This window comes from Pogona vitticeps, chromosome 5 (assembly GCF_051106095.1).
Source record: "Pogona vitticeps strain Pit_001003342236 chromosome 5, PviZW2.1, whole genome shotgun sequence".
Classification (NCBI taxonomy): domain Eukaryota; kingdom Metazoa; phylum Chordata; class Lepidosauria; order Squamata; family Agamidae; genus Pogona; species Pogona vitticeps.
In genome coordinates this window covers 134,752,325-134,813,272 of record NC_135787.1, presented here as the reverse complement: position 1 = coordinate 134,813,272, position 60,948 = coordinate 134,752,325, and the positions used below count along the sequence as shown (strand labels likewise).

Here is a 60,948-nt window from a genome sequence, read left to right as displayed (position 1 = left end):
ATATATGGTTGATTTCATGTTAGATATTCTGAGAAATCTTCCTATCACCACTGTAGATGGCTAATTTATATCATCTCTTCCTGTGCTGGTGTAAAACCACCACCACCACTTCAGAATACACATCTTACATGTAAAAGTTTGCACACGTCTATTTAATCATATATATGGGTATTGAAAAATGCCATTGTATCTCCCAGGATGTATGAGCATAATAAAATGAACATGCACATGATCCCTAAATATGATTATGTGCATGGGTAAATCCAAGATTTTCTTAACATCTATATAGAAAAAAATGTAAAAAGAAGACCTGCATGTTTAGTAACCATAATATTAATACTATTGATATGGGACTAAATCAGAATAATATTCAAGTATTACAGTTTAACTATAGTTATGTGCCTCAAGCAGTAGGACAGGTCTCTGGAACTTCATTCATTTTAAGCCCATGGGGGATGATGACCTGGAATGTTTTTACATTCACAAAGATTGATTATTGCAGTGCTTCAACACAGGATGCTAAATTTAGCCTTTGAACCCATCAACATTAGCATGAAGTACAAATGAGGTCATGTTAAAGAAGCTTGCAATGAGCACTGGTGGAATCAAGATTTTTCTTTCTAATCTTTCAGCAAATTATTAGGCTATATATACAGTAATAACACTGTTTTTGTTGTTAATAGGAAGAATTATATATATAGTTTTATACACTTAAAGCAGTTCACCTGGTAGCTGCTTTCTATGAATTTTTACATGAGAGACTGGAAGTTCTTGAGCTGTAGTAATATACAGAGCACACCATTATTAACTGGGAGCAAGTCCTTCCTCTTAGAGGTTAAACCTTTCCTTGTAAGAATTGTGCTGCTGCTCTTCTATTATATGCTGTGTTTAAAAATTGTCATATGATGTGTATCTGAAATATTGCGTAGTACCTCTACGTAGGACTGACATGTTCAAACAGATATCAGGGTAATTATGATAAACTACACAACAGTGCTATTGTCGAGAATATTATTTATCAATCCTGTGGTCCCCATCATTCATGCATTTACAGTTTGGGAATACAGTGACTTCAAAGAATAATAATCCATAATGGCTACATTCTCAATAATTCATGCTTGCTAAACAAAATAATAGTAATAATAAAAAAAGTTTGTTGTATAACTGGAAAAATGTAAAATTTTATTCCAAGAAAATTAACAGGCTACACAGGTAAATTTTGGCAAATGCAACTTTATATTGAAATCCACACATCTGTTTCTTAAAGGAAAGACTCACAGACTCTAATGTATTTCTAAAATACTAGAAATCATATTATATGCTTTCACAAGTTAAAATTGAAATAATTTGAAACAACCAATACACCAAAATGTGCAGAAAGTATAAACAAGACTGTGCCTTCAGTAGAATAAATGCTTCACACGTTGTGCAAGACATCTTACTAAGGCTGCGGTCTTCCTATGACATTTGTCTTAAAATATAAACATACACTGACGGCCTGTGTTTCTCAGAACAAACTAGAATGGGCAACACACCTAGAGGGAAGAAAATCATATCATCCTAGTGATGAGCATACTGATTGAGGGAATCATGGGAATAATAATTTAAAAAAAAGGAATGAGGGGATTAAGTGATCTTTCATGCACTCCCAAAGGACAAGACTGGAGTTAACCGACTCACTTTTCTTTGCTTGTTTGCAAAAACGCTAAACAAAATGGAAGATACTAGATAACCCTTTAAGGCAACATATGGTTTATTCTGGGTAATGATTACTCCTTTGTTATGATTGGATAATCTCACTGATGTTGCCTAACAGACCAATATCTAGCTTTCAAAAATATAAAACAAATTGAATAAATTTTATATAGCAAATCAAGCTTTAAAAAAAAACACAGGAAAATTAAATGAACAAAGCACAGAACACAATTTTATGCCAGTAATATTTCACCCTGAAAGAAGAACAGTATGAAGATATTTTTATTATTATTATTGTAAAAGAAAGAAAAAATGTATTCAGATAAAAATAAATTCTAATTTAAACAAAATCAAATCCAGAACACAAAACAGCTTTGGAATGCTCCCCCGAACTCACAAGGCAAACAGAGTGGGGTGATAATGCAGTACTACATGGCACATTTCTCATCAATTACAGGACTTAACACCGTCCCCAAATGTTAGTCTTTGTAAAACAAAACAAACAAAAAAACTGTATGAAATGATTTAAAGGTCATCCAGTGTCTAAAATTAGTTTCATCAACACATTAACCTCATGTCAAACTCAACTGATTCAGATGTCCAATGCTAATCTTTTTGTGGTGGTCTTGCTTTAAAGAGTGATATATACAGCATTTAGTGCTGATATATTTAGCACCTGCTACTCTCTGAATCATTCTCTAGATTTCAGCCACATCAAAACATTTTAGGGCAGTGGTTCAGTCCTTTATTTCTTAATTACAAACCTCCACGAGTGGTCAGCAGGAACATGTTTAGCTTTTAAAACAGGATTAGAGATGAGCTATTGCAAAAATTGCAGAATGTTGTTGTTGCCCAAATCCTTACAACTGCTGACATTCCCCTTTTTGATAGATATATATAGATTTTTCCCCTTTTCTTCTCGAGACATGGCAACAGGCCACAATTGCTTAGCAGAGAAGGGTAGTGTTTTCACAAGGCTAAAGATTTTACAGATGCTCCCTCATATAACACAGTAAGGTTCCCTTGGTAACCTGGATTTTCTGCAGTAAAGAAGGGTTGTGCTGAAACAGCGCCTCAGCTCCCTGTTGGAGAAAATGCAGACAAAAGGATTGATTCCAGCTTGGGCAAAACTCATCCAAACGGCAGCCGTTAGAAATCCCCCTGGAACCACAGGCCCTCTTGCAAAAACTCTCCAGTAACAGGCAACTAAATAGGGACCCCACAAGGTTAGAAAGAGGAATGTCATGATATAGAACATTCTGCTGATCCGCTTTTCCATTTTGAACTCATCCAAGACAAGAAGCCTTCTCCGGCCTGTGGTGTTGGCATTTTGCCTGATCCCCAACAGGGTTGGTGGTGTGGGGCCTCTTCCAAATCCAGCCAGCCAATTTGCAGCGGCCTGACCACTGGCTCCTGGACCATGAAACGTCCAGTTCTGGCTCACCGCTGCAACAAACTGAACTGGCTTCATTTTCCTGCGATCGTGAACAAAAAAGATCAGCTTGAGGTAGACAAGCTGCGTGGCTAGAAGGATAAGAGCAAGAAGCAGCATAAATCCCAGAGAATCATTGGCTCTGAAGGAACGATGCTGAAAGGTGCATTGGTCTTCCTCCCTAATAAAGGAATAGGTGCCCACATCCAACACTGGAGGAAAAGCCATAGCTACAGATAGGGTCCAGACCATACAGATCACAGCCAAACAAGTCCAAAAGGTCAGCCGTTTTGTATAAAAGCGGTGGTGGGCAATCGCTAAGTATCTGGTGACACTTATGCAGAACAGCATGAAAGCTGTATGAAAACAGGACAGAACCCCCAAGAACGCAATCACTTTGCAAGTGAGAGTCCCATAAGTCCAAGACGAACCATTTTTCACAGAAGTAAAAACAAAGGGGAAACAAATGGCCGATCTGAGGATGTCTGAGCAGCAAAGATCCAACAGGAAGTAATACGGAGCTCTGTGCAAGGTCTTATCTTTGACTAGCAAAATGGAGATCAGAAGGTTACCCACCACACTGACTCCTATTATGAAGCCCAGAGAAGTCAATTTCAAAAATGCAGTTAAAGGGGAAAGATTTTGCAAAATGTTGTCAGCTGCATGGCTGTAGTTCGCCATAGATGGATGGATGATATGAATATTACCTCAGTCAAGTCTCATGATCTATATATATGAACAAGGAAAAAATAGACCCATACATCTTACTGAGAATGTATTCCAAAAGCAGAACTGATCTGGTGTCTAGTCACATAGTACATCTTCTTTTCTTCCTCCTGATCTGTCATGCCATCAAAATATCTGGGGAAGGAAAAAAAAATCAAGCTGAGTCCTTAGGTTGATATACAAATGATGTCAGGAAGTCATGTTAATTTATGGAGAGCCAACATGTTAATTTATGGAGAGCCAAAGGAAGTTGCAAGGTAGAGTACTATTATTTGTTTGAGGGAATCTGAGAACTGAACATTTACTATGCAATGCCATAGGTTTATTCAGGACACCCCAGATTGCTCTTGTTTACACTCAAATTTCTTGGCAGAATATAGCATTGTATACCTCCTGCCTCTGGGTAACCTGATTTGTAGATCATCATCCCAGCACTGCTAGCTTTTTAAATTAAGCCACATGGAAACACATCCCTGTAATGAATACCTCCAGAATGCACACCTTTTCTGTTTATATTACATGTTTCAGAGCCAGATGCCGTGTTGATATGGAATATGTCCAAAAGAAACCCTGCAGAATGTATGTTTTCTCTCCCATTTCACCGAAGCAAATTAATCACACCCTGCTAGTTTATCCACAGTGAAAATATACCACAGAATTCTGCTTTTCCTGTGCACCAGTATTCCCCACCCCCAACTCTTTTAAATAAATGCCAATGCTAAGCTAAGTGTTATGCGTGAGGGGCTTTGTTCGTTTGCTTTGGGGAGGGCACCAATAATGGATGTGTCTGTCTCTCTATGTGTATATGTATGAAACACACCCCAGGAATAACACACATTCACTCAGCCATTATTGAGGCTGTATTTAGACAAACATAATCGAATGCAAACATCTGCATCTGGCTGATGCTAATTTACCCTGACGCTGCCTACGTTTTTTTTTTTTTAATGTAGAGAACAAAGAAAATAAAATACGTTCTGGTCCTTTCAGAGACTTAGTGATGGGGGAGACACTGTAATGGCACCACCAAGGGTGCTTGCCACAAGAGTGATTCTCCTAGGCTTTCTCTCCACAGGACTACACACACACACAAACACACAGTATCTTGACAATGGATTCAAGCAAAAACCTTTCCACCATTCTGCTTTTAGGAATCGCCTGGCTGCTTCTGCCGCCTCCACCACTGCTGCTGTGTAAACAAGAGCCTGATCAGATCATGACAGCATTGTTTCAAACACACACCCCAAAAATATAAGCGAGCTGGTAAGCCAACACACACACACACACATACACACATGGAGAGATCAGCTTCTTTACCCCCACCACTCCGCCCCAATGACATGCACATCCATACACAGGAGGAGAGGTGAGGCACAGAAGAATGCCTTCCCAGTCCCAATGTGAGGACTTCCCATAGGCTTCTGGTCTCTGCAACCAGCCCCCACCCCCCACAAAAAAATCCGGCTCGTCTGCCTCCACTTCCATTCTGCAGCTTGCTAGGAAATTCGGAGAAAAACGTCAACCCACAACCAGCCCGGAGGACGGAAAAGCTCCCTTCACCTTCAGTCCAGCAACGACAGCCCTACCCCGAAGAGTCTTTTCATACATACCTAACACACATACACACACAAGCTTTGCTTCCCCCCCCCCCCGCATACCTGTTGATGCTTTGGGGTGGTGAGGGGAGAAAGACCAAGAGCCTCCCCCCTCACCAGACCTTCTTCTTTCTATTTGCTGGTATTTTCATCCCTCCATTTATTTCTTTATTTCCTGGGTACCTTGGCTGCCGGAGCGCTGTAGTCAGTGGGCTTCGCCGGCGCATGCTCAGTGCGCCTCCTTGAGCGCCTAGCCTCGTCTTCCCCTGTCGCAGCGGCACAATCTCTCCCACTAACGCGGCGGCGGCGGCGGCGGCGGCTGTTCTTGCCGCCGCCGCCGGCTCAATGACGGCAAATCAGCCCCAATAGCAGTAGTAGCAAGGCTTACAACAGCGGTGTGTTGCTGCTGCTGCTGCAACAACGCTGAACTCAAAGAGTCCTCCTGGTCCTTTGAGTCCGGAGAGCCGGGCTGGCATGAAGCGGTACACTGCCCGCCTCAGAGCTCGTCTGCTTTCCATATAGGAGAGCCTCCCCACCCCCAACCCTTTCCCGCCACGTCTTTCTCTCTCTCTCTCTCTCTCTCCCGATGATGACTGCATTGTTATTGCACTTGGCAGAATATGGGTGGGAGGAGGGACAAGAATGGGATGCTCCCTCCTGCTTCTGAACTGTATTCATCTGATTCCCCCTTTGGCGACGGGGTGGGGGTGGGGGAAATCTTCCGTACTATTATTTGCTTTAATTGCAACCAAATTGTACTTTAAAAAAAAAAGAGAGAGAAGCGTTTGGGGGGAAAAATTGCACAAGACTGCAGGAATTAATGGAGGCAAATTAAGGCAGCAGAAGGACTGTGGCGTGCTGCCAGTTATATCTAATGAATGGGTCCAGGACCTAATGTTTTTCTCATTTTGTGTAGAGGGTTCTTGTTCTTGTGTGATGAGTTTTTGCCTGGAACTGAAAAAAAGATTTGCAAGTGTGATGTATTTAAGTGGAAACATTCCTACTTCCATTTGGGAACGGGGGGGGGGGGATGGGAGGCACACATAAACAGAAGGGTGCCAGCTCAGTGCTTGAGGAAAGGGGTTAGGTTTCTGAAACACAAATAATGGTACAATTAAGTTAGTGCTGTATTCTGAATATACTTCCATCATCAGAGGCAAGTCCATGAAAGCTTATGTCAAAAGAAATGTGTTGGCCCTCAAGAAGTCACAGGACCTTTTGTTGCTGTCATTGCAGAAATCAGTTGTCAATTCTACACAGGAATAAATTGTGGCAGCAAATAGTCTCGTTTTGATATAGCATTAATTAATTTCCTGATTTTTTTACCCTCTTAGCTCAGAATATTTGCTTGCAAGTCCTACCAAAGTCTTTTAAGTCAGAGTGTCTGGATTTACTAAAATGTATTCTCAATTAAGTATATGGATTGGCTTGCTTATACTGATGTTCCGTATTCCAAGGTAATTCAGCAAATAACTTGAATAAATCAACATGTACATTCTCACAAAATCTAGTAAATAATTGTCTTGTTCATCGAAGAAGACTCAGCCCATTACCAGCTCAAACCTAGAATGATTAACTGTCTGCAGTTACTTAAAAGCACATGGCAAATGGTATCAAATTTACAGTGCATATTACAATGCAGCCTTCTGCTATTAGGTATATTTTACTGGATGATTGCTACAAGACGGGGCCCTACTAGAGGAGAAAAGGAAAAGAAAATGTGCATTCACATGAGAAACATATTCAGGCTGGACCTGTGTCATATGATGCCTGAAAGTGCCTCTTTAGGAACAGGCAGAAACATGCTGCACGTCTTTGAAATCTATTTTCAAAGTTAGTCAGAATAATTTTTTGAAGTGGCCCATGGGAAGAGGAAAGTCTGGGAAAGCGTACAGTCAGGTACAATTTTGCCTCAGAATTTGTGCAGAATATCATGCTGAGGAGGGAATATGAACACCTCCACATACGCTGAAAAGGTAATGGAAAAACACTGGCCTGTGGTTGTTCAGTTCTTTGAGAAATGGATTCTGCAGTGTTCCTACCTGGATTCACAAATATTAGGCAGGCTTAAGATGAAGGTTTGTTCTCTCATAGAGATCCCATGTGTGTCTGTTCTGTACCATGTAGAGACCCTAACAGGGCTTTCCAGGTAAGTGAGATAGTTCAGTAGTGGTTTTACCAGTTCCACTCCTCCAGTGGATTTCTATGGTTGAGTGGGAATTTGAACCCTGTTATCCAGAGTCATCATCTGTCACTATCCACGACACTACACTAGCAATCATACTGAGAGCCAGGGTAGTATAATGTTTTGAGTGCTTGGTTGCGACTTTGCAATCCAAACTGAAGCCCCTGCTTTGTCATGAAACTCACTTGGTAGCCTTGTGCCAGTCAGCTTGTGTTTCCACCCCTACAAGGAAGAACTAGCTATAAGGCACCCACCATCTATTTGTCATAGATAACAACCATACATTTTTATAGCCTTTATATGCACTGTCCGTGTTAGAATTCAGACCTTTGTACAAATGGAGAAGGAAAGAGGCTTCAAAATCCTTATGAAACATACCAGCATATGTTAACATCTGTCCTTAGACTATTAAAACCCAAGAAAGATATTCCAGAAGCACCAGAGAGATTTTTCAGAAAGTTTTTGCATCTAACCAACCATAAGCTAACTAAACGTACCAGGAACAACTTACCAAAGCATTTTCCAGGAAGAGGCCAGAGGTCAGTCTTACCTCCTCACTATCCACCCAAGGACAAAGAAAGCCTCTTTCAAAGCAAATAAGTGAAGAAGCGGCTGAGCAGTTCCCAGAGAGGGAAATTCAAATAGACCAATCAATAGCCTTGCATGCCTTGGCTATCAGTGAGGAATATGCATAGATATCTAAACAGGCGTCTGCGGAGTTGCTAAGAAGTTCAGGTATAGTTCTAAAAAGGAGAGTATGTTACAGTCTGCAGGTTTGGAGTCTTCATCCAGTCAGAAAGGGCTAGTGAAGAGACCTGTGTCTCTCTTGCTTGGCTTTTGAGAAGCCCTCCTGGAGGTGCTATGTTTTCCTGAGGTATGGTCTGCAGGAAATGGCTTTTAGAGCAGCAATAATTTTCTTAGTGATATTCAATATCTTCCACTCTTTTTTTGTTTTGATGCTAGCTGAAACATTTGCCTACTTTTGCAAGTCTTTCACACAGAAAGGCTACATCTCCTCTTTTAGTAAAGATAGTCCTCTGTATGAAGGACTGCCAGAGAACAATCCTCTTGAAGTTGCCATCCATTTGTCCACTGAAAGTGTGATTTGAGAAGGGGGGGGGATGACAAGGAAGGAGATTAGGAACTCTGAAATTGCCTATCCGTGCCCAGTGCCTGGGTGGCAAACTCCATAGACACACAAATCAACTGATCATTTTTTTTCCTTCTGAATGACAGATATTGCAATTCTGTTTAAATTATAAAAAATATTTCTAATTATACCTGTGTACATATAATTTGGAGAGCCAGTGTGGTGTAGATAATGGGGTATTGGATTAGGACTCAGAAGATCTAGATTCAAATTCCTACATTGCCATGGAAAATCATATGATTTGGCACAGGTAAATCATTCTGTGAACATCTCCCATACCTTGAAAATCTGTGAAGGGCATTGTGAACCAGAACACAGGAGATACAGTTTCATGCAAATTCAGTGTCATCTTTTCTCCTCTTTTTGGTGATGTAGAAGTGGCTATTATCCAACTTATCATCTATATCTCAGGTAGTGTTAATGTTTGGTCAAATTCATGTTGGTAGGTTAAATTATACTGTCCATCCATCTCATCCTCTGTCATCCCCTCTTGCCTTCACACTTTCCTAACATCAGGGTCTTTCCCAGGGAGTCTTCTCTTCTCGTCAGATGGCCAAAGTATTGGAGCCTCAGCTTCAGGATCTGCCAGTGAGCACTCAGGTTTGATTTCCTTCACAATGGATAGGTTTAATCTCCTTGCAGTCCAAGGGACTCTCAAGAGTATCCTCCAGCACCACAATTTGATAGCATCAATTCTTCGGTGGTCAGCCTTCTTTATGGTCCAGCTCTCACTTCCATACATCGCTACTGGAAAAACCATAGCTTTGACTATGTGGACCTTTGTCGGCAAGGTGATGTCTCTGCTTTTCAAGATATTGTTTAGGTTTGTCATTGCTTTTCTCCCAAGAAGCAGGCGTCTTTTAATTCCGTGGCTGCTGTCTCCATCTGCAGTGATCATGGAGCCCAAGAAAGTAAAATGTGTCACTGCCTACATATCTTCCCCTTCTATTTCCCAGGAGGTGATGGGACCAGTGGCCATGATCTTTTTTTTTATGTTGAACTTCAGACCAGTTTTTGTGCTCTGCTCTTTCACCCTCATTCAGAGGTTCTGTAATTCCTCCTCACTTTCTGCCAGCAGAGTGGCATCATCTGCATATATGAGGTTATTGATATTTTTTCTGGCAATCTTAATTCCGGTTTGGGATTCGTCCAGTCCAGCCTTTTGCATGATGTATTCTGCATATAAGTTAAATAAGCAGGGAGACAATATACATCCTTGTCGTACTTCCTTTCCCAACTTTGAACCAATCAGTTGTTCCATATCCAGTTCTAACTGTTGCTTCCTGTCCCACATATAGATTTCTCAGGAGGTAGATAAGGTGGTCAGGCACTCCCATTTCTTTAAGGACTTGCCATAGTTTGCTGCGGTCCACACAATCAAAGGCTTTTGTGTAGTCAATGAAGGGATTCAAACCCTTGTCTCCAGAGTCCTAGTCTGTCACTCTGTCCACTACACCACACTGGGTCTTTTTTCAGACCTACACGATTTGTTTTTGTACAAATATATTAAACACACAGGCATATGATGGCTAACATCCTATTCAGAGCATAAGATATACTGTATTGCACAAGGGTTCCTCTGATGTGCAGCCTTCCCTCGCCCTACCACTTTTGTGCAAGTTATCATGCAACTTGTTACTCAAGCAATCATGTCACAGTGTGAGGCAGGGCATGCAAAGGGGAGCTTTCTGGAACAGGGAGCACACTTACATAATCATCCTTCCACAACTGTGTGAAACAGCAGGATATTGGCAAATGCTTGCAAATACCATCCAATTCCGTCTCATCCAAGGAAGCAAGACACTGGATTAACCCAAAGTATTCATTCCCACTCCTCTGATCTTAAGACCAGAATGAAAATTATGCTTCTCCCAGGTCCAGCACCACTGGATACAATAAAAGGTCCTTCTTTTGTGTGTTTCTTGATGGTGGGTTAATTTATCCCACTGCTAGACACAGCACCTACCAAGGGTCAACCTTGACAAAACACCTTGTTTTGCAATTTGCTTTCTTTGGCATGTTGGAAATGATGTTGCAGTAAAATATATGGGATCTCATAAAAAGTCTGGTAAAATATATTGCCTGACCCTCCTCATCTCCTTCTAGTAAACAAGGATCAACTCATACAGAACTACATGGCAGACAGTGTTGAAAGATATTGAACTGTCTTGTTTACAGTGGATATGCCTGCAGCCAGAATAGAAAGAACTGAGGAAGATTCATTAGCAATAAATAAAATGGCAAATGCAACGTCAATAAGAGAAAGAAAGGATCCCCACCATTTTATTTGCAATCCTATCAGGTCCTTAGCCCCATGAATATGGCACCAGTGGTAATAGTGGCCATGGGACCGTACCCTTAGTCCTCCCATCTCCAAAGTTGTGCTGCTCCCCTCAGCTGTTGCCATGTTCCCAGAACTTTCAAAAGCATCTGTGTGTCTGTTCATGCTCTTGTCTACAATCAGTGTATGTTTTGCCAGCAGCCTCCGCAAGCACAGGTTCTCCTAGCTGCAGAAGCTTTAGGGGTGTCAGTGATAGTAGGGGACCAGTGCAAATATAGGAACAGGCTTAATGCCCATCTCTGTGGTCCTTTTCATCAGATGTTCCTATGAGGTGTTCATCTTAGGTAGCTGCTGCCATAAAAAGAAGGGATTCTGAATACAGCTTGGTGTGGTGTGGCATGACAGGGTAAGGTGAGGCAAGGCAGAGGAAGAAAAAGAAAAGCAAAAACATTTTCGCATTTGGATTACACTGACAATAGGCACGTACCCTGAAACATCAGTGATACCATTCATAAGAAAGCTTGCTATAGACCGTTAAGGAGAAAAGAAATAATGTACCCACAGACCTTCCTACTCAAGACGCACTTATTCACAGACCACTGCAGATGAAAGTGTCTAAATTTTGTCACTTGAAATCTGGATCAAGCCTTATGCAGACACTCCAAAATTTTGAAATGTGGAAGAGATATGGAGACATGTGCACTGGCTATGCCCCTTCCACCCTGACCTCTCCATTTTGACTAGGATAGTCAGAAGAGTTAGTGATAATGATGATGTGCCATCAAGTTAATTCTGACTTATAGCAACCCTTTTCAGGATTTCTGTGCATAGAATACTCAGAGCTAGACCCTGTTTATCCAAACACAATAATTCTGCATGCCTCAATAGCCCTGCATTAAAAAGAACATCTTCAGATAGTACAAGAGCAGACACAACTTTCTGACCCATCCAGTGTTTCAGTTTTCTGATACAGTACCTGTATAACAGCTATTAATATCCCTGTGTAATGGCTAAACCAATTGCTTTATGACCACCCAGTGAAACAGAGGAGATAATCTTTTTTCCCATCAAAGTATAATCCTCAAGGACGCTGGTTTTAAGAGTAATGTTTCTGATCAAGGATTATGTGAATCTAGTACAATCTCTACAAAGTGGACAGGAACTTCTCCTTTGATTCATTTATTCCTTATGGTAGGAATTTGGTTATTTTAATGGTCATCATGGTGCCCATACACAGTAGTGTTCAACATTCCTCATGATCCAGGACATTCTTGCCAGGCTTGCATTAGACTAAGGACACAATGACACCCCACTTCAATTTCATGTAGAGAAGCACACCACAATAGCACTAAATAATACGGTGGCCTGAAGATAGAACAATGCATTTTTGCCCCAATGGACCAGTTTATACTGCCATAAATAATAAATATAATAACAGAACAATTAGAAAATATAAATGTCCTCAGAAGAAGAGGGCTTTTCTTTTTCAGTCATGGTGGGACTCTGGTTTCTTTGACAGAACAATTGGTGGAATGTAAGAAACAGAAGTCTGTGAATGACTGATTTACTGTGTAAAGCCAAAGCAAAGCAGAACTAAATCTTCCCACACCTTAAAGAGCAACAAATCTATTTCAGTGTAAGATTTTATAGATTACAGTCCACTTCGTGAAGCACATGGAGAGGAGTAACATGTGGGAACTAGCTTAGAGGACTCACAGTAGGCTATGTGTCCTACAGAACTTTGCCTTCCAGCACTTTGCTATCACTTCCCATCCCTCAGCATCTTGCATCCTGAGGCAGTTGCTTCACTCTGCCTTATGACAGAGTAAACCCCACAGCCTGACATGTTTGAGGACCCTAACTCTTGTAAATAGTGTATTGCTCCAAGCACAACCACCACACCAATGTATATAGGGCACCTAAAGGACTAAAGAGAGCGCAAGGGTAATTTCTTAGTTATTATGACTCCCTACCCCCAATTTAAAAGAGAATGCTTTCTCCAGTGTCTCCGCTTGAGCCACAATGCTGCAATCAATGGAGATTTACTCTCCGTAACTGTGGTGTGCAAGAAAAAAGTCATTGACTAGTTATGCGGCTCTGGCAAAAGGTCTACACATTTCCTTTGCCTTCCCCAGCTTCATTTCCTATGAATAAAGGATAGCTATTTTATTTGTGGCCCTAGAAAGTCATTTTGTAATGAAGCGCCTACTAAAATATGCATGATTAATTGGATTCATTAAACTTCAGAATAGAACAAATGAAACAAATGAGTCATCCTTTGATGTCCGCGTGCATGTTTCATAATGCCTGGTGCGTGTATGTGCAGGCATAATATTACAAACAGTCCATAGGGTTAAAACAAGTGAACTAAGCGGAATTAGAGATGGACTTCCTCTTCTATGCTTTTCTCTGCCTTAACTGCCAACATCTCAGAAGACACTCTACGTAAAAGTGTTTGATTCACCCATCGATCAAGCCAAAACACTGCTGCCTTCAGTTTAATCCAAAGGTGATATAAAGGTGAGGAATGAGCTCATATTCCTTTTCAGAAGCCCGGGAGGAATACCTTTTCAAAAAGCATTACTTAATTACACTAGAAACTCTTAGCTATATATCTATTATTGTCAAGATGTCTCTATGTCCCATTCTAGTACCAGTGGCATGCTGGAACCCTGGTCAGTGACTTATTTTCAAGGAACTCATTTTTAAAAGTAAGGGAGAAGTACTAGAGAATGTATATGTATATGAAAAACATAGTCTCAGGGCCTCAGGGCCTCAAACTATCCACACTTGCATCAATGTGTCACCAAAATTATTACCAAAAAGTGCTCTGCTAGGAGCAATTGTTACCATTTTCCAGGGATGGGGATTTGAGTTGTGCAACTTGCTGTCAACATGGACTTACGTCCCACAAGCGACTTGACTCGTACTCAACTTGGTTTTGTCTTGTTTTTTAATGACTCAGACTTGATTTGCAACTCAGACCCATTCCAAGTGGCATTTTTGAGTCCCTATTCTTTTAATGAAGGACGCCATAAACGTGGAAGAAACTTTGTGTTGCTCACCAGAAGATGCAGGAAAAGCAGGAAAATGGTGGCAAATGGTGGATGAAGAGGTAGAGACAGGGAGGGTGAGTCTGTGAGAGGGTGGAGTGAAGGGGCTCAGCAATTTTTTATTTTTATTTTTTGTACTGGCCACAACTCCAAGCACAACGGTGGCCTGGGCAAGAGGAGGAGGCAGGGAGGAGGAATCCACCCTTCTTTTTCTTTTTCTGGGGGAAAACGGTTGTTTTTAATAGGGACTTGAACTTGGTACTTGGTACTGAAGACTTAGACTAGGATTTGGATTTGTGACTTGAACCCAAAACTTGCCAACATCCCTGCCATTTCCTCCACAATAATGGTAAACATTGCTCCTCATAACACTTACCATGGCCACACCTTCCGGAGCACTCAGTAAAATTCAGGCAGCTGTGCTAGTGATCAGTATCCACAAATCAGTTCCAGCAGCTGTCATCTATATGAAGAATATGACTTCTATAAAATCTCAACTGCTTATCTACATGGACATTAAAATATGGTGCACTAACATAGGGATGGCTCACAGTAATGTTTTGCTTCTGGGGAAAAAGACCTATCTATCTCTGACCAGCAACAGCTTTGAAGACTGAAACTAAACTAAACTGAATAGAGCTTTACCTAATCTTGCCTAAACTCAATGGGATTTATAAGTAGGAGTATATTGGAAAGTACTGTTAGGCAAAAATGTAATGCAGGCTGTTGGAGTTTTATTTGCAACCTCACATGCTGTCTGCAATTTGTTTGACTGGGAGGGACTTTTCTGGCTAGTATGATTACCTGTTTATCCAGCAGTAACCAATTGTCCCTTCCAGCCTTTGAATTAGAGAGCCCTCATCTCTGCTCAGTGTTCTTTTCCATCTCTTTCATTGGTTGGAAGCAGTTTGGTGTTCCGTTGCTGTTGATCTGTTCAGTTGGTTGCTAAGTATGTGTGCAGTAAAGGAAGTAGCATCCACAAGTCTGTAATTTCAAGCAACTGTAAATAAAGAAATGCATTTTATTCTTTCTCCTACAAATGTCTCAGAGTGAGTTACTGAGACTTTAGGTGCCAGTCAATGAGAAAGGGAAAACTTGAGAATTTCATGAGAAATTCAAAAATCAGCAACTCAGGCTATAGTACAAGAACTGTGTGGCATACAAAAAAGGTATGTGGTGTAAGACAACGTAACTCTAGCTGCATGACTGCGTTGAACTGAGGACCATATCTTCCTTCATGTCTTAGGCTGTACTCTTAATCTGGCTGCAGCTAAGCATGTACTGCCTATTACATAAACGAAATTTTATCTCAAACCCATCTGACAAGAAGTTTGCTGTGTTTCTGTTTACCTCTGTTTGCAGCCAAAAAGAAGTCACATTTCTCACAGTATATCTACACAGAGGATGTGATCTTCCAGTCTGTTGTTCTTGGACCACAGTTCTCATCAGCCCTAGTTGACATAGGTGTGTGTGTGTGTTTTTTCTTTTCTTTTTCCTTTTCCTCCCTTTCTTTAGCTCTCTGGAAGTGACCATCTTAGTTAAAATCCCTTTCTTGTGAAATCAGCAGCAATTATATGTTTCTGTTGGTATTTCTCTTTTTGTAAAAAAAAAAAAAAAGTACCGGTCATCCCTTCTCAGAAAGTAAAGGCTTCTTTCTCCCCCAAAGGACCTGTTTCTCAGACATACAAGTATGAGCTAACTTTAATACCCTACTCCAAAGGTCAAGAAAGAAACTATTTAACAAGGGCTACAACACATATAAGACAACCTGCAACACCCCCCCCAAAAAAACCCCACTTTGTGAAGGTAATGACCATTAGGTTGGGAAATGCGTGTACAAGGACCACGAGACATTTTATTGGCAATCAGAAATACTGTGACTAGTGCCTACTTTGGCTTCCCTAGTGTGTAGACTAAATGTTATCCTAACTTTTTTGACAGGACATTTGCCACATGACCCTATGAACCAAGACCAAAAGGTCCTATCATTAACAGTCCTGTTCAGTTCTTGCAAACTCAAGGCTGTGGCTTCCTTTATACAGTCAATTTATGTCATATTTTGGACTCCTTCTTTTCCTGCTCCATCCAACTTTGCCCAGCATTATTGTCTTTTCCAATGGTCCAAAGCATGACAGTTTCAGTTTAGGCACTTTTGTTCTAGTGAGAGTTCAGGCTTGATTTGATCTAAAACTTATTTGTCTTTCTGGAAGCCTATGGTATCTATGAAGTTCTCTTTCAACACCACATTTCAATTAATTTTTTTTCATAGAAATTGGGAGTACCATAATGTGTTTCCTCTGCTTTCTCTCTGTACCCTTTTTAACTTCATACCAAGCAGGCTGCTGCAGAAGGGAGATAGCTCTCTTCTGAAGGCTGTTAAAATTAGGCCAAAGGTTGCATGCAAGCTGAGGGCTACAGGTTGCCCAGCTTTTCTATCAAGTAAATCATTATTATTATCCGCCACAGTATAGATGCAGAGACTCAGGCTTGGGAGAGAATACATTACCTAGGGCCACATATTCAATTAATAGCAGAGATGAGATTCAGACTAAAAACTTCTAGTTCACAGTTCTCCCTGCACTACTTCACCACACCAGATCAAGTATCTATTTTTGTTCCCTTTTAAGAGATTACTCAGTACTTTCCTCTGCCTCTGCAATATTTATTGGATTCCTTTGTACCCCATACATAAACGGGTGCTAATTAAGACTGCAGTTCAGCAACAGCTCATTCCATGGTATTTCAGGGTCAAAACCTAAGCCTGGGAGTGGATCCTTCTGATGATACAGATAACATGTCCATGTGATGTCCAAAGGGGACCTGAGGCCAGGGTAGAAAATTGAGTCAGTATTGCTTCTGGGAAGGGTGTATTTGGCCCAAGATTCATCTCATGGGAGGCCTTTCCTCAGCCAAGAGTATATGGTTCTCTAATTTAACTTTTTATATATTCCTGTACCTGCCATTTTTTTACATTAAAATATATATATTTACTCCAATTTTGAATGGCCTGGGCCTCATCAGAGCTCTCAGAATGCCTACTTTTGGGTCAAGATTTCCAGGTCAGCAGCTTCTTATTGCCTAAGGTTTCAGAGTCATAGTCTGAAACCTAAGGACAAGCCTTTCAGCAATGATTGCAAAATGGTGTCTGAGGGAGACAAAGAGTATAGAGACTCCATGATGAATTTCAAGGCCAACATGCAAACTGTAGCAGTCATGGGAACGGCAACTTTATAGCATGCAAGGTAGTAAAGAAGACAAACATGATCCTGAGCATCTTGAAATTGGATGACCTGAAGCCATGAGAACAACCTTTACAATCTACGATTGCCAAGCTGGACTCATTCTGTAAACTGGGATTTCTAGACTAAAATCAAAGATCTGGAAAATGAACTCCAAAACGTGAGCTGAAGTCTGAAACCTGGAAATTCTAGTACTGCTGAAGGAATGCTTGTGATAAGTATGTGCTGCTGTTTCCTACTTACCTTGCCACGCTTGTGTAGTATGGTAAAATAATAGCCACTGTAGTCAAGCCCGACCTTCAGGCTTTTACTACTCTTTGTATAGGATAGTGTGGATCAGACGGAATTGGCTCAGTAGTGTCTATTTGTATCATTGCCTATTTTAGGTAGGGTTTTGGATGAATGCCCTTGCATTAAAAAAAAAAAAGAAAAAAGAAAAGAAGAGGGCCGATCTGTCCAACTCACAGGACAAAGAACATCTGACAAAGTCTTCAGGTTTGTTATTACATCCTGCTGCCTTCATTAATAGTGGCATATTATTTTATTTGTTATATATTCTCCTCATTTTATTTTAACAACAACCTTGTGCAGTGAGTCATGCTGAAAGAATAGAACTGGCCCACTCACCTAATGAGAACCTTGAACCCCCATCCTCAGGTCCTAGTCCATTACCCAAGCCAATACCTATCACACACTCTTCTTACTGAAAGGATAAGCCAATATTTGTTATGCATCTCATTGAACATGATAGTGCTTACATTTACAAATGTTTCTTCCATGTAGGTCACACGCCTTAGAATAAGCTGGTTAGGATCTCCCTCCACAATGTTTTTTATGCAGAACTATCCAATCAGGAGAGCACTGTTTTGCCCTCTGTGGTTGCTGGGCTGTGTAACTCTCTTGGTAGACAAATTTTCATCTCAACCACATTTAATGTGACTCTGTCTTCAGTTTTATCAATTACACAACTTAAACAGCAAATAAATTCAGATGATCAAATATTTAACTATAGCAGGAGGATGAATGGAGGGTTGAAGCAGATTGGCGTGAAAAAAAACATAGTACAGGTGAAGTGCAAAGACAATATAAAGCTGGCGCTGCCACCCTCTGCAGCTCAAGAGGGTGGCAGAGAAGCAAAGTACAAAGTGGGTTTCTCTTTTGCTGAGGAAAAATTAACCTACGCAGGTCTCTAAATTCTTGCTCAATATAGTCAGTATAGTCAGAGTAAAACCTGACCATTTCCTCATGGGCCAGTAATTAAACTTCCAAATTCAGGCAGCAGTGAGAAATATCACAATTCCCAGTTGGAGTAAAGCAGTCCCAGCCACCTTTGCTGTCTTAACTCCAAAACACATACCGTCATTATTCCAGTACTACCGAGACATGAAAATACTTTCCCCTTAAATTTGGGAGGTGTGTTGGCTGTCACAATGAGCTGCAGCTTCCTTTGTGAAAAAATCTGACCAAAATAAAGCTCTAAGGATGGTTGTGTGGAATAAACTATATACACATGGCATTTCATTTGCTTTTTGGTTTTTGCAGGTGCAGTCACATTTGATCATGTTGAAACAGGAGCAGGGAACATTTGGCCCTCCAGCTGTTTTCACACACAACCTCCAGAATCATTTATCATTGCCTGTGTTGGTTAAGGCTGTTAGGCCTTATAGTCCCAAATAAATTCCAAAGGCTCCCTAGTAAAGGTAAAGGTTCCCCTTGACATTTAGTCCGGTTGTGTCCAACTCTAGGGCGCGGTGCTCATCCCCATCTCCAAGCCGTAGAGCCAGCATTTGTCCATAGACAGTTTCCGTGGTCATGTGGCCAGCGTGACTAGACACAGAATGCCATTACCTTCTCACTGTGGTGGTACCTATTCATCTATTCGCATCTACATGCTTTCAAACTGCTGCTATAATATCTGTTCCTGGAACCCTTTGGTCTCTCTATATATTTCAAATGCTTGTTATGAGTGATTCACTGTAATTACTGGTTAGAGCACAATGTGAACAGTTGAGTTTTTTGTCTCCATGTCCCATCAAGTTAAATTCTATTTCCATAAAATGCCAAATGGATCCACTTGTGAAATACCAAAATTAGAAAGAGAGTTACAAGATAATATTTTGGCCTCAGGGCTGACACAAGATAATGAGTGCCGAGATCTTCCTGTGACAAAGATGTCAGGTGTGCATTTAGAATATGAGGCAGGCAATACAAACAGTGCCTGCTGTGCTTGAGTGAGGCTTGCCTTTACCATTCACTTCCAGAGATGTTTCGGTTTTCAGGAACCCCCCTCTGCATGCCATGCTCCTGAATACTGGCTTGAGCAGCGTGATTCTTCAGCTAGAAGCTGATACACAAAATAAAATGTGCTGATGCAACATCCTATGTAAAAAGAGACACCAGTGCTCCACCATTAAGCTACTGAATCAAATAAGACTAACCAAGTGCTCATACTTTTGCTTGCTTCAACTTGTGCTCTTCAACAGCCGTGACATCAGGCTTCTGGTTAATGGTTTTCCTACATTGCTTAAGTGGTAGTTTTCAACATGCCTCAGGCCAGGTTTGCTTGTTTTTGTTTGTTAGTAGGTGGGCTCCTGTAAACATGTGTTCAGAACATATTATCTGCCCACACATTTAATGTATTTCTGGATTAGTGTTTAAATCAGAGCTCAGCACAGCAATCATGCATTTTAAACAGCTTCCTTTGTGAAAAAAGGCATCATGATGGGGTTTATATAAGGCAATTACTTAAAACCCTATGAAATTAAAAAAATAACTATATACACTCAGAAAACTTCCAAATAAATAGTTTGTGCAGTTTAATGAAGTAATGCTGTCCTTACAGTCATGTTTACTCAGCCTGTCTAAAATACCTAAATGGGTAAGATCTTGATCTTGTACACTTTAGTTTAATAGGATTGCTATTGACATCTAAAGGAGAGTAAAAAAAATTCCAAAAGGGCCGGGAATTATTGGTGCTCCATATTTCATGATGTACAATTCCCTTCACCCCCCTCTCTAGCATGGCCATCTATATGGGATTATCAGTGTTTTACATCAAAACATCAGGTGTTCCCAACCCAGCCAAAACAAAGTGGCTGTTTATTTGGTGTTGGTTACCAAGCTATACAAAGCATCTGAGAGTCCTAATTCTAGGATACATGTGAGATAGAAATCAAATAAATATTTCCTGCCCACATAGCCTTATATTTGTCATTGCTGTTCCCTCTGGAAGAAACTGGCAAGCTGTGATCCACTCACTTGATTTTTTTCAAAGCTTATGGGCAATTGAGAGGAACCCTTAACTGGATCATGGCTTTGGTGTAGGCAAGGAGGGCCTACACCAAAGACCTTAACCTCCAAGGAAATTTGACTAAATAAAATTGTCCCAGTTTCAACTCCTTCTAGACTTGCTGCCAGGGCAGTGCTTGGCGTGGAGACATGGCGGATGAGAAGGGACAGGTACAATATAGGTATCTGCAGGCAGAAAGAGTTAACCATGCCTCTGCCTGCATCAATGAATTCATCTCCCTTCTTATTGAAAAAAAAATCTAAAGAAAGTTGCCAAAAAACATCCAAAAATCTCATTTCATTTAGCCTACAACCTGCTGCATATAATAGTAATGAACAGATTAGCAACTATGCAGTGATATAAGGATACAAGCTACAGTCTTAGATATGCAATTAAAACAGCTTTTAAAGGTAACACAACTTCATTCTTTCATTGGTTTTTGAGTGTTACATGAAGCACATCCTTTGATGCATTTTTTAATAAGAAAGGGATGGCCTCATGATATAAGTGAGTAAGCGGGAATGTGCATTTTTTTAATAAGAAAGGGAGGGCCTCATGATATCAGTGAGTAACAGGAACGTGAAACTTAATATCAGAACAGTGATGCATAATAAATGTACACCCATCCATTTCATTCAGTGCCTAATTTTTAAAAACATGCAAGAAAATGGAATGTTTCTTCCACATCAGTGGGTCTTCCATCTTGCCTCCTTCGGGTAGCCTAATGTGCTCCATGACACAGAGCACATCTTCAGATTGAGTTGGTGGTTCTGACCTGAGGAGGCTTTAAAAGGCCAGGAATGTTAGGGGAAAGTCAAAGGCTTTGGTGGGTTCCATTTTGGATCATGGGTGGTGGAATGAGGGACAGGTAAGGCATGCTAAGAAGCATCAGTGATCAAGGCTAAGTTAATATTGAACGGACAGAAAAAAATTAATATTACAGTGGAAGGAAGAAAACTAAATCTAATCTATACGTCACTCCAAGAAAAGCATTCACAAGTAACTCTTACCACATGCAGTTCCACATATTATGAAGCACTACCAATGTTGCCAAAAATTACTAAGAAATGCCGGAGCATAAAGAAGTATTGTTTATCTCAAGGGGAGTAAAACCTATCTAAAGTCAGGTCCTACATATTAAGAGACATCATTAAAAAGGAGAGTATTTCACTGTCTGCAAACAGTGATAGTTTCAATAGTTTCATCTGGCAATTAATTACCCTATTTCTGTCAAAAATGAGTTATTCAAGAGAATGAAAAGATTTTTTTATTAAAAATTGTTGGGAGAAGTAAATGAGTAAATCTCTTCTGTACTTACTACAGTTATGTTCCACAGCTCTTACAAGCTGCTACTACATACTAACTTGTTGGCAGGGTTGATAAAAATCAACTATTAAAAAAACCCAGCTTAAATCATGATTTAAATTTAAAAAATTGTTTTTTGATTTAAATCATCAAAAAATCCAGTTTTTAAACCACAATTTAAATTTTAAATCAGTTTGATTTGATTTAGATCAAGCCCACCCTGCTTGTTAATCACCTCCACCCCAGATAATCAAACCTGGAAAGTGTCTTGTTTAGCTCAAATGCCAGGGCCACATGTACCCGGTTTGTATAAGGTAAATTCACCAAACAAGGTCTACAAAAATGTAGACAATGTATACAGAATCTATGAACATTTTTGGCTTCAGACTGTACCCCAGGCTTTGAAGAAACACAGATGCCTTCCAGACAGCTTTAGTTATTATACACTAATTGTAAATGAAAGTAAGATATAATACAAGTACAAATTCTTCATTCTGAAGTCAAAATTACAAGAAAGGACATATCTTCAAATAACCTTCATGTACATGAACATGCTTGCAGGTACAACCGACAAGGGCAATTTCATACGAGACATTTTGGGTACTCAGATATGTTATATATTACTTTTTACAAAGGTGAAGTGCACACATTTAGTTTTTTGTGCTTAGCTATTATACAGGGCCACACATCACAAACAGAAAATCCTACAGTGCACCAAATTCTTGGCATACACACTTCATATCTGAGGCAGTCAAAATGTATTCCGTAATTGGGTAATGTAGCCAAATGAAATAATTCTAACATTAAAAGAACATGTTAAGAAACAACTATGAAACCTGCATGATGACCTACTTATGACATATATAACAGATGTCAAGGGCTATAGAAAAATATCCCACTCCTGCGTCCCCCGCTTCAGCTCTTCTCATTTGTAGGAGTATTGATAATGTAATATTGCAGCAATTCTTAAAATTTTCTTTACCATGGAACCCCCTTTAAATATCTTTGTTGCTGTGGACCACCCAGACTAAACTCAAGATTTAAAACCCTGAAGTGTATCATCTATTTAAAGTTTCTCATGAAAGATCTTCAGATTGGAGATAAGGGAGAAATAAGTTAAATCTGTTCACACACACCTTCAACTGCAGTGTGCACCAATGAGAAGATCAACAGTATATCTTTGAAAACATTTCTCTTGTGCAGCATAGTAAGATCACTTTGTTATGTCTATACTTTTTCCAATTGCATTGCAAAATAGGGGGGACACACGGATTCTTTCTAATAATTGTTCCTTGACATTGGTTGACAAACCATCAATTCACTTCTAAACTGTCTTATTTGACAGAGGTATTAAGGAAAGTTCTTTGGCAGCTTTCTCGTTGATCAATGCAGAAACCATGATTTTTGCAGCAGGTAATATAGGCTCTTCAGCCATTGTACAGGATTTTCCAGTTGTGTTATTAGTTAAGAAACTTAAATGAGGCCCTCAATGCATTTTCAGTGTTACAACCAGTTGCAGTCTTTTTTACCATTTTACTTTCCCAAAGCTCACGCTCCTTACTTTTGAAAAAAAAGATGCTCTTTGCAGCATATACTTTACGCTTAGTATTGAGATGTCTTCAATTCTGATGGTTTCATGGCCTCGTCGGACAATAACTTGTAACACAACGCACACTGTGGTAGTTGCTTGTCTTTGGGACCTGTACACATGAAGTCAATCGACAGATATTCCTTGTTATAATGGCAGCACTTTTAACGTTGACTGGAAGAAGCTTCATTTTGCTAATCATCATCATCAGTTCTTTTACGTTTCAAACTCAGCCATTGATACATTCCAAGGCTCAGCCAAAATGTATTGTTATGAAATTCACTGCAATACTGAAAAGTCACTTTACCCGACACTGACCAAACAGTTTTATTAGCAGAAATCGAAGAAACACAGTCAACAAGTCCATCTGAACACTCACACTGACATAGACAGACTCTGGCTCTCTCTTTCCATGGCTCTTATCTGCACAGTAGCAAGAAATGTCACATGCTGTCTCTCAGCTAGGCAGTATAATTGACTAGCATTTTCTCATTGTGCAGAAATATCAGTTGTTTGCCATCAAACAGTTATTTTCATAACTGATTTTTACTTTTTTCATTTGTAATGGAGGCAGTAGGTTAAAAAAAGCCAAATTTTATACAAAGCAAGGCAAATTAAGATTTGTTTCTACATTTTCTTTCTTTCATGCATTCATTCTATTTTAATTAAAAATGATCAAAATATTTCTTCACGCCTTCATGGAACTCCTGTGAGGACATTGGGGTCTGCGGACCACAGTTAAATACTGTTATATTGACTCACAGCCAGGAGAGACTTCTAGCAAACAGAACTTCTTAAGAAGGTTGAGATTTTATGGGCTGGATTTTACCAGTAGCAACTCAAATTAAAGGAAGACTCCTCCCATCCTGTCTCTTGATGATGGTGGTTTTGCAAAAAATCTCTGGCATGTACCAATTTACTTGACAAAAAGACTCAGAACTGGCTATTCCAGCTAGGGCTGATGAGTTATCAGCAAAAAAAACCCAAAAACAAAACAGACCAGTCGCCCACTGCTGTGCTAGACAAACTCACTGAGAGAAAATTCATGGTGTAGGTACTGCAGCTCTATGTGTTCTTAGTTTATTCTTCTTCCTTATGTTGGTGGTCACTGTTGTGCTTCTCAGGATACAGCTGACCTTTTGCAAAAGAACAAGGTTTCATCCAATTTTCAAGAAAATACATTTGCTCTTAGGACCGAGGACTGAATGTGAAGTGGTATTTTCTCTATAACACATTACTTAGAATCACAGAATAATGGAGTTGGATAATGGAGTCCAATCCCCTGTCAATGCAGGAATCAAAATCAAAGTTAATCTGACAGATGGTTGTCCAATTTTCTCTTGAATACTTCTAGCACCGGAGCGCTCACCACCTCCTGAGGTAACTGATTCCATTATCATACTGCTCTAACGGTTAAGAAATTTTTCCTGATATTCAGCTGAAATTTGGCTTCCTGTATTAAGCCCATTATTATGTTTTGTCCTCTGGAATGATCGAAGACAGATCCTGCCCCTCTTCTGTATAACTATCCTTCAGGTATTGAAAGTGCTATCATATCTCCTCTCAGCCATCTTTTTTCAAAGCTAAACATGCCCAGTTCTTTCAGTCTTTCATCATAGTGCTTGGTTTCCAGTCCCTTGATCATCCTTGTTGTTACTTGTTTCTGACTTACATATATTGTGCCATATTTGGATTCACTGTCAAGCAGATGAAAGCAATAACTGAACTCTATTCCTGCATGTTCCACTATTTCTCTACTTCTTTTTTCTTCCTATCATGGGTCTCAACTGGACTCATAAATGAATTCAGGGAGGTTTTCTCTGAACTGCTTGGTGCTCAGTCACTGGAGAATTAAGCACAAAAGTCAAGAACAAAAGACCTTGGATGCTACCATTTAAACCACACAACTTGTGGAGTTTATTGATTTGGTTAGGCTGGCAGAACAAGAATAAAGCATTTGAATGGGTTCACCTCATTGAATACCTTTGAAATACCTTTTAATACTTTTGCATGTCCCACAGTTTATTAAAAGCCCTGCAAAGAATGCAGTGAAGAGACCCATCTAGAAAATATTGCAATTCAATGTGACTTAAACATGTAGAAACTCTTTTAAAAATTTAGAGGTTTTATGTCTTTATGAAAGGCATTTTCACTCAAGCTCTACTGAAATAAACAGGAAGAATACTAGGCAAAAAGCCATCCTTTTGTGTGCTTCCTGTTCATTTCAACAAAGCTGATGAAGGACACAATCTTAGTGAATGGCACTCTTTAGATCATTTGCCAAATAATTGTGGAGGTAATGGCCCAACTGTTCAAATGCAGTTACAGCAAAGAAGATCCAAAACGAACACATGATTAGGACACTTCAACTTATCCCCCAAATACATTGGCTTTATCTAGGGAAAGGTGAGAATAGACATATGTTTCATCACAGGAAGCTAAGCAATGTAGGCAGGTTTAAGGGTAAAAATACAGCATTTTTGCACGCTAACCTCAACCCAGGCCACCTCTTCTCCCTCAAGGTATTCCTCACTGCACCTCAGTTAACAATTTTCTATGCACATTTATCCTGTTAAGTTTTACTCTTCGATCAAAACAAGTAGTTTCTCTATCAATGTAACAGCTTACTAACACAAAATAATTATCTTCCTATAAAACTCATTTTCCAAAATCTTCTGATCAAGTACAGTCCACTTTCCAGTACTGGGAACATCCAGAAACTCACATTTAAACTGCAATACCATCCAACAAGACAGATATACTTGACGGTGCCATATTTTCTTCAATGTCATAACTCTTCATTTCGTTTTCTTGCATATAAGCCCAGGCACACACAGAATCCAATGCAGCTGAGAACCATACCCAGCAAGAGGGCTAACGCATCTCCCATATCCAAAGCTTCCACAACAGGAAGCCCAATCAGTAGAGAGAAAAGCACCAAAAACAGCTGTGAAGCTTTTCCAGGAGTAGCCATGTTCCCGATCATGGCTAGCCTTGAATGAAGGACTTGATAGAGAGAAGAACTGGTACTTCAGATGTTATCTAAAACATAAAAAGAGAGGTTAAGTCAAGATAGAAACTTTGTCAAACCTCTCAGTATACTTGACTACCATGTACCAAATGGTCCAACTTACACTGGATGCACCTGTATCAGCCTAGTCCTTTTGAGATGCTGATAAGAAGCTGTCTGTGATTTGACAGGAACATTCCAAGTTAGAGGTGGAGCATACTGTTGTATATGCTGTCCCTCGCAGACATAGAGTGCCCCTGCAGGCAGTACCTCATGGCCAATGAACATGAACAATTCTCTTTTGGTTAGACATGGAGATTATTCTCCTACAGAGAATACCTTATTTCAGGCCTTTTTTTTTTTTGGTGTGTGTGGGTATGTGTTTCTGCAAACTACAGAATCCCACTGAGCATACTGATGCTTCTCACTGCTGATGTATCAGCACTTATACAGTACCTGAATATTAGAAACTGAAAGAATGATGCAATTAGAAAAGGAAACTAGAATACAGAATGAAAGATTGTTCAGTTGTGCATTTCTAGTTATTTTTTATATAATACACTAATTATAGCTTAATAAAACACTTCCTGCATTGTTCAATACTTATTGACAAGTTCCTTCGTAAGCACGCACTTTACCTTTTTGCAGTCCAATTCAGACATAATTTCAGACTGATACAAGGAAATCATTAATACATTTTTGAGATCAAGGCATCCCTCACCTTACACTGCTGCTTTAGCTTTGATATTTTTTTTAAAGCCACCACTATGCAACCAAACCATGGGGAACCTCTTTAATCTCTGGTTATTGTTGAGTTTATGAACTTGGATTGGCATTAAACAAAAACTTTCCAGTTTGGACGTAGAGGAACCTCTCGTTTAAACAAGCCACAGTTATCAGCACTAAAGCTTGCAAATCAAGACAGGCAAGACAAGAATACACTGGTGTTCAGATTAAGACAATATATCTGAACCATGTCCATGAATCTGTGGGTATTCTCTACTTTAGCACCATGTCAGATGAAGACATGGAATCAGGACATTTCTTGCCACTGAAATAGGGACAGCAACACAAAGCAGTTTGAGGTGAAAGTCGTAAGAATTCATCTACGCACAAATACTATTCAACAAATCCGTAAACTGCCTGTTTGCATGTTTGGAAGGAAAGCCTGGCCAGGTATCTCTCACTCATATCTGAGGAAATCTCACACCAACACCTCTTCCAATTCCAAGGGTTGATTCACATATTGTAGATGAAACACCACAATCACAAGAAAACAGCTGTTACAATGACTCTTCATGTGCATGGAGCCACCTTGTGGAGTAGGAGACACACTTCTAGTGGCTTCCAACATCATAGACATAATGCAGGTATTGGCCCATGCTTCTACCATTTCTCTACCAGCAGGAAGAAAGTAGATTGAGATCTATGGGTAAGTCTTCAGCTTGTCTACAGAAGGCTGCAAGGGGGCTCTGTAGTTGTTTTTTTAAAGGCTACATTCATTATTTTGTCAAGTTTTCAAAGCGGTACAGGAATCTGCTGTTTCCCAAGAGAAGACCAACACGTTTATTCCTCTATCAGCGAAAAATTACATCCTCACATCAGAAATCCCGCAGGTGTCCCTATTCTAACGCCACCAACATCTTACCTGGAAGGACCGGTTTTGGGGACGTTTTGTGGGATCGTCAGCGCTGGGCTCTCGGAAACTGTGCAAACGTAGAGAACAATACCTACTAAAGAAGGGGGGGGGGGGGGAAGAGAAAAAAATTACAGAAAAGAAAGCTCACTTGACCGTACCAGTCCAAATCCTTGTTGGATCAAATTAGTGCCTGGATTGATTCCAGGAGTAAGTATGCTTTTTTAAAAAAAAAGTCAGATCGCAGGCTGAAAAGTCACGCCCCAAAAGCAGAAGTAAACCACAACATGCCAAGACGAAGTCTTAAGTCTCCTGGAAAGAATCTAATTCAAATATATCTGGTTTTCAAAGGCGACAGAGCAATCTGAATCTTACAGAGCTTATATACGACTTTCCGGAGACAAATCCTTTAGGTATCAGCCTTCAACGGCCATGTAGCAAACTTGTATTACCTGCCTAGAAGCGGCCATTACAAGGAGGAGAAAGAGCTTGTAATTGGTTTGCGCAACCCGGAATCAGTGATGCCTACAACTTCCATCATGCACTGCAGCGCTTCGCCTTTAACCCTTGTAGCGCCTAGGCAGTACAGTACTACAGGCTGTTTTAGAAATTTAGTGGAAATTCTGTTCCTCTGAAACTCGGTACTTTGCCGGGAATGTTTTTTCACGTCGAAAGCTTTCGATTTCCAATAGGGTAAAAAGAAGGGATTGAATAACTGACAGGGTTTTCGCTGTGCTTTCGTTGTTGCGCCCTTCTCCTAACATATAGATTCATTATCTTTTCCACATTGATCTGTGCCGTTGGGATTGATTCTGAACCTTGCAGCTGAAATGACATAAGTTTTAAGTCACATTGATAGGACTCTTATACTGTAGTTGCAAACTTTTTAAAAAGATGTCTCCTATGCTGCATGACTAATATCCATTTAGCTGGTTCAGTTTTTCTAGCATGCAAGTTCGGACAACACAAGTTTCAGATACTTAATTTTATTCTGTCACAGTTTGATTTTTTCAGACTTGCTTGAAAGGAATTTGGTAAATCTTAAGACTGCTTAAGAGCACATTTTGGGAATGTAATAATATAACTCTGAAGCATTCTTAAAAAGGTAAAGGTAAAGGTTCCCCTTGACAATTTGTCCAGTTGTGTCCGACTCTAGGCGGCGGTGCTCATCTCCGTTTCCAACCCATAGAGGGATGTGGTGGCACTGCGGGTTAAACCGCTGAAGCCTCTGTGCTGCAAGGTCAGAAGACCTGCAGTCGTAAGATTGAATCCACGCAACGGAGTGAACCCCCGTCGCTTGTCCCAGCTCCCACCAACCTAGCGGTTCGAAAGCATGCAAAATGCAAAAATTTGAGTAAATAAATAGGTACCACCTCGGTGGGAAGGTAAACGGCGTTCCATGTCTAGACATGTTGGCCACATGACCAAGGAGGGTTGTCTTCAGACAAGCACTAGCTCTATAACCTATAACTCATGCAGGCGGCGCATCATGGCTCCTCCCAATTTGAAAAGACACTTGTTCAGCAGGCCGAAGCAAAAAGGCAGTCCCGAAACCAGCAAAATCAGGGAGCTGGACAGGGTACAGATTGTATTTGTCTTCAGTGTGAAAGGGATTGTCACTCTCAAATTGGCCTTCTCAGCCACACTAGACGTTGTTCCAAGACCTCTATTCAGAGCACGTTACTATCATCTCTCGAGACTGAAGGATGCCTGCATAGGGCTGTGGCAAACCATGTATAAGTGAATCCACAAATATTGATCCCATAGAGACAAAGGTCCTACTGTAGGGAGCAAAGTGACAATGTTCATTAGTGAAGGAACAAGATGATCAGACTGAGTAATTGTAATTATCAATTACAGTGGGGTCTCTACTTAAGAACGTCCCTACTTAAGAACAATCCAACTTAAGAACAGCTCCATTTGCTAAATTTTGCTTCTACTTGAGAACAGAAATCCAAGATAAGAACAGGAAAAAAAACCTTTCCTGCTCTTTTTTTAACCTTAGGTCATCTTAGGTTAAAAAAAAATTCTCCCCCTAGTGGTAGAATACGTATTAACCAGCTTTTCATTAGTTCCTATGGGAACTAATGCTTCAATGTACGAACGCACCTCTACATAACAACAACAAAAAAAAACAGCCAGAATGGATTAATTGGTTTTCAGTCCATTCCTATGGGAAATTTTGCTTCAACTTAAGAACGTTTCAACTTAAGAACACCATTCCAAAACCGATTAAGTTCTTAAGTAGAGGTTCCACTGTAGTTTCTATGGATGGAAAAGAGCAGATACGGATTAAATGGTTTTCAATGCATTCCTATGGGAAATGCAGATTCAACATAAGAACTTTTCAACTTGAGAACCACCTTCCAATACAGATTAAGTTCTTAAGTAGAGACCCCACTGTATTGTTTGTAAATCTACAAAGTAATTTCCTGATTTGTGAGGAAACCTTGTCTGGTGATTAATCTTTTTGAGTGGGTTTCCAGCAACTGTATGTACCTTATATTAGCTGTTTTTCCTTCAAGTGTAGTTCTCCAGTGGTTTTTCCTCTGAAACAGTAACTTTTAGGTAATTCAAAGAGTATCCTGGCATTTCTAATGTCTTAAGAATCTGTGAAACCCTACACTGTGAAATCCTACATCAGTTCCTACTATACGCCACTTATGTCAACAAGGATGTTCTCTCTCTGTCTCTCTCCTTCACTCTATCTTTCTCTGGTATTTCTCTCTCTTTGATACAAGTTTGTAACTCTTTCTGCATAAGGTTGTTAATGCCAGCTGGCTCTCAAAATGACAATACTTTTTTCTGCATTTGTATGCATTGTTGTTCCTCTGTAGTCACTGCCTATGGATTTCCCCTTGCTTATCTTTCAACTATCTTTATATAATGGGTTGGAGCAGGTGTTATTTTTGTCAGAATTAATTTCCATGCATATTCTCCACCCCTTTTTCTCCTGTCAAATACCTAACCATTACCCACAATCGTCATGCCCTTCTGATTAATAGGAGCACAGGAAGCTGAATTGCTCCATGTAGTTGCTCCATGTAGCCCAGTGTTGTCAACTGTGACTGCCAGCAGCCATCCAGAGTTTCAGGGAGGATTCCTTTCAGGCCCTACCTGGAGGTTCCTGATATTACTTGATAGTACATCCAAATACTGTGCATGCCTGACCCTGCTTAGCTTCTGAAATTCAGTGTGATTCATTGTGTTCATGGTGACAGATGCACCTTTGTACTGAGTTAGCCCCTGAGTTCTTCTAGTGTTGTCAACTCTGACTAGCAATAGTTTCAGGTAGGATTCCTTTATAGGGATGGCTGGTATTCTCTGGTGGTTTCCAACCAAGCACAACCCCTTTTAGCTTCCAAAATCAAATAGGAATAGGTACATGGCAGTGGTTCTCAACAGTTGCTATGTATGCCACTGGTGAGTCGGAGAAGTGTGGTCTATGTGGGATACTCGGTTTTCAGAACTATTCGTAAGCATTCACTTTCTCTCCATCCCCACGTCCTTTGTTATGGTGCAATGTCTCAACTTCTACTGTATTTACCTCCCATGTATTGTCCCTGTGATGGACAGCCTCACTCAGTGAGCAAGGAGAAGCCAATTGGCTGCGGCACAGCCAATCACGACTCACACCAGGTGTGCTGAAGTTAAGTAAAATGGAGTCTGTTGGGGAGTTAACAGTCAGACGGCTGGAGAGAGGTTGATACATAGTTTGCCAGCAAAATAGTTTGCGTTTCCAAAAGAGAATTATCTATCATAGTTACATTGTTAAGAAATAACTTGTTATAGTTATAAAGTTCGTTCTTAAAACACAAGAAACTGCAGGACTAAGAATTGTACCATGTAACTGTTACGCTTCTTAAAATAAAATACCTTTTAAAAAAAAGAATTGAATCACTTTGGCTCTTATGTTTTGGACTTAATGATAGCCCAGGAAAGAGACTAGAGAGGTGGAAAAGTGATTAGCCAGATGGGCTGGTCACAGTCCAAATTTTGGACCTGGTACTAGTAATTTTGGATTCCTTTTTTCCCCATCCCCAGTAGTTTTTTTAATCTTAGAATTCATCATAAATGGTAAAGATAATATAATAATGTCTGTAAACATAAATGTGCTTCTCAGGAGGAAAAGTAGGTTCCTTTTTTATTTCTTTTATTTATTTATTTATTTATTTATTTATTTATTTTATTTATTTATTTATTTATTTATTTATTTATTTATTTATTTATTTATTTATTTATTGGACTTATATACCGCCCCATAGCGCTACAAGCACTCTCCGGGCTGTTTACAATTTTTAATTATACAGGCTACACATTGCACCCCCAGCAAGCTGGGTACTCATTTTACCGACCTCGGAAGGATGGAAGGCTGAGTCAACCTTGAGCCGGCTACCTGGGATTTGAACCCCAGGTCTTGAGCACAGTTTTAGCTTGCAGTACAGCGTTTTAACCACTGCGCCACGAGGCTCTTTTATTTCTTTTTTGCTATCATCTTTAATCTCAGACTCATTAATAGAAGAATTGGTGAGATGCACAATTCAGAAGATTGGAACTCCTCATTTATAGGACTGTGTTGCAGGGGAATGGATTAAGTGCACCTTTCCTGCTTAACATTCCATGTCAGAGGGAAAGTAACTGCAGGAAAGAACGTTGTGCCTTTTGGAACCCCATGTATTTCTTTTGAAAAAAAATCAGATAGGCAGTAGAATACTGTACAGAAAAACATTTGCACATCTCTTTCAGGGCCAAGAAGTGATGCGAAACCAACATCCCTGTAAGCTCATATCTTTATGCAACAGTTCTCATTACAATTATACTTTGAAGAACGGTACAATACAGCCAATATAGTCATGTATTTTCACAGCGCATGTAAGATTGAACAGGATTTTCAAAATAAGCTATTGGCAGAGACCATTCTGCTAGAAAGTCACTCTTCATATTTGTTGGCCTAGTCAATCTCATTGAAAACGTCAGCTTTTGAGTAAAAAAATAATCCTCTCAATCTCATCAAACCTCATTTTTGTGAGTGTTGGCTGCCTTGGATTCTTCTATGAACTTGCTCAGAGAGATTCTTTTTATAATTACAAATGGAGCAGCATAAAATTGTCAATAAGTAAAGGAGGAGACTAGCTCAAACTCATGTGTTCACAATCTGCAGCATGAATTGCAGGAATAAATTTGTGAACACAGTATTGCGAGACTGTAGAAAGAAAACTGCTTGTATTGCATAGACGTCCTGACAAGTATTTTAGCTTACAATGTTCATATATTATTTTTGTGCATTATTAAATGACACTACACTTATTAAGAATAGCAATTAAAATACAGTGGTGCCTCGATTTACAACCATAATCCATTCCAGAAGATGGAACATAAGTCAAAATGGTCGTAAGTTGAAGCATACATTCACATAGGAATTCATGGGAACGTGATGAATCCGTTCTGGCAAAAAAACCCAAAAAACCCTCCAAAAATAAAATAAAAATAAACAGAGCAAGCCCCCACCACACAAAAAATCACCAAAAAACAAACAGGAATACATGACAGAAACATAACCCTCCCCCAGCCCTGCAAAACCCATGAAGAACAGTTTTTGAAAACCAAAAACCAGCTCTGACACCGGCACCGGCGGTTGCTTGCCAGGGCGGCCACGTCGGTCTTTGGCGCTCCTCGCCATCCTCTGCAGGCTGATGCCACTGCTGCTGCTGGGTCCCTGGCGAGCAGCCACCGGTGCAGGTTCGGGAGTGGGAGGCAGTGTCGGGCACCAGCAGCAGCGGCGGCATTGGCCCACAGAGGGCGGTGAGGAGCACCGAGGGCCGACCTGACTGCCCCAGTGAGCAACCTTTTTGCCACCAATGGTTTAAATTTGCCTCCTTTCTCCCCTGCCTTTTCTTGCCACCCTCCATAGGGCCGCCGCTGCTGCAGGGCCCCAGGCCTCGGTGCGGGGGCGGAGGGCCCCCGGATCCCAGCTCCCGGAGGAAGGGTCTGGCTGCAGAGGTTGCTTTATCCCATGAAGTCGACAATGTTTTGAAGCAAGGACGCACAACTTGTAGCTGTTGTTGGATGGCAATGGTAATGATGATCTTTGATGGCTTTGATGATCTGATGGGCCAGTAGTTGTCTGCCCCTGTTCAAAAGCTCAGGACTTTGCTCTGGGACCACATTCTTTATGACGTCTTTATGACGTTGAGGGGTGTAACTATCATCATTTGGTCTCTTATGTCTTGAGGAGACCAGAATTTCTTCTTGGCCATCTGATTATGGAAATAACCACAAAAGGGATCCAAGTAAATGCCCGCCCCCCAAATCTGGCTAAGCAGGTAATATGGCAACCCAGCATCACAGGGGGAAACACTATTTTGGGAGGTTGACCAGACAGATACAAGAATGTGCTTAACAGCCGCAGAGGTTGCTGCCATTCAGACTAGGCATGCTATGCATGTGGCCTTACTTTCAATGGAATGACATTGGGAGAGATTTGTCCAGACTCTCCTCTGCTTCTGCCAGGGCTTGACATCCATAGGTTCCCAAAGTGGTCTATATGGACCCCCAGGGGTCGATTTCAACCTGCATGGGGTCCACGTCAGAGAGGAAAAAAAATGGGGGTGCAAGTTTAGACTTGTATCAAAGCTTTGCAGGGGGCAGGGGGTCTACGGAAAACAAATAAGCTGGCAAGTGGTCTATGGGGCAAAAAAGTCTGGGAACCTACAGCAGGTGTAAGTGCATGCATTCACCAGCTCTCTCTCTAGTTGCCTTCCATCTGTCCTGGCCCTTTGGGTGTGCTAACAGTAGTTGCTGTAAGTCAGTTCCAACATAACATAATATGCCAGGAGAAAAGCAATGTACAAATGAAATAAAATGAAATAGGATAGGATATAGGATAGGATAAGGATGTCCTGTTTCATTGGCAGATAGGTTTATCAAATATTCTGTGATACAGTCTTTGGATATTCTTAACAAAATGTTCCTTTTTGAATAGTTTCTGAGCTTACTTTGCCCAGGAAATAGTAGGTTCAATCTACTAACATCTGTATAATAAGTAGAACATATTCATAATACTATATTTGTATACAGAAGGAGTTGCTGAGTTTCATTAATTTCCAAAGGGTTTTTGCTTATTTGTGGTTGCAAAGCATCTAGCATAAACCTTTTAAAGCTAGACCCAATGCGTTTATTCCTGTCTTCTGGAAATCTAATTGTCACACACCCCTAGTGACCCCTATGTGTTTTGCCCCTCACCCAGGTTCACCTTTGGACACAACTTGTTCTCTTTCCCTTCGACAGAGGTAGCGGAATTTTATCAGGTTTTTCCCGGGTGGTGATAACCGGCAGAGTTCCCAGTGAAGTGCAGACACAGGCAGCAAACACTCTTGTAGCAGAAATACTTGGTTTATATGCAGAATATTTACAGATATTTACAGCTTCAGTCCTTGTTCTATACACGGCAGTTTCACAGTCACAGAGCCTTAAATCAGTGTCACAGTCCAGTAAATAGTCATATACCATATATCAGTCCGTTCTGCCAGAGTTCCACTCTCCAAGCACGTAGCTTCCTCTGAACTTTCAGGCTTGGCTCCACAGTTACAGGACTTCACGACGACAGCAGCAACCCACACTGTTGTATTCTAGGTCTCCCAGTTATATACCAGAGTTAGCCAATCATATTCATCCTTCTGGTACATTCTAACACAGCTGTTTATGCTTGTGCTTAGCTTCACTCTCTAGCTCTGTTTCTTACAAGTACTTACATCTTTGTACTTAAACTGCATTTAACAATTTCAGGTTTATCCAAACCCTGTCACCCTTTTTTGCTGCCACCAGAGGATATTGTCCTCACTATATGAATTATGATTCTCACACTCTTGCTGCCAAATATCACCAGATTTATTTAAGTAGTAAGTAAATCACAGAAGGAAAATCATGGATGTTCTATTATCATTCATTCATTAATGATTTGATTACTTGTAAGCTTGCTTGTACTCATTTACTTTAATCAAGATTTCAGTATTTTCTGACTGTCAATGTACTTCTAATTCCTTTTAACTCTTTAATATTCTCTAACTAACCAACAGCGTTCCGTGTCTAAGTCGCACTGGCCATGTGACCACGGAAGATTGTCTTCAGACAAACGCTGGCTCTATGGCTTGGAAACGGGGATGAGCACCGCCCCCTAGAGTCGAACACGACTGGACAACAATTGTCAAGGGGAACCTTTACCTTTACCTAACCAACTGTCCACTATCTAGTGCAGGGGTGTCCAACATTTCACCTTCCCTGGGCCACATTAGAAGATGAAAATTTTGTTTGGGCCACACATACATTTGGTTTGGGCCGCATGGGGGGCAGCCCTAGCCTTCCTCCACAGCCCCGCTCCAAGCGCACTTACCGGTAGCTGCGATCTTAGACAGCAGAGGCTGCCAGCTTCGACTCCGGCAGCTTTATGGGGCTGGGAGGGGGTCCGCCTATTGACGGGGAGGGTGCAATGCAGTCATACAGCCCCCCTGTCCCCCTGCCCTCCCACTCCTTCCTTCCTTCCCTCTCTCCCCCTCTACTGTTGTGACATGCCCCGGCCACATTCTGGCCGCAAGCGCCGGCAGTGTAACTTGAAACTTTGGAATTTCTTTAAAAATAAAAAATTGCACTGGGCCGCATTACGAGCTGACCTGGGCCGCATGTGGCCCTTGGGCCGCAGGTTGGACAAGCCTGATCTAGTCTAAACACTTCACAGTCTTCTCTCTAACTGTCTAAATGCTTCACCATCTTTTTCCTAACTGACTCTCTGTCCTACACAGTACTGTTGACTCCGCCACTCCTGTCCGGTCATAGGCTCCTGCACTAGAGCTTTAAAATGACTGACAGGAGTGATGTGTGGGCTGTCCGCCATAGTAATATCCTAGAGAAAGCTTTCTGTAGTTGACTCACTGTGTCTTATAATGAGTAAGGTGGCACCTTTAAATCACTCCCAAGGAATATATTTAAAGGTGTCCTAGATAACGGTGAGTTCCACTGTGTTATTTTCTTTTTGAGAAAGTGAAAGATGTTCAGTTGTAGAACTGTACCTGCAAGGCAGAAAGGATAGTATCTGGCTTTAACTTCCTTCCCATATTTGTGCTTTCTACGAATCCAGACAGTCGTTCTGAAATTTGAATGCATACAGATCAATGAAACCAGATTTTATAATGGGCCAAATGTATTTGCTGATATTTGGTGATCTACAACCGTTTTAATCCTCATTGGTATGTACGTATGTATGTATGTATGTATGTGTGTGTGTGTGTGTGTATGTGTGTGTGTGTGTGTATTTGCTCCCCTTAAATAAATTAAAACATTCAATATATAGCAATATTGTATTTTGGATATCATGCGACCCATGGTGAACAGTCTTCCTAACTGATGTTAAGTATGTTCTCTTATTGAATATTTCCCCCAGAATTTGTGACCTTTTAGCTGAAATCCTCTTGTGTAGATACAGAAACTTTTGAAGGGAAATTGACCCAAATTAAGAAATCATAATAGACATTGTTGGTTGCATACTAAGTCATAGTATGCAACTGATAATGTATACAGTGATTTCTTAACTTAGGGCAATTGACCTCCAAAAGTTACACATTTCTGCTACACCAGCAAAACTAGGTAAAAGAATCTGAGCCACTGTAAAATTGTTTGTTACATTTATTTCCTCCCTTTCCTCCAGTGATCTCAAGGTGCTGTCCATAGTGGTCTTCTTTGCAATTTTATCGTCACAATAACTTTTGAAGTCCAATCAGACTGAGAGAATGTGACTGACCCAGTCACCCAGCGAGTTGTATTAAAAAACAGGAATTTAAATCCAGCTCTCCCAAATCCTGGTCCAACCCAAAACACAATATTGGTTTCTTGTTCAGAAGACAGAGCTGATTATAATTACCCTAGAATGATGATGAGACTTGCAATTCCACATTTCTCCTTTTGGTGAGTGGTGCATTTATTGATGCATAGAACTCCTTTGTATAGAGAAAAAATTATTTTGGAGGTTATGCAAGATATTTGCAGCTGTAGAACAAGCACTAAGTAGGTATAGTCAAAAGCATTTTGGAATGCCTAGATATCCATCTTTGAATATCTGAAGGACCGCCACATAGGTGATGGCCAGAATCTTATTGGTAAGTTATGTCAGTGTGAGTGCAATGAAGTGTCATTAGTTAATAAGCCTCTTCTTGTATAACTGAGCATGTGATTGGCACATGGCAAGGGATCCAAACCGTGACGTGATAATTAGCAGTAATTTGCTGCTGCAGTTTATGCCACTGCACTTATGCCTGTATAACTGACCAATAGGATTCAGGCTGACAACTTATATATTAATAGCATATACTGGAAACTATATACTGTATATGGAACTGAATATGGGGAAAGGCTGGCTACCTGTGGTCAGGAATTCCTCCATTGTGGGAGTAGACTAGATGATGTTTGTGGTGCCAAACAATGACATGATTCTACATCAATGACTGGGATCCACTGCTTTAGGAGGGACCCATCAGAGGGCACTTTGCCAAGGCCCATGAGACCAAGAGTCTGCATGGATGAGAAACATATTTGCCAAACCAAACAGCTGAATTACAGCATTCAGATCCAGTTATGTTAGTCTTTCTTTATGGAATATGATAGACAATGATTTTAAGACATAATTGTTTGCATACTTATAGATGTGTCAGCTTGGTAAATGGTTGTCAGTATTTTATAAAATGTGTAGCATCTTGACTGTAGGTGCTGTGCATAGTACCAGGAAACAGGACCATAACTAAAGTTTAAAAATGCTGAATATTTTCAGGACCAAATTTTGCCAACTTGAGTTAGTCTGAAACAAATGTCCTGGAAGAAGCTTAGAAGGACAGCTTTAAAACTGTACAGAAATAATATTTATGTTTCTAGTTCGTCATGTTTATATTTCATCATAAATAATTTTAAAATCATAAATAATTTTAAAATAACAGTGACTTTATAGAGTCAGTACTCAATCTTCAGCAGATCTTGAAAAACTCCTTTTTTGGATTCTGACTTTTCAGAATTTGTCACGTTGGCCAGGGAATTCTGGGAGGCATTATCTAAAATAGGAACTTTCAAGCTTTCTTAACTGGCAGTGTTCTGGGCCAGTCTTTCTCTGTTATCTTAGGCTCAAAATTTAAAAAACAATATCCAATAAAGTAGCTTTTCTAAACTCTGCGTAGTGGTTTGCAACTGATGGCTTGTATATATTGGAAACTTAACCAGCACAGCCTGTGTTCAGGACTGATGGAAGTTGTAGTCCATGAGCATTGGGAAAGTCACAAGACTCCTATTCTTCCTTTAATTAAGAACAATGCTGGGCACAGAAGCACATTGCCAGCCCCTGAAGGTCAATCTTGCCTTTGACAGAGTCTTCTGAAAATTAGTTTTAACCTTCGTTCTTGCCTCTTCACTATGTTTAATATAATATAGTTTTATATAATTTCTGCCTGGGGCTCCTGTCTCAAAAGTATCAAGGAAATGGATAAATGTTCTGCCATTTTCCTCTTTATTATTATAATTTTTCTCACTGGATTAAGGGAAAAATGTGTGGGGAGAATATAATGAGAATACAAATGCTCAATACAGGAGCATTAAAATTTGGTGATAACTCATTCTAGAGACAGACTGTAGCAAAGGCAGAACAGAGTCTCAGATATATTCATTTGCCTGACAAAAGGTGGAGAGACAATATGAAATTGTATCAAAGTAATTTACTCCTATGACAAAGCTCCTAAGCTGGTAGCAGGCTTATATCTGGGTTTCAGCAAAGGTCTGGATATTATAGCTATAAGTAATCATAAAATGAGATTTATATTGAATATTATAGAAATTGAACTGATGTTGGTAGTTGGATGATAGAAATAAAACTGCTTTATTGTAAAAAAAAAAAAATACAGACATCTGTTTATAATTTCTTGATGATCTGTACAAAATTGTCCCCAAGCTGTGCCTTGACATTGTGGCCCTGATCCCACTCTACCTGCAGAAAGCTAACAGTCCTAGGGAAAGGAGAGGAGATGACCAATTCAAAAAGAAAAAAAGGGAAACCATATCAAGCCGGATGAATGATTACTGCAATTGAGTGTGTAACACATAGACACCTGTACTGATCATGCTTAAGTGCTGAATGCACATACAAATCTGTATCTGAACAGATTTCCCTTGCTAGATAATATTGTGATAATTATTTGACTGAAGGATTCAACCCCTTCTTCATTGTAAGTTTTATGATGCTGAATACTCTGGAAGCCCGCCCTATATATCTATGGAGCACTGTGCACATCTTGCATATGCACTGCAAAACGTCTACATTGGCGTGCATGCCATAGACATGAAAGGTGGAAAAGGGTGTATGAAGCTGCCTGGGTGAGAGAATGCTAAGAGACATAGTGAAAGTCTCAGTCACTCAAGAATATTTATCTTATTTGTTTAGAAATATTGTATATTTACAATACCTATTGTATGCAACATATCCAAACTTTACAATATCCTTAACCATTTGAACCAAGCACTGTTCACTTGACTACTTTGGTCCCACTGTAATGAATGGAAGAGTGCTAGAGGACTGCATGACTAACAATGGGTCTGTGCTGCATCTAATGGAGTTTTGCTTGGTTTATTTTGATGCCTGGTTATATCTAAACATATTGTGATGGTACATGTCTTGTTTACATCAGTTTGGTAAGTATGTCATGGGAGACCATGAGTCAGGAGCATGGAATTTTGAGGAAGAATAGTTCCAATTAGTTGGGGTAGAAGCTAGCCAAGGAGAGTGGAGCTTGCTTGTGCACAGAGAGATTGTGGAAACAGTCTGGTTCCTGAGAGAGAGGTTGGAGAAATGTTAGGAAGAATTTTCCAGTCTGGTGAGCTGATAGCAGAAGACAGTGCCTACAAAGATGCTGGCCTTTCATTATATAAGTAGAGTCACCTGTGGCAATGGATTCCTCTATTGTAGGTAGATTATTGTGGGCCCGGAAGGAAAGAACGAGGAACCAGGCCTTCTCGGCAGTGGCCCCTCGCTTCTGGAACAACGTGCCCATAGATATCCACCTGGCTTCCTCTCTGGGTGTCTTTAGAAGGAAACTTATGACATGGCTATTTAAGCAGCCTTTATCTCCTGCTGTATTTTAATATTTACATTTTACATCCTCGGTTTTTTCATGTTCATTGGTTCTATTGTTTTTAAATTTTGTAATGCTGCCCAGAGTAGACTATAAATATAAATAAATAAATAAATAAATAAATAAATAAATAAATAAATAAAGAGAGATAGATAGATAAATAAATAAATAAATAAATAAAGAGAGAGAGAGAGATAAATAAATAAATAAATAAATAAATAAATAAATAAATAAATAAATAAATAAATAAATAAATAAATAAATAAATAAATTAGGTGACCTTTGTGGTGCCAAAGAATGATATGACTCTACACCAATGACTGGGGTCCACTGCTTTAGGAGGGACCCATCAGAGGGCACTTTGCCAAGGCCCATGAGACCAAGAATGTGATGGATGAGAGATAACATATTTACTAAACCAAACAGTTGGATTACATCATTCAAATCCAATTATATCTGTCCTTCTTTATAGAATATTATAGACAACCATTCTTAATGTGTAGTTGTTGGCATACATACGGATGTGTCAATTGGTAAATGGTTGTCAGTATTTTGTAAAATATGTAGCATCCTGACTATAATTGCTTTTTATAGTTCCAGGAAACAGGACCATAGTTAAGATTTTAAAATGCTGAATATTTTCAGGACCAAAAAGAAACCTAGGAGAGAGAGAGAGATGATAAAGGAAGTGAAGATTTGTGCTGAATGAATTTAAAGCGTAGGAATAAACAACATACTTTTGACACTGTTTTGTCAACAAAATCTTACTAAATCTACTCAACCTGAATAGTGCGGGATTCAATACTTGAGGGCTAGCCATATGACTGGTGTTGTATAAAAACCTGACTGAAAGGGCAGATACACTTGAGGGCAGCTAAAGAGAGGTGGCAGCAAAAGAGGAAGACTGATAAGTGAAGATTAATAAAGGAAAAATATTTATTCCTGTGTTGATTTTAGGAGACCATTACCTAAATAGTCAAGTGACAAGACAAAGGAAGTTTTAACATCGGTATCATAGAGAAGGGTGTGACAGTGTTAGACTACATGATGCTGTTGCATCATTTCAATGGGATGAAATGAACACCTAAGCAGATTTTGCCCATAGCCTCTTGTCCGCAGAAGGTATGCAAATGAATAAATAGTTCTATGATCAAATGATGTATTAGGAGCTTCAGTTTTGAAAACCAAGGCCAATAATGCCAGCTGCCCCTGTTTATAAGGCTATGGGGAAAACATTCATACTTTACAATATCCTTAGGCACTTCCTGATAATAAAATGTACAGAAGAAAATCTGTGTTGCTCCAACTGCCTTGTCAATGATAATAAAAAGGTTCCTGTTGATTTTTTGAAAGTGGGTTGTGTTTTTCTGTGTGTTTGCATATAAGTTGCTAGCCAAGTGCATTAGGGGTTCCCCCCTCCCTCCCTTTGCTAGGTTGTCAAAACCATAACCGTAGCAGTATGTTATTTCTGCATGCGATGAAACAATGATGCTGCCAGTAAGAATATGTCAAGTTGGTACATTTTAGCCTGTCTCAAAGTGGGCAGCCTGATCATCACACTCTGACTGTGTCACGCCAAAACATTACTGTCAACTTTGCTTCCTCCAATCACAGAAGAAGAACAAAGGTATGTCAGCTTGGATAATAATTTAAATAATTTAAAATGCCGACTCAAATGTTGTTGTTTCTTTTTACTTGCAAAAGACAAATTGCATGTCAACATATTGCTAAGTGCTGAAAATCTATGCTGTGGCAGTTTATGCTTCGGGTTGCTTTAATCTAGTTCCTGTAAAACAAACCTTCCTCCTCAAAAAGGGTATACTGCCCCTTGTATATTTTGTTGTTGTTGTTGCTGCTGCTGCTGCTGCTGCTGCTGTTGTTGTAAGGAAGCAACATTCAAGGAGATTGTAACAGGATTTGCACTGGAGGCAATGAAAGGCTGCCATTTGTGTATACAGTGGTGCCTCGCATAACGTTTTTAATTGGTTCCAAAAAAAAAACCTTATGCGAAAAAAACTTTATGCGAAACACCATTTCCCATAGGAATGCATTGGAAACCGGTTAATCCGTTCCAATAGGCACGGATTGGCATCCTTAAGCGAAAAAACCCATAGGAAACATTGTTAAATGATACAATGTTTCCTCCATTGGAATGTATTGAAGCCGACTCAATACATTTCAATGGCTTTGCAAAGTCAATTTTTGCAAATTTAAGTGTGTCATAAAAGGGTCAAAAATGGTTTTAAATGCTTGGATTAGCTTCTGCACCCTCTAAAACGGATGCAAAAGTTAATTTGGCTTTGATCTGACTTTTCGTTAATTTATGGTGAATTTTTTCCCCCCAACTTTTGACAGCTGTCAAAATCTGACAGCTCTATTGTTTCCTATGGGGGAGAAAAAAATTCACAAAAAATTAACGAAAAGTCAGATCAACGCCAAATTAAGTATGCACACATTTTAGAAGGTGCACTAACGATTCCAAGCATTTAAAACCGTTTTTCAACATGTTAAGACACTTTTGTAATAGAAAAAATGAACATCGTTAAGTGAAGCAGGAGACCTAAAAAAAAACGTTAAGCGAAGCATGGTCCCAAAATCGCTATGTGAAAATCGCCCATAGGGAAAAACGTTATACGAAGCACAATCTGACTGTGAAAAAATAAACGTTAAGCGAAAAAAACGTTAAACGAAGCAAACGTTATGCGAGGCACCACTGTATATTGTATATATGTTTTGTATGGTCAGAACTGATTCTATAGTTAGTCTGTCATTAGGAGAAGCAAACGCTGCAGTGTTTCAGCAATTGCAGTCTTATCCAGGGCTCTTATATGAGCAATCAAAATGCAGACAAAGCCTTGATTTGCCCTGTCCTGTTCAGTGACTAATCACAAAACAAAGCAAGCTAAGTTGCAGTTATTGGGGGTGGTCAGAAGTCAGACTGTCACTGCAATTAGCTCACCTTTTAACACTTGAGAACTAGCTGCTTCTCAATGAGATTTCCCAACCTCGGGTTCCCAGACATTCCTGGACTGTATCTCCTAGAAATCCTGGCCAGCACAGCTAGTGGTGAAGGCTTTTGGGAATCACAGTCCAAGAATATCTGGGGATACAAGGTTGGGAGCCACTGACCCTAACCTCCATGACAAAAATATCTCCTTTCCAGGTTTTTCTGATTTTGCTGTTTATACTACAATTTCCTCCCAAACATTGTTCTTTTTATGCCTTCTTCCAACTCCTATCTGTACTTTTTGTCCTCCCCAAACTCTGCACTACTTGCAATTTTGTGAACTAAATCCAATTGCCAGTCAAAAATAGAGCAGACCTGCTGAATGAAGCTGACTTACGTATCATCTACAGAGGTTCTGTTGATTCAGTGGTTGATTCAATGGTTCTGCTGTAGTTGGGACTAAATATTGTATTTATCCCACAGAATGTGGGTATTTTTATGGGGAAACCTCTTTCCCCAGCTTTCTTACAAATATGTTTTTAGATATTTTAGTTGATTGTATAATATTAAAATTTCAGGGTTTGTGGAACTCCTTACCACAATAACTTAGGGCTGCTAAATTTGATCCTTTTCAAGTACAGTATTGGAATGCTTTGAAATCTCCTGCTGGCATAGTATGTTAGGCTTAGGCGAAAGATGGCTAACCAAAACAGGACCTTAAATAAACTATAGTTTTGTGTTTGTTGTTGAACTTATATTGCATATTTAAGAGAATACTGATATTTATTTGGGTTTTTCAAAAAGATTTTAATGAAAGTTGTTAAAGATCCAGGGGACACTGCTGCTGCCACAAGTTTCTATTTCTGTGTGTTCGTGTCTGTTTTAATTCTTAGGTTAAATTTCTCAGACTTCCACGCCAAAGTCATTCATAATCATATCTACCCACCAGCTGCAATATTCTAGCTATACCAAAACTCTATCTGTTGTAATTCTGGCAGCTCAGACAGTCCAACTGATTTTAAAGTTCATTTTGGCAAAACGTCTTCAAAAAGATCTTGATAGATATGAGCACTGGGATGAAAACAAACAGAATGAAATTTAACTGGGATAAGTACAAAGATTTACACCTAGAGAAAAAAAAAACCCAAAATGCACAGTTATAAGATGGGAGATACTTGGCTCAATAATACTATGAGTGAGAAGGATCTTGGAATTGTTGTAGATCACAAGCTGAATATGAGCCAATGTGGCTGCAACAAAAGGCAAATACTATTCTAGGATGTATTAACAGAAGTATGGTCTCCAGATCCCATGAGGTATTAGTCCCCTCTATTCAGCACTGTTTAGGTCTCATCTCGAGTACTGTGTTCAGTTCTGGACACCACACTTTAAGAAGGATGCCAACAAACTGGTTCAGAGTTCAGAGGAGTTCAGAGGAGGGCAAGAAGGATGATCAGGGGGCTGAAAACCAAGCCCTACGAGGTAAGATGGAAAGAACTGGGCATGTTTAGCTTTGAGAAAAGAAGACGGAGGGAAGATATGATGGCATTTTTAAATACTGTACTCAAAAGATAATCACACAGGGGAGGGGCAGAGGAGGGATCTGTTCTCAATCATCCCAGAGTGCAGGACACATAATAATGAGGTAATGCTACAGGAAGCCAGATTTAGGCTGAATATCAGGAAAAACATCTTAATTGCTAGAGCAGCATGACAATGGACTGTGACGTGTGCCATGACGTCACCTGCCTGTCTTGGCTAAGGCTGGAGTTTACTGGCCTATGGCAGGGCAGGAGGTGGGTCTTAAAGGGGTGGAGTTTTTGTATATAAGGGGGAAGTGCAAAGAGGAGAGTTTTTAGATAGATAGAGGGCTGAGAGAGGGCTTGAGAGAGGGCTTGAGAGAGGGCTTGAAAGAAGATCTGTAGACAGGGTTAGATATAGGTTAGGTAATTGAGTGTTAAGTAACAGAACTGTGCAGGGTTAAGGTCTGAGAAATATAGTGTGACAAGTGATTCTTTTATTCAGTGATTTCCATTTTATTTTTGTATTCAATAAATCATCATTTTTATTTTGAAATCCATACTAAGTCTGAAGTGTCAGGTTTATGTGTGGTTGGTGGCAGCGAAGTTGTGTATGTGCGTGTGAAGGATCGTGACCTGTCATCTCTTGTGGTTACGTAGGAGGAGGTGGCAGTCGCGACAAAACTGGTGGCAGCGGTGGGATACGAGGGTCCAGTTGCCCAGTTGCCCAGAAAAGCCTTGGCTAGTGTGACAAGAGCAAAAGGATTTCAGTTAGGTGCACCTGAAGTGGGGTGTGGGTATCTCTCTAGGATTTGTCTCCGGGGGGGAGCAGATCTAGTAGAGAGGCACCTAAACTTCAGAGTGAGGGAACTGACTTATGAGCTCTGGAAGGTCCATTTTGTGAGGGAGATTGGCCCAAAGTAGGAGGCTGTTGTGACTTGGTCTGAGAGTCCAGAGTTGGGAGAACTCGGAAGGGACAGACAGACCAAGGGCAGCGAAGATTTGGGGTTTCTCTAGTGAACTACAGAACCTGAGAGAAGGTGAAGCTGTGGTGGATTTTGAAGTAGAGCCAAGGGCAGAAAATTAAAGTAGCTCTAAATCTGGCAAGAGGCCCGGTGAAGGGGCAGAAGCCATTAAAGATTACAGTAACAAGCCTAGCCGTATCTGTTGGTATACCCTGTTAAAAAGAGTGTCAGACCCAAAGCACAGCAAGAAGAAAAGTATTTTAAACAGAGGCGTGGAAATTGACAGGAGCCTTTTGAGTTAGTAAAATGCCTCTCACATGCAGTCAAATGGCAGAAATGAGTGAACTAAGAGACCAAGCGATGTCAGACTGGTCTGGGGATGAGTCAAATGGTGAGGGAAGAGTTGCCTCAGGGCAGGAAGAAGCTAATGGTGAACAGTTATCAGAACTGAGGAAAATTCAGTTAGCCCAGGCACATGAAGTTCAAACGAGGCAGTTAGAAATAGAAAGGGAATGGATTGCCCTAGAAAAAGAGGAAAGAGAGAGAGAGAGACAAAGACAGTTTGAACTGGAGAAGGAGCGTATGGCTTTTGAACTTAGGAAATTGGAATTACTGAACCAAAACAATAACAACAACAGAGATTCTGGTACTGAAACAGGCCAGTTATCAAAATCAGATTTGAAGAAATTTCCTACATATAAACAGGGGGATTGTCCTGAAAACTTCCTTAAAATCTTTCAACGAAGTTGTGCTGATTTTTCTGTGAGGGAAACAGAGAAAATGATAATTTTGAGGTCTCTCCTGAGTGGAAAAATGGCTGATGTGTATGCTGATATGCCAGTTGAGCTCAGTAAAGATTATTCAGAGTTCAAAAAAATGGTTTTCAATCGATTTGGCATTAATTCAGAACATCTTAGGCAGAAGTTCAGAAAACTTACTAAAAAATCAGATGAATCTTATACCCAACTTGATTTTAACTTAGAAAAGTGTTTAGATCGGTGGCTTGAACAGGAGAATGTAAAAACTTTTCAGGAATTGAAAAATGTTGTGGGCCTGGAGCAGTTTTATTCCTTACTCCATGGGGAACTTAAATATTTAGTTCAAGAACGGAAACCAACTGACGTTAGAAACGCTGCTCAAATAGCTGATTTTATTTCTCAAATAAGGGGTCCTAGTTGTTATGAGGAAAACATGGTGTGAGGAAAACATGGGACCCAAAGTTCTCTAAGGAACAAGCACAGAGACAGACTAAAGTAGGCGGCCATTTTAGTGAAAAGCCCTCAGAACAGGGCCAGCACAGTAAACAAGTTTTGGAGGGAAAAGAGAAACTTGAAAGATTTGATGGGAAAAGCTCATGGGGGGAGAGAATCTGCTTCATTTGCAAAAAGAAAGGCCACATTGCTGCACAATGTTTTAATACAAGGCAAAATAAAGAAATTCCACCTCAGAAAGTTAATGTAAAAGAAGCAAAGGCTGTATTTTGTGTTCAGAGTAAACCTCAAGCTTCTTCTACTGAAAGTTCTGTTACCATGGAAACCCAGGCAGAAGCAGTTAGGAGCTCTGAATTGGATACATTGAAGGAGCTGCCTCTCGCTGAAGTTGTCCACTGTTATTACATAGAGACTAATTCTCAGTTATTGGAATCTGCTGGGGACAGAATAAAGATTTTTGAAAATAACTATACTGCTTTGAGAGACACTTGTTCTCAAATTTCTATTTGCCACTCAGACATAGTACCACAAAGTTGTATGATTGCTGGCCAGACTCTATCTGTGAAAGGGATTGGGTCAGAACTAGTTTCATTACCTGTAGCTGATTTGAAAATTGAATATCAAGGTTGGAAGGGATTTTGGAGAGTGGGGGTGTCTTCTGAGATTCCTACCCCTTTTCTTATTGGTAATGACTTAACAAAGCATGTCAAGAGTGCCCTGGTGGTAACACGTTCACAATCAGTACAAAGTGAAGCCAGTAATGAGACTGACTCTCAAGAGCAAGAGAAATTTGTACCACAACCTGAGGCATTCTCAGTTGAAATACCTCAGAAAAGCCTCTTTGTCAAGGAACAAACAGCAGACCCCACCTTAAAAGACTATTTTGGAAAGGTGACTGATAAAGATTTATCACCTGAGTGCCCTGAACGTTTTATTATTAAGGGTGGTTTACTTTATAAGGAAAAACTGAATAATATTTCAAAAGGGGGGCCTGAAGTTAAGAGACAGTTGGTGGTGCCTGAGAAATATCGCCTTATGATTCTGGAAAAGGGACATGCAGATATTTTCTCAGCTCATATGGGGATAAATAAGACCAAACAAAGAATAGCCCAAAACTTTTACTGGCCTGATATGGGTAAACATATTAAGAGTTTCTGTCAAAGATGCCATATTTGTCAGAGACAGGGCTCTAATTGTGATAAAACTAGAGCAAAGCTATGCCCATTACCAGTGATTTCAACTCCTTTTACACATCTAGGGGTGGATATCATAGGTCCATTGCCCAACGCCACCAAGCGGGGGAACAGATTTATTTTAACTATAGTAGACCATGCAACGAGATATCCGGAAGCGATCCCATTACGTAATATAGAGACCCAGACTGTAGCAGAAGCCTTAGTAAATTACATGAGTAGGATGGGTTTTCCTTCTGAGATAATCACAGACTTAGGAACCTCTCATACATCCAAACTTATGAAAAGGTTAGGCAGGGGGGTCGTTCACGTCAATGCCCTTAAGCCTTATTATAGAGAATCGAACCAGGTGCTGTTTGCAATAAAAGTGGATGATAAGGAGGAACATGGGTTGCCCTTCGGGGAAGGGAGGGGCCCACAAAAGTTCAATCCACAAGAGGTGCAGATCAGCCCTGCTCTATCCAGAGAACAGCAGACTAGTCGTAGAACGCTAGTTACAAAACATCAAGAAGTGTTCTCAAACAAACCTGGTGTTGACAAGGGAGTGCTACCCAGGACTGACACAGGGAATGCTTCTCCTCAGTCTGTAACACCATATAGAGTAACAGGTTATTACTTTGACAATATTCGCAAAGAGCTAGACGAAATGCTGAACGATCAAATTATTGTACACTCATCTAGCGCTTGGTCAGCCCCTGTAGTTTTAGTAGACAAGCTGGATGGCAGTGTCAGGTTCTGTGTGTACTACAGCAAGTTATATTCAGTAACTAAACTTGATGCTTATCCTATGCCTAGGCTTGATGACCTAAGTGAGACGATTGGAGGTTGCAGAGTCATATCCTTTTTAGGTATAACCAAAGAGTGTTGGCAAGGAAGAAGTGATCCTAGGGCCCAAGAGAAAACCGCATTTTGCAGTCCATTTGGTCTGTTTGAGTTCCGGGTCCTCAGTTTTGGCCTGAGAAACTCACCAGCTACATTTCAGAGGCTCATGGACAAAACCTTGCAAGGGCTCAGTGCATTTACTGTGGCTTACATCGAGGATATAGGGATCTTTAGTAACACCTGGCAAGATCACCTACAACATTTAGAATTAGTGCTACAAAGATTGAAAGATGCTGGCTTAACCGTTAAAGCTAGTAAGTGTCAGCTAGGTAACACAGAGATGAAGTACCTAGGTCACATAGTGGGAGGAGGCCTAATCAAACCTTTAGAGGCCAAGGTAGAAGCAATCCTGAATTGGCCCAGACCTACCACTAAAAAGAAAGTGAGATCCTTTTTAGGTCTGGCAGGGTATTACAGAAAGTTTATACCCGGTTTCAGTGAGATTGCTGCACCTTTATCAGACCTGACAAAGAAGCAGAGCAGCAACAGCGTTTCCTGGTCGGAAGAGTGCGAGATGGCGTTTGGACGGCTGAAAGATGCGCTAACCAACCATCCAGTGCTGCATGCTCCTGACTTCAGCAGAGAGTTCATCATCTACGCGGATGCTTCTAATGCCGGTGTGGGAGCGGTACTGTGCCAACAGGATGACAGCGGAGACCAACATCCGGTGGCGTACCTGAGCAAGAAGTTGCTTCCCATGGAGAAGAGTCTTTCTACCATCGAGAAAGAGTGTTTGGCGATCATCTTCGCGATCCGGAAGTTGAAGGCTTACGTCTGGGGTCGACATTTTACCTTGTGCACCGATCACTCACCTCTGTCGTGGTTGCGGACTATGAAATCACAGAACAGTAAACTGATGAGGTGGGCGCTTCTTTTGCAGGACTATGATTTCGAGGTTAAGGTGGTCAGAGGGACTATAAACTGTGTGGCTGACGCCTTATCCAGAAGACCGGAAGACGACATCTGAAGAACTTATGGACTCTGTACATGGTATATGGCAATGTAAAATGTTTGGACAGTTATGTGTTGCGTTATGATAAATTGTATGCATTGTATGTTTTTATATACCTGTATGGCGGACGAGTAAGTATATTTGAATAATATAGTTATATTAAACTGTGTGGTTATGTGAGAAATGTAATACTTAATGTTGTTTGCAGTTGTTTTGGGGAAAAAGCACCTTAGCTTTCCCCCACAAAACAACTTATTAAAGGGGGAAGGTATGTGACGTGTGCCATGACGTCACCTGCCTGTCTTGGCTAAGGCTGGAGTTTCCTGGCCTATGGCAGGGCAGGAGGTGGGTCTTAAAGGGGTGGAGTTTTTGTATATAAGGGGGAAGTGCAAAGAGGAGAGTTTTTAGATAGATAGAGGGCTGAGAGAGGGCTTGAGAGAGGGCTTGAAAGAAGATCTGTAGACAGGGTTAGATATAGGTTAGGTAATTGAGTGTTAAGTAACAAAGAACTGTGCAGGGTTAAGGTCTGAGAAATATAGTGTGACAAGTGATTCTTTTATTCAGTGATTTCCATTTTATTTTTGTATTCAATAAATCATCATTTTTATTTTGAAATCCATACTAAGTCTGAAGTGTCAGGTTTATGTGTGGTTGGTGGCAGCGAAGTTGTGTATGTGCGTGTGAAGGATCGTGACCTGTCATCTCTTGTGGTTACGTAGGAGGAGGTGGCAGTCGCGACATGGACCCATGGAGGTAGTGAACATTCTGCTGGTGGTGGTGGAGACGTTCAAGTGAAAGCTGGACAACCATCTGTCAGAACTGCTTTGATTTGGATTCCTGCGTTCAGAAGGGGATTGGACTCAATGGCCTTATAGGCGTCTTCCAACTCAATTATTCTGTGATTCTACGACTCTTCTGGTAAAACCATATGGGGTCTTGGACTGACTGTAAATTCCTGCATATCCACCTTCATCTCAGTTTTCTCTGATCCTTGCCTAATACCACAGTCTGCAACAGGCTCTCTCACTATCTCCCTCTCTTCATGGTAGAAGTTGGGAAAATGACTTGTTATACTACAATTCTCTTAATTCCCTGGCCAGTATGCCCACTAACCATGCTGGCTGCATAATTCCAGGGGATGTTGCCAAAAACTAATTTTTCAAGGCTTAGCTCTGAACTCAAAGCTCAGAACTCTTCTTGACTATGTATATATTTCTGAAAGGTAACAAGAATTTTATCCTTGTTACAATAACAGTTAACAAGACTATGAAAATAAGACATTTCTTCCTTGCATCTTTCTTTGAATCTTTTGTATTCTGACATATTTTTGATACTGTGAAATTATCTTGTGTTTGTGTCTTGAAATACCTTAGCTGTATAGCTATGTCAGTGTTAGGTTTTTGCTTTAATTTCCTTTAACCCATTACTTGCTTACTGCTTTTTACTAGGAGTACACCCGTAAATGTCAAAGTAGTAGGCATCCATCTTGATCATCTGCATAACTACATAGAGTCAAAAAATGCTGATGGTTATGTGGCTCTCCCTCCCTCCTCCTCTTGTACTCTACGATACAGTGGTGCCTCGTAAGATGGGCGCTCCGTTTAACGACGAATCCGCATTACAGTGAGGTTTTTGCGATCACAAAATGACATTTTGAATGGGGGAATTTCGCTGCGCGATGATCGGTTCCCTGTTTCGGGAACCGATTTTTGCTACCCGACGATCAAAACAGCTGATCGTCGGGTTTTCAAAATGGCCACCGGGTGCTCAAAATGGCTCCCCGCTGTGTTTAGGAACCATTTTTCGCTGCACAGGCACCTGAAAATGGCCACCCCTATGGAGGATCTTCGCTGGACGGTGAGTTCTTAGCCGATTGGAACACAGTAATCAGGTTTTAATGCGTTTCAATGGCTTTTTAATTTTTGCTTTACGATGTTTTCGTTCTACAGTGATTTCGCTGGAACGAATTAACGTCATAATGTGAGGCACCACTGTATATGCATATAGAAATATACACAGAGAGACACTAGTCTAAGATTTTCCAGCAGTTTCTATTCCCAGAACCAAAGAGAAATACGTTACCTCAATGGCAACAACCCTCTTCTAGTATCTTTTTCTTCAGTTACTGTGAGGAGTGTGGTGAAGTTTAGAGAGAATAAGGAAGTTTGAGGAGTAATGGTGAATATGATAGTAGCAGATGATGCTATTATGCTAACAATGCCAATGACTACTGTTGCTATTACCATATTTTTCTTTGTATAAGACACCCGAAGTATAAGACAACCCCCACTTTTCTGACCCCAAATTAGAAAATTTGATTGCTGCTTTTCTTGCCACTTCCAAAGCCTGATGGGGCTTAGCAAAAGGAGGGGGAAAGCAGAGATCAAAGGGCTGTGGGATCGCTTTGATCACTGTTTTCCCCTCCACTTGCTAAGCTTAGCAAGTGGAGGGTAAAAGAGTGATCAAAGTGATCCTGCAGCCCTTTGATCCCTGCTTTTCCCCTCCACTTGCTAAGTTCTGTGGGCCTTAAGAAGTGGAGGGGAAAGCAGTGATGAAAGCGATCCTGCAGCCCTTTGATCCCTGCTTCCCCCTCCTTTTGCTAAGCCCCGTGGAGCTTAACATGTGGAGGGGAGAAGCAGGGATCAAAGTGCAGCAGGATCGCTTTGATCCATTCCCCCTTCCACTTGTTTTTGTTCTTTCCTTAGCTTACTTCCATGTATAAGATGCCCTCAATTTCTAATCTAAAGATTTTAGACAAAAGTATCATCTTATACACAGAAAAATATGGTAATTACACGTCTACATGGGTTTTCTATGGCTGAGTGTTCAAGGTGGCTTGCAAACATACGAAACAGAGTAAAAACACCAAGTAAAATAGATTCTGCCATAAGTTCACTAAAACCAAATCAGATAATCCCTCCTGGTAATCAAAAAGTCCCAGCCATTTGACCCTATGAGTTTCGGTTCTACTACACCACATTGATGCTGACATTTCATGGACATCCTTTGTTCCTTGAACTAGTTTTCAGTGTATAAACCCTTGATCACACAACTGTCATGGTTTGCCAGATGAGTCTTCCAGAAAGGATAAGCCAGAGCCCCACAAAATTGACACAGGTGAGGAGCTGCCAAATTTAAAAAAAAAATTCTGGATCCTCAAAGATCCAAGAAGTCAAACTGCACATGACTGGGACTCTGTGCCTGACCCTGGACTTTTAGGGCTGAGGAACCTGAGTCCCCAGATGGTTGCTTTAAGGCCAAGTCAGAGAAGGTTGGACTTCATATCAGTCCTTGCAAACACTACAGGTTGAAGGCACAAGCCCTGTTAGAGACTTCCAGACTAAGTGCTAGGCTGTATGGAAAGACTCAGGAGAACAGAAATGGGGGCTCTACTTGAGGGAAAGTTTTTTTTCCAGAGAAACAGACAGCCAAATACAGAAGCAGGACTCAATCAACACAATAAGGTATCCGTACATGGAACCTTGTCTATTTTTAGCTTGCTCCCCAGACTCTGGTTAATGGCTCCTCAGTGCATCAGTTCAACTTGGCTTTGGATGTTTCTTTCACCTTTACAGAGACTGCCTCTTTTATTGGGTGAATTTCTTGGCTTGCAGCTTGAAAACAAGACAGACATCTCTGTAAGAGCATCTCTGTGCTACCACATCATACTCAGGGCAACAAGTCATTCCAATGCCAGAGAGCAGCCTTGTTCAGAACATAGCATGACCTCTTTAAGCCCAAGCAATTTTTTTTGTGAGAAAGCAGTGTTTAAAATAATCATCCCAGTTGAAAGACTAGACAAGATGGCAAGTGGCTCCAGATTATTGCTGAAATAATACTGAAAAATTTCTGTTTGTTGGTTTGATGGCATAAAGTGCCTTATAATGTGCTGTCTGTTGTACTGACCACCTGCAGCCTGCCCTAGACTCTTGCCATGATTGGCCAGGGCTCTGATTTAACAGAGTGTTGCATTGTTCCATGTTGGAATTGTCCAATTTTCTACACATCAGGTGCTTCTTACAATATGGAGGAATCTTCAGTATTCCTGGTACCACATATACAAAAAAAAAATATGAGTACGGTGTTATCTGACAATAGATAATTATAATGTGCAACTAGCTTTATCATATACGTTCTTTCATAGTAAATACCTCTTTTTCTAGAGACTGGTAAATGAGTCTCTGCTTGCCTGCAATAGAGAGGAAGGGAAAAGGATAAGTCAGAACTGATTATTTTTCCAAATGGTTAAGGCCACAATCTAAAAGGCTCATTCTGCCCTGAAGCTTCGCTGTCCTCTTTCCAAAACTTTTGGCCATGCCTTCCCACAGCTATAGGAGAACAGGGAAGCCCTCCGGTGCATTTAAGAAAACCTATGGAACATATTAGGATCGAGTATAAAATTGGTATTGATTGAAGTTCTACTGATCTATACGACAAAATGTCAACATATTCCTTAGCCAGAAAATGGATATATAAGTTCATTTGATTTCTGTGGATCTTCTAAGGTTGCTTTCTTAACAAGGAGTATGAATATGTCTTTATGAAGCACATCTTTGAATAATAAAGGGTCAGAGAAGAGAAATGAGGACCTAGAAGAAAGACCATGAAATAGTTTCTGACTTGTAAATGTGCTCTGTTATTAATGAAAATCCATGAACTTCCAAGTCAGAATGCATAACTAACCAAACACTTTCATGACGAAGTGCTGGCATGTATGAGCTAATTTAACACTGAGCTTATTGATTAATTGTATCCCAAACAAAGACATCTTGGAAAGATACCATATACTGTAATTATTTTTTTATACACACTTATATTTCAGGCAAAGAGAAGTTACTGAACAAACAATCTAGTTTTGTTGCCATAGCAAAGCACACCACTTCTTTGCATGCATGCACACATGCGCAGGCGCAGGCGCAGACGCAGACACACACACACACACACACACACACACACACACACACACACACACACACACACACATATATACAGCTGAGGAAATTAAAGTAGACAAACACAATAAATTATCCTGTTTTTTAAATATGTGAAATGCAGATTTATGGACATCACAGCCCGCTATGTAGTCATGCTGAACTTAGTTTTATGAATGAATGGTTACATGTTCCTCAGAAACCTTTATAGCTGTAGATTTGTCTTAGAACTTGATGGAAATGTTTGTTTTCATGAAGACTCCCATGGCACAGTGGTCAAACTGCAATATTGAAGTCAAGACTCTCATCATGACATGAGTTTGATCCTGATGGATTCAGGTTTACTTAGCCTTCTATCCTTCCAATTTTGGTAAAATGAGTACCCAGCTCATTGGGGGGGGGCAAAGTGTTCCTTGCATAATTATGTTGTCAACCTCCCAGTGAGTGCTTTAGCATTATGGTGCAGTATACAAGTCAAAACAACAGCAGCTTATTCCTACCAGGGAGGTTGGGAAGTTGATTGGAAAGGGCTTACATTGTGTATAGAGGGAATGATATGCAGATATTAATGTGACTATATTCCAATCTGGAATATCACAAAAATAGGTTGGATATAGTGATGACTTTGTGCTAAATGAAAAAATGTCTGCATCTTTTTTGTTGTTGTTGTTGTTCAGTTCTATACCTGCAGTGGTTTGCTCCACTTCCTGAAAAGCTGTTCTGGGTGATAGAGGAGCCTTCAGTAAGTGATGTGACACAGATGGCTGCAGAAGATAGGGAGGACTGGAAAACTCTTGGTGTCCCACTTTATATAAGTGGAAGGACTTAGCACAAAGCCACTACTGGGTGAACACCAAAGGAACAAGCTGGGCTAAAGAGAAAAACTGTTGTTCTTTTATGTTGTGCAGAAGTTTTTTCAAAAACGCAATAGAAACATTCAGGATATTCATCCTAATACAGTGGTGCCTCGCTTAACGAGCGCACCATTTAACGACGAATCTGCATAGCGATGCGTTTTTTGCGATCGCTAATGCGATTGCATTGCAATGTTTAAGGTGGTAAAACATCGCATTGCGATGATCGATAAGTGTTTCGCTTACTGATTTTTGCATTGTGATGTTAGGGAAACAGCTGATTGGCGGTTCCAAAATGGCCACCAGGTGCAGAAAATGGCCACCCGCAGCGTTTTTGCACCCTGCCCTCGCTTACCGAGGCGGCAGAAATGGCAGTCGGATGGGGAATCTTTGCTTACCAGAGTTTAATGCGTTTCTATGGGGTTTTACATTCCGTATAGCGATGTTTCCGGATAGCGACGTTAATCCTGGAACGGATTAACGTCGCTATGCGGGGCACCACTGTATTTGATTTAAATCAGGAACAGGCAACTTATGGCCTTCTAGACATTGTTAAACTATAACTCTCAGGATCCTAACCACTAGCTGTGCTAGCTAAGGGTCAGTGTGGGAGGGTGTACTCACTTCTGTGATATACTGTAATTAGTATTAGGTAATGTGGCCTTCTCGGGTTGACCTTTACTCCTTGGCTAACCATTGCTGCTTCCAAAGTTAAAACAGTGACAAACTACTGAACTTCCGGGTGAAAGGTTTCTGCATTCTGGATTGGGCTACTGCTAAATGTTGGCACCTTAAGTAAAGGGCAAGATGATACCTGCCTCCCCCCACATAGCAGGATTGGCAGTTAAATTTTACCAGAACATAAACAATGGCTCAGAGTCAGCACCCTTTGCTATACACAAGGACAGCAGGTGAGCTTAGAAGCCTTACAAGACAGGCTGAGTGGCACATATTGGTATTTTCTCCAAAACCTCACCATGGTTCCCTCCTTATTGCTCCCAGACTCCCAATTTCTGCGCCGGAAACCTGGAACACTCACTTCTCCATATCTAATGGTAGGACTGGACCTGCTGCAAATGCCTAGGATTTATGGATGACTTTCTAGGGCATGCTGAATAGCCTCCCACATTCACTGTTTAGCATGTTTAGCAGGAAAACAACTATGTAATTTGTATGCACCTCCAGATTTGTTTGCCAATAGCTGTCTATCCCTTTCTCTCCTATATATCCTGTATACATTCATGTGGCCCCATTTTTTTATCTAGATGTGGAGAATTAAATCTTTCCAAGATAAAGAAATGTAAAAGGGCATACTGCCCTCAACGGCTCCTTTCAAATAATTCTGGGTTATTGTATTCTGATTCAGAGATAAGAGGTCTCTGGGGCACTTTTCGAGAACTTCAGCAGTCATTTCATGTGGCTGCACAGATGCTCCAAAATTGCTATGGTGCTCAGCAACACATTGGCTGTCTTTGAAGCAGTTTAAAAGATACTGAACTATCTCAAAGGCTTCCATAAATCTATAATGACTTTAAATCGGAATCACTCAAAACCCAAGGCAATTTTAATCATCCAATTCCCTATCATCATTCCAGGCAAGTCTTAAGAACCACTTCAAGTCCCAGATTACATTGCCAGGAAGAAATGAGCTTTCTCTACGAGTGATCAAAGGGATGCACAAAGTACAATTTAAAACAATTAAGGAAAACAGAATTAATTAAACACTTTTAAGAACATAGAAGTGATACTTGTGTGTGGCTGTTGAAAGTCAAATTCTTCTCGACATACTACAGACAATTAGACAGACAGAAGGGTGAATAGCTATGATGAGGCAGTTCTGATTGGTATTTATCACAGGCGGACTGGGATCAAAAGAAGTGAACACTCCAGCCTATTTTGATATAATATAATATAATATGGTTTTATAGAGCAAGACAATTCACACTTTAAAAATTGTATCTCCCTAGTATTGGAAGGAGCTGCTTCATACACACACAAAATACTTATTTTATAGGAAACCTATCTTTTTGTCAGAGTTAGATACTGGACAAATTTATACAGGATACAATATTGCATTGAAACTGTTTTCCTTCTGAACTTTGCCTGTATCTCGCTGAATTCCTATGAAGGGCGAAATCAATAAAAAAAACCTAAGTTAATGTAAAAATGTAAATAAATGAAAACAAGTACTTATATTACCTGCCCAGCTCTTCTTGGTTTTCTTAAACTCAGCTGCATGTATTTTGCAAGCAAATATTGTCACTATAAAGACATCAAAGGTCAGAGCTTGTCCTTTCCAAGCGAAGATGTGTTTAAAATGTAAATTTTGCACAATCCTTGCAGGCTTCTCCTAGCTCCTTTCTTTCATAAATATGAATGACTCTCAGGGCACAATCCAGAAAGTTAAATGATGGTTCAGCGCTATCTTGGGCTACAATCCTATGCAAACTTACTTAGGAGTAAGTTTCATTTAATTGAATAGGATTTGTTCCTGAGTAAATCTACAAACAACTGGGCTACATGGGTTGTAGAGAATTCTTTCTGGGTTTTTTAAAATTAAAAGCCTATTCCTGTGTCTAGTTATTTATTTGATTTTTATCCTGTCCTGTCTACAGTTTTAAGGAGATAAAACCCTTGATAACCAGAATAATTACACTGTGATGCAAAAATACACTCATAAAACTAATATGATGGTGGTGGTGGTGGTGGTGGTGGTGATGATGATTTTGGCTATCTTCAGACTAGGGCTGTACAGAAATTTCATGGCAATCTTTTATTTTGAAAATTGGAGTTTTGGAAAACCAGATTTTGAGAAACTGAATTAAATGTGATTTTAATAAAAGCTATGATGACTAATTGACTGGACACTCCTTTCTGTTTCTTTCTTGTGGTTTTGCAATAATAGGCATAAATGGGACCATGTGGCTCTCTGTACAGCAGATTAGGTAGCTTTTGACTGGCATGATGGAACTGCAAATGCTATGGTGTCTCTCGATTTCCGGGTACCGTACCACAATTTATCAGAATTAAGAAAAGTGTGTGTGTGTGTGTGTGTGTGTGTGTGTGTGTGTGTGTGTGTGTGTGTGCGCGTGCGTGTGCGTGTGTGTGTGTGTGTGTGTGTGTGTGTGTGTGTGTGTGTGTGTGTGTGTGTGTGTACTACAATTCCATGAGTGCTGGTTATGCTTATTGGGAGATTCTGGGTTTTTCACTTTTAAACAGAACTTTTTGTAAACTTTCCAATAAGGAGTGAGAGTGAAGAATCTCTGAAACCAAAGGTGCACAACCCTTTCATTCCCAAAGACTACATCTAGCTGAAGTTCACACAACCTATGTACAACACACATACATGCATAGATTCTGGTAATATTTTTGTGTAAATCCAGTTGCCTCTCAACCCCACGACAAAAAGAATACTCCCCCCCCCCAAATCAAAACCAGATGGGCATATCCAGGGAACTCTAGTTATTATTTTAATGCCTATTTTGCTATTCCTGGGTGTGCTTCCTCACAGGTCCTCGGGTGAAAATTTGCTTCTCAGAGCCACCAAAGTTGCCCACCTCTTCCCTGGAATCATAGGGACCACCCATCAGGCATTGAGGATGGAGGTTGCGTATACCCTTCCGGAGCTGGAGTCCTGGAGGCAGTTCGTGTCATTTTGTCAACTCCTGCGATGTCGCTGAAACCAGTTGTATTGGCTCTTGCCTTTCCATTGGACTATTTCAGTGATGTGGAAAGGGGGGATTTGCTGGTTGAGTAACAGCCTATCCTCCATATTATTTTACCCAGGCTTCATGCCCTGGAGAGGACACACCAGCTTCATGTACACTAGATGCTGTTCCAAGTCCTCCACACAGAGCATGTTACCATAGTCTCTCGAGACTGAAAGATGCCCTTCCATCTTTCATAAGTTCTCCACTCTCAGCCTGAAACAATAACTAGCTCAAGAAAAGTTTGGGAAAGTTACTTTTTCAGACTAATACTTCAGAATTATCCAATCCAGTCCCCTGGCCAACAGGGGTCATGCTGGCTGGAAAATTCTGAAAGCTGCAGTCCCAAAAAGTAACATTTCCAACTTTGGAACTTGGGTAATTACTTCTACCCTCCTTCCTCTTTTTTTCTTCCAACTATTCACTGTAACTTTCAGTTATCTCTCCATAT

The 60,948-nt window shown here is 40.4% G+C and overlaps 2 protein-coding genes and 1 long non-coding RNA gene across 3 annotated transcripts; 1 reads left to right on the top strand and 2 right to left on the bottom strand.

Moving 5' to 3' along the window:
• Positions 1-447: 447 nt before the first annotated feature.
• GPR85 (G protein-coupled receptor 85) lies at positions 448-3,808 on the bottom strand. Its single transcript, XM_078376829.1, has one exon. The coding sequence runs from the start codon at positions 3,806-3,808 to the stop codon at positions 2,696-2,698; it is 1,113 nt and encodes a 370-aa protein (XP_078232955.1). The 3' UTR covers positions 448-2,695.
• A 1,978-nt stretch (positions 3,809-5,786) lies between these two features.
• On the top strand, positions 5,787-24,533 carry LOC144583296 (uncharacterized). The gene is made up of 2 exons (XR_013537006.1): positions 5,787-17,851; positions 18,899-24,533. It is a non-coding gene; the product is annotated as an uncharacterized LOC144583296 (long non-coding RNA).
• An 893-nt stretch (positions 24,534-25,426) lies between these two features.
• On the bottom strand, positions 25,427-26,524 carry SMIM30 (small integral membrane protein 30). The gene has a single exon (XM_073000514.2). It carries the CDS (start codon positions 26,522-26,524, stop codon positions 26,327-26,329), a length of 198 nt encoding a protein of 65 aa, XP_072856615.1. The 3' UTR covers positions 25,427-26,326.
• Positions 26,525-60,948: the final 34,424 nt, after the last annotated feature.

Coding starts and splice junctions, on each gene's coding strand:
- GPR85 (XM_078376829.1), bottom strand. CDS start 3,808: ATGGCGAACTACAGCCATGCAGCTGACAACATTTTGCAAAATCTTTCC.
- SMIM30 (XM_073000514.2), bottom strand. CDS start 26,524: ATGATCGGGAACATGGCTACTCCTGGAAAAGCTTCACAGCTGTTTTTG.